The sequence below is a fragment of the Psittacula echo genome (genome assembly GCF_963264785.1).
Source record: "Psittacula echo genome assembly, chromosome: Z".
NCBI lineage: Eukaryota > Metazoa > Chordata > Aves > Psittaciformes > Psittacidae > Psittacula > Psittacula echo.
In genome coordinates, this window is record NC_137742.1 from 63,517,356 (window position 1) to 63,589,254 (window position 71,899).

Here is a 71,899-nt window from a genome sequence, read left to right on the forward strand (position 1 = left end):
AAGCTGTTTGGTTTGTTCTTTAATTCTACCTAGTAAGCAAAACCATGATGAATACGCTATATTTGAAGTTAGTTAAGTGAAATGGCTCATTTCCTGTGAGAAGGAGGAGGAGAGCAAGAGGTAGTGTGTGCAAGTTGAAATACAAGGCATTTTGTCTAAACATAAGGCTCTTTTTACTGTGAGGGTGGTCAAACACTGGTGCCCAGAGAGGCTGTCATGCCTTCACCCTTGGAGATACTCAAAACCAAACCTGACATAGTCCTGAGCTACCTGCTCTAGGTGACCTTGCCTGAGTGGGGTGGCTGGACTGCCAGCTTCCTTTCACCTCTGCTGCTGCAGCATTCCCACAACAGTTTGAGCCATGACAAATTAAGATGCTCCATCCCAGTCCTTGACAAGATTTTTCAGGCGCTGGTTCATAGTGAATGAGAAAGAAACATGCTAAACGCTGGTGTATTCTGTATCCCAGGGAAAGCACAGCAGATTATTTGTGCTTACAGTGCCATTGCTACTAATGCTTCTTCCAGTTTTGGTCTGCATGTTACCTTGACCTGTCTTTTGCACAGGCTCCAGGTCCATCTCATGCAGACAGTCCCCAGTTACTGCTGATGCTTATCCCTGTTCTTTTGCCTTTAGGCCCTCCTTCTCCTTCCACACTCCCTTTCTCCAACTTTCCCCTCTTGCCCCTGGCCTGCAAGGAGTTATCACAGCCCAAGAGCACAGGTTCATTTAAAAACTATGATACTGCTCAAACTTTTTATTTTATTTTTTTTTAATTTGACACAGCCTTCCTGGAAATATTTACTCACAAAGTAAATATTTTCCGTGCTTGTCAATATGGAGGGAAGTATGTGACATCTAAAAAGGATATTGTTAAACTGCTGCTGGAGTAACCTGCAGTTACCTATGCGATCATGAGACGTGCTCCATGTTCTCTACTTATGTTACTAGCTGCATGAAATATATATATATAGTGTATATATATAAATATCAATATATATTTTACATATATATATATAAATATAATATAGTATAATCCCCTGCAGGCAGCTTTGCTGATTTTGGTATGTTTAATTAGAGATGGTTCTTTCGTTATAACTAAAACTGGAGGATAAAACTAAGCATCAGTGAACTCAAAGGCAGAACTCCCACCACCTTAATTGGGATCAGGATTCTTTGCATGTTTGAAATATTTCCAACTTTCTAAAGCCTCTTCTAATAGTGTATTGCTTGGAAAGTACTTAGATGTTCATGAGGAGTGTGGATTTTCACAAAGTGTGATGAATATTTTAGTTACCAGGGGAAAAAAGCTGAAAACTTGAAATCTGTGAACAAATCCAGTTTTATTTCAGTTACCTTCTTCAGTAGCTATATGGAATATGCTGAAAACTGGACATTAGCTGAATTAAGTATGATTAGTTTATTAAAAACCCAAATCTCTGCCCAGTTTTGAAAATCATTGTGCATGAAGCATTTCACTGCTCCTATTTAGAGCAGGATCTGACAATTGAAATTTTAAAAAAACAAAAAGTAAAAAATGCACAAAACTATTAAAATGGCCTACAGCACTAAAACCTAAAAGGCTTAATTAAAAAAAAAAAAACAGGAAGCTGCTGTTAGTTGTATCTAGTGTAATCCCCATAGGCACAAGTGACTGGAAGCTTAGAAGTTTATATAGTTACTAATTACATTGAGAGCATATGTACTGATACGCCTATTAAGTAGTGTCAGATGATGTTTATAAACTCTATTTCTGATATTCTCAGTGTGGTATCAGAAGTGGAATTAAAAGGAGGCTAGAATCAGAAAACAAACTACTTAATTCTGACAAGAGCCTAAGAAAAGGCATCTAACCTCTCAAGTAGTTTATGGCACTAGTTATCTTAGTGTCCCATAATCAGTATTTGCTTGGGGGAACTGCGGATGGCTTGGAAGCTGCCCTAGTGTACTCCTATGTACAAGGTATAGAAATATAGCTGGCTGCTAGCCTTAGCCATGCAAGTCTTCTGTCCCCAGTTAAACATTCAGCAGGTCTCACACAAATGCATGCTGGTGCTTCTCAGTTGTTCTCCTGTGGCACTGCTGTCGCCTAAAAGGAAAGAGGAGAGGTAACTGTTTTAGGGAAAGAGACAGCCACCACCTACTTCATCTTCTCAGCAGTGGCCTTAATTCCCAGAGCAGCTCAGTACCTTAAAATACTTAATGCATTTATGTTCAGTACTACAGAGCTTGATAGAGGGCACCTGAGAAAGTCACTCTGTCCACTGACTCTATGTGACCACAGGTAAGCCCACGGCAGAAGGGACAGCGGAGGAGCACTTCCTCCTTCAGATTATCTTCTCCCCCCAGTACTTTGCCCTACTTCATTTTACAGAAACTGCTTGAAAATCCAGCTTGGAAGACAGGCTGCAAAAAGAGACCTCCTACCCCAGCAAAATTCCAGGCAGCAGGAAATGATGTGCTGTGACACCCAAGACAAAGTCAGTTTCCCATCAGTGAACTTTTGCATTGGTGTTCCCATGGTTTGTACCCAAACTGTGTGAACAGTTACTTCTGTGGGAAGTCCCTGGACATACTACATACCATAATAATTACTAGGCCTATATAATTTATTATGCATTTACTGGAGAGTTAGTTAACTAAGACTTCATTGTGGCCAGAAGCCACTAGGGATTTAGCTGTGTGTTTCACCTGAAAAAAAATTTATGACAAAGAGGAAGTACTGAATGTGCTTTAGCTAGGCAGAGATCTCACTCATAAAGTGTAATATACACCAGTGGATTTTACATTACTCTTTCTGTATTTTTAACTTAGAGGTCTCTGTTTTCCTACATCCTTTTGAGATCTGGTAAGCAGAAGAAAATTTGATTTTCCAGTCAGCTTTCCAGAAACCCTCACCAAGACCAGAAGGTTTTTGTAGTGTGAAGTCATTTCAGGCAGCGGCATGGCCCAGACTCAGTACCTCTTTCCCCCTTACTTTAATTCCATTTACAGGAATTCATGAAAGAGACACAATGATTAGGATTTACCTCCTTCCTGAAAGCCAGATCTGGTTTCACACAAAAGGTACAAGCACTGCTAGATAGTTACACATCAAGAGTAAGAAAATGGCCCAAGTCCAAACATCTAGTCTTGCTTGTTATTGGACATACCTCATATTTAATAAATACTTAAAACGAAAAGAAAGCAAGCAAACATTGAACTCTTGCATGAATTTTGTTCAGCATTTTTCCATGTTAATTTTCCTCTAAAATCTGAATTACAAATTTAGTTTCTCAAAGACCTTTCAAACTCAGGAAGGTCAAAGTTTCTGTTTCAGTTGTTTGGTAAATCATGTAAACTTCAAAGAAATAATTTACATGGTACTTGTCAATTATATAAAACTTCAGCTGTATCTTACTAAGGGCTCACTCTGGGAAACGCCTGAGCACTGAATTTCTGGCTTCAGTGAAAGGCGAAATTGCTCTGTATCTAACAAAACCAAACAGCCCTTCAACGTCTGTGGCTGAGCATCAAGAATCTGTCTTGTCTTCCCATGTAAGTAGTTACGTTTCTCAGTGCATGGAAGAGCGCTAAAAGGAACCTGATTAAACTCTCCCAGATGTCCTAGCTAGGTTCCCCAAAACCAATCTTAAGATTGCTTTTCTATCCAAATAAAATATCCCGCCACTGCTCAAGAATGCAGCCGACAGCCAAAAAGCCTACTCTTACTCTCAGAGAAAGTCTTTCTGTGTCAAAGTTTTTGTTCTAAAGAATTCAATTAAACCTATTAAAAATTCTTTGCAGTAAGTTACAAGGTTTTGAACTAATGACTTGAAATGTGCTGCTTTTTGGCAGAACAGTTTGGGCAGGAAATGTTACACATGACTTAAGCTGGCCAAAACAATGTAGCTGCTTCACAGTTTTCCACTGGCTGGCTTGTATTTACCCTCATTTTCTGCCTGAAGATACTTAGCTAGTGACAGAATTCTCAGTAATCCTCCTCTGTGCCTGGAACTGATTTCCTGCTGGTGAAGGGGAGGAAGCTACAGAGCAGGCAACTCCACATGGGGGAAGTGCAAACCCACAAATCAGGTAGTATTGGAAAAAAGTTTTATGCTGGTCCTAGGTGGGGATGCCCCAGGAAAGGCAGGGCTGCTGGACCTTCCTTCTGCCTGTCCTGGGGCACTGGTGCTCTGCCCTGTGTAGATAGGAGGACAGCCCCTCACCCTTGCTCCCGCAGGGACTGAAAGCACAGGGCCAGGTGGGCAGCATGTCAACTCATACTTACACAGTGAGTCCTTTCCCCAAACTGGCTGTAGAAGGTCATCTTGACTTTGTGCTTGTGTCCAGTCCTCTGATCAAAGGTGTTACAGCTGTCAAAGGGTGGGCTGTACAAATGCAGGCTAACGGCAGACTCTGTGTGGCTGATGTTCTCCACACGGTGCAAGCCAATGGAGTCTACACCAGCGAGGGCATGAAACAAGAGGTTGTGTTAGTGAGAACATGTAATGAGGTGTCAGACACCTGGAAAACTGCTTTCTGGACAGAAACTTATGAGCAAGCCGCTTAGGCATGCCTGCATTATTATGGGCAACAAGTAACTCAGTACAGTGAATTTGACTGCAGTTCTCCAGCACAAATTCCTAAATACACTGGTAATTCAAAATAAGTTATTGTTCTCCATAATTCGTGTAACTTCTGGATTATCTTCTACAGGATAAAGGCCAACAGAAACCCAGAGAAACTTAAGGAAGGGCATGCTGTCACTAGTTTTCTACCTATCATTCCCAAAAGGCTTCAAGTTTATTTGCTTTTCCAGGAGATGCTGCTGTTCCTAGGAGGAAGCTTCCTCCAAAAGCAGGAAGGTTTGTGTTTCTAAAAATTAGCAAGATGTTTTACAGGGAAGAAGTTTTCGTACTGCCAGCTCTTGGCTTGGAAACAAGGACATCAGTCAAATTAGAAGTCAGCTACGTGTATTTGGGGCATGCACTTCTGGACAGAGACGTAATTATCTTCTGTACAGGCATCTGTTTCCTAATTAATCCTTCCAGTTTATTAGTTTGGAGAACAGGCTTTTTATTTGTCTGCTCTTTTGACTAAGGTGACAAATTAGTAGTGACTGGCGTACTTCCAAGCTTAGCTGAATAGCAAGTATAACTGAACACGTTTGTTCACTGTCTGTTGTGTGGTTATTAACGAAGTAATGGCACATTCTGTGATGGTGGAGTAGAAATCGAGCTGTTACATAAAAATGTAAGGTATGAAGAATCACATCTATGAAACAAATAATTTCCATTCTATGCTGAAGTTGAGTTTTTGAGTTACTTAAAAGACCTGGAATTTAAACTTATGACCCTGCTGTAAAAACAACTAAGGCCTTTGTACTTGATGTACTTGATTAATATGCTATATAATACCTGGACCTGTATAGTGCAACACAGGCACGATACCCTGAGAATCTTGAGTACACTCTTAACTCTGACATATTTGAAGTGTAAGCCCTACGTGTCATTAACACAGTTTACCTAAATAGTGGACATAGGGGGAAAAAAGTCCTAAATCTGTGCTAATCTAATGGGAAACTCACATAAACACTGTGGGTTCTAACCTTAAATATAAAGTACAGAGCAACCAAGAAGCATGCAATAGAAGCATGAAGGTCACTAACTATTGAAGCAGTAAGGGCAATCAACACTCTGTCAGTGTTTTCCTTCTACTTGTTTTACCTGTTTCTTTTAAACCAAAACATCTGTTATAAAACATGGCAGAGACCCGAACCGCCTCAGAGAATTGGATACCAAATTTGTTTAAAACAACCAAGTAACTCTGGATCAGATGCACACAGGGTGCAATTGCTTGCCCTGGAAAGATCTGCTTGGGTAGGAAAACCCAACTGAGTCTGAGAACCCGTGTCCCAGGTAATTTCAGATAGACATTGGGGACACAGTGCTGAAAGCTGCTTGGTCTAGAGGAGATACCCAGCATATATAAGTATCAAGCAATTGCTGCAGTGTCTTAAGAGTGAGTTAAAAGAACATGGTTTTGTTTGGTTTACTGAACACGTTTGTGCAGAATCTAGATAGCCACAATCCTAAACTGTGCGTAAAGCCATTAGTATTACACTGTTTAAGGTAGGAGACTAGAGAGCAGATGAACTGTTCTGTTAGGAATAAGTCATGGATGGGCAGTTGTCAAAACAAGCTTAATAACTTACCATTAATGTAGGCACATTGATTTTCCCTCAAAACTCGTTCTGATTTCTTAATCATTTCACCATTCCCTTTTTTCTCAGGCCATTTGAACAGAGTCTCCTTCAGATTTCCCTGGAGGATCTTCATAAAGCAGTGTGAGTCGGTGTGATCATGGATGCTGCTATATATGTGAAAGGAATAACCAAACTCAGAGTGATGCACATAGTCAATTTTAGTACAGCAATTTCAGATCCATATTGCATCTGGACACAGCCATAGAATCAAGTGCTATTGCACACAGGTCATGCACAAAAGTCTTAGGAAAAAAACATTCACAGAGGCTAAGGTATGCCTACTTAACCTACTTAAAACTCCTATGATGGAAATGCATTGTGATAAGCTCACATAGAGCAGCACTTGGAGGAGAGTCAGATGTTGTTCAATCATGTATGGCTTTGCCACAGAGAAATACAAAGGAAGCCTGGAGGAGGGAGGAGGATAGCAAAAGTCTTCAGAACACAAAAACTCTCATTGGTCAAGAAACAAAACAACCTCAGGCAGAGGCTGGCATAAGCTTGCAAGTATACCTGATATTTGCAGATCCTAAAATGTGGGAGAAATGAGCTACTTCTTAATTCCTATGGTCTCTTTACTGCTGGAGTGCACAGATATTTGTTGAGTAAAAAAAAGTGCTGTACCTCTTGCTCTGGTAGTACTAAGTACAATCAGCTGCAGTAAGATGTTAATTTCTCTAGTCTGGCAAAACATGAACAAAACAGCAGGATCTGGTATGACTTGTCTGGTTGCTTGATCTGAAGTATGTTTTAAATGCTACATTTGGAGACATATGGGCTAGATAAGTAGTTTAGGTTTGTTTAGGCATTTTAAGTAGAGGACTGTTAGAGAAGTCAATGTGATTAGGAGAAAGAGAGAGCTCTCCACTCATCCAGGAGGACGGAAAAGGGAGAATTTGATCCTCCCAGAAATACAGTGCTAATGAGTTTCAGTCAAAAACTTGGTTCTTGTTCATTACTGTTTTCAGTAAACAAATGTCAGGGTTTCTTGCAAAATTGAGATGCCAAGAGAGCAGAGCTTGCTTCAGGCACAGAGCAATTCACAAATGCGACGTTGTCACGCTCCATCCACAAGCCATGAGAACAATCTGATCCTCCTCATGCAGGAAGCAAAAACAACTTGTGGTCTTAGGCATAGAATCATAGAATCACAGAATGGTTTGGGTTGAAAAGGACCTTAAGATCACCTGGCTCCAACCCTCCTGCCATGGGCAGGGACGCCTCACACCAGACGATATCGCCCTAGGGTCTGTCCAACCTGGCCTTGAGCACTGCCAGGGGTACCAGGGGTGGAACATTTACCACTTCCTTGGGCACCCTGTTCCAGTGCCTCATCACCCTCATAGTGAAGAAATTGTTCCTTACATCCTTATATTCTTCCTTATATCCTTCTGTCCAGTTTAGCTCTAGCAAATGCTCATTCAACCCAAACACAGTTTGACATAAATTACAGGCTTTGTGGGCATAACCTGGAAGGAGTAGAGGTGGTGGGGTCAATTCCTATATCCCTCTGAGTATGATGTCATGGCATCCCCTAGATAATACTGTAAATGCTCAATTGCATGCTCAATTAAAACAAACAAACAAATGGTCCAACATCTCCTTAGGTTTCCTATTTATATGTGAGAATAATCAGTCAAAAGCTGCAAGTTTTTTTATTCCATATTTTATTTTAGCCAAAATTTTGTGAAAGACCTCCAAGGGACAGATCCTGCCCTCACATTTGTAGGACTACACAACGTAGTGTACCATCTGTTTATGTAACTCAGGAGGCCACATCAGCAGTGTGGTCCATTTTGAGGGAGGAGGTGCGATGTGTGAACCTAAACAAAGCCATGGGCTCCCGGAAAGGTTTTCTCACCTCACAGCCTGCTGTCCTGACCCAAACCTACATTTCTGATCTTGTCATAGAGGTAGGATTTAAACACCCTTACAAACAAAGAACAAAGACCATGTAAATGCCACCAAGTCCTGCTTCTGCAGCCAATGTTGCATGGAACTGGTTGAACAGTTCCTGTTACCCACAGAATCCACTGTATTTCTAGGACTAAAAAATCCTTTTGACAGAAGAGAAGGTTAGATTCGGTAGAAAACCAAAAGAGTCCTCTAAAGATATCAATGAGATACAAACCTGCAAAAGATACAGCAAATATTCAGGACTGCTATACCAATACCTCTGCTTTGATTCCAGACACTTTCCAATAGCTCACATAGGGCTGGTTATTTTCCTCCTTTTTATGACCGTGAAAGATATGGTGGCTTTTTATCTGTTTGCTAAACCCATAGTCTTTGGATACAAACCTTCCATGCCCTTCACCCCAGCACAAGATCATCAAGTTGAACTTTCCGTTTCCACTGTCCACAAGATTTCTTGTATACCTGAAATACAGAGTGTTTGCTTTTTACCATACTGATACGCCTACAAAAGACAAAATCATACAAACATGTTTATGAAGGAAGATTGTGATGTATAAGAATCCTTTTTCTACCTTTTCTTCAAAGCAAAGTTATACTTGAAAAAAAAATACTCATATTTTTAACTTAATTTTTTGGTAAGAGTTCTTTTTTCTGGGAAAAAATAGTAATTTTGATATTTTATAATCATTGCTTTTGAATTACATAGACGATTGGAGTCTGGGAACTGTGAGTCTGAGACTAGGGTGGTAGACAGGATCAAATCAAAATAGTTGTTGAATGAAGTCACTTCAGCATCTGGCTTATAATTAGAAACAGAGGCCTGCAGTGGAACAAGAAAAATAAATGGTTACATTCTTCTGCATTTCCTTTTCAAATATTCTTGGCTTTCCTTCTGTTATGCAGCACTCATTTGTACAAAGCCAAAAAAGAAATAAGATGCTGGGCTTTTCGTCCGTGGTTCTCCTAGTCTGATTCTGAAAGTTCTATGTCTTGTACTGCGGCATTTATGTGTTGATAAAGCACCTATGGGATAAATTCTGCCAGCATCTACTTCTAAACAAAGTTTATCAGAGCAAGATTTCCTAAAAAGATTTTTTATGTGCTATCTTACAGGTGGCGTAAGCTTGATGCTGAATGCTTTTACCGATAGGCATATTCTAGACTGTGATTTGCTCTTAGGGCTTGAAAATATCTTTAATAGCAAGATCTTATGTTTGCCCCCTTGCATACACTCCTGCAAGCCTCTCTGAGTTGCTGCTTGTCTTGTTATACTGAAAAGTTCACTTGAGAAGCAACTGGGATTTTGCTCTACACATTACTTTCCATAGTGGGGCTCTTCTGATCTGGGGCTGGTGCTTCCAGCTGTTACAGTGCAAATAACCCAGTGGGACCTTTTGATTTCATTTCAGCTTTAGTTATGACTATTTTCACCTTACTTTGCCAAGTAAAGCAAATATTTACACTGATGACAGGATGCCTCAGTCTCAGCTAGGAGATGCAAGCAGGGCACGCAGAAAGGGCACTGATGTCAGTTTTTAATTAGTTTTCCCGTAAGACCACTCTATTTTACTCAAGATAGGAGGCTCATAACAAATTACTTTCAAAGCATAACATGTATGTCTATATGCTGCCTCTCACCTCACCCACAATTTGCTCATATTTTAGGTAGACGTATTTTCCTGTGATGCCAGAACATAAGCAATCAATTCTGGCATTTGACCAAACTTTTCAAGTGCTGTTATTTCTGTATGGGTCTGGCTGGGGAAAAAAAAATATGGCTGCCATGCATACTTCTAATGTTAGCATACTTTTTTTTCCTGATTCTTAGTTTCCTGTGTCCTGCTACAAATTCTGTGCTTTATTCTGAATGGAGGATAGTAAATACGAGGTGAAAGACGGCTAAAAATGTCAAGCCAGAGTGATGGTTTCATGAAAGTAAGGCTAAAAGAAAAAGTTTTGGAATATTTTGGTGGTGGTGGTGGTTAGTTTTTTCGTCCTCTTAACTAAGTGCTCAAATGAAATGTATTTATATTGAAATCTGAGACGGGGCAGCCACCAATGGCAGTGATAAATCAGTTGTTAGCAAGTAGGAGTGACTTCAAACCCCCACGGGTATTTGCCTCACTCCCGGCAAGCAGCAAAAAACCCTAGAGGAGGAAGGGGCTGCAGCGTGGGGCGCAGCCGGCTCCCGACCCACCGGTGCGGCAGGGCACGCACCTGCTCCTCTACGCACTCCGAACACGCACGTCGGTGCGGTCTGCCCCCCGCCCCGGGGCAGCGCGCAACCCCCTCGGCATCCCCGCCCGGCTGCAATGCCGCTGGGGGTGTACACGTGATACTGCCGGTAGCGGGTGCGGGGCAGCCGCCGCCCGTGCCCTCCGGTGCCGCCATTGGCCACTGCGGTCCCGCCCGCTCCCCGCCCCGACCCGGCCCCGCCGCGGGCCACCGCGGACCCCCCCGGGGGCCTTTGCCCTTTGCCCATGTTGGAGCGCTGCCGGAGGGGCCGTCGGCCGGGTCGGGATGGGGAAAAGGGTGGTAGTGGTGCGTCTGCTCTGCATCCCCGCTGGCCTCGCTCCCCGTTCGCGACTTTGCCCTTCCGCCGGCTCCGCTTGCAGGGTGAGCGGCGCGGCACCGGAGGCTTTCTGCTCCGGAGTGGTTTGTACCTGTACTGGTCGAATTGAGCGTACTGCAGCCACTCCTCGGGGTTGCTTTCGTATGACTCCATCAGCGCCTGAACTTCCTCCACACAGATTTTGTCCTCCGCGAATAGCCGGTGGAGGATGCGGATCAGCTCCTCCAGGCTCTGCGCCTTCCACATCTCCGTCTGCACCGGCTGCTCCATCATCACCGGCTGCTCCATCATCACCGGCTGCTCCATCATCACCGGCTGCTCCATCACCGCCGGCAGCTCCATTTGCACAGGCTGCTCCGTCGCCGCCAGCCGCTGCCCGCGGCCGGCCCCCGCCACCTCCCTTTATGTACTGAGAGGCACGGCGGGAGCCTGCCACCGCCCCGGCGGGCGGAGGGGCCAGGCGGCGGCGGGCGGGACCGCGGCCAGCCGTGCCCGTCCCCGGGAGCGGGGCCACCGACTCCGGCGGGCGGGGGCACCCGGAGCCGGCTGCAGGGGCGCGCCCCTCACCGCTTGCCTCTGCCCCTGTCTCTGCCTCTGCCCCTGCCTCTGCCTCTGCCCCTGCCTCTGCCCTTGCCCCTGCCTTTATCCCTGTTCCTGCTCCTGCCTCTTCCTCTGACCCTGCCCCTGTCCCTGTCCTTGTCCTTGTCCTTGTCCCTGCATCCCACTCTACCTCCTCCCCGGACCGCTGCCAGTCCCTCCAGCGACCCTGGCAAGGCTCGCTTTTAACATCCTGGGTGGACGAGGAAGCGTTTGGCTCTCTCGTATCCCCGGTGGAGGGAATATGAAGAGAAAAAGCGGCTGTCGCTGCCGGATGGAAAGCATCTCTCCTGGGAGATGTGTCCTCGCAGCTCTCCCTCTCCCTGCCAGGTCTCTTCGTGTGTGCATCTTCATCCCCTTCCAAAAACCTTTGAGGCTTATGAAGCGCGGCCCACTGCTGTGTCCGTTAACTTGTAACACAGAGGAAGGAGCTTCCAGGCAGATAAGCTGCAGCAGAGAAGTATTAATTTGAGTCCAGCCTTACAAAAATACACTTAGAAGCTTCTATTTAAAAGCAAAACAAACCACAATGGTATCAAAGTATCACAGAAAATTGCTGCTGGAGGTTACACAGCCTGCCTGTGGAAACTGCTGTTCCTTGAAAACTGCACACTCTGCAGACAAGCAACTGTGGCCTGTCATTACCTAGAAATGTAATGAATGAGACAAAAGGAGTCAGGGGGTTGGAACTAGATGATCTTTAAGGTCCCTCCTGACAATAACCATTCTTTGATTCTGTGATTTCTAGTCCAGCTGTTAATAGGATGTTTATTAGTCATGAATTCTGACAGTAGAATTCACCATACATCATAGAATTGTGCTTTAAAAATTCATCTTTTTTTTTTTTAAAAAAAAAAAAAAAAAAGAGTTCAGCTATTTAGGTCTGCTGATGATTGTGGGGCTGGAAGTAAGCAGATTGGTTGTATAGTCTGCTGTAGCTCTGAGGCTTAAAGGTGCTCACCATAGCGGCAGCTTGCAATTACCTTAAAGACAGTTATAGCGAGCGATTTCTAGTGTGGCTGCTTTCTCTTCTCTATTCCTGATCTGTGCATGAAGTAGATGTGAGAAAAAGAGGCGCCATGAATACAACAGCTGGATGAATTTCTGGCTCCACTGCAGTTGGGAATACTCTCCCATAGATCTAAATGGGGCTGGGGTCTAGTACGCTGAAGTGAATTATGAATAAATGTACTGAATAGGTACATTGTCAGGCATCGGTCCAGAACCCCTCCTGCAACACAGAAAGCAGAGCCAACATTATTGCCACTTTTTAAAGAAGTTGTGTTTGTGTGTGCATGTGTCTAACAGAGAACTGTGATGACTTCAAGCACTTTTTAAGGTCTGAAAGAATCTAAGACCATCCCAAGTCTCTGAAACACAACTAGGATACCCCAGCCCTGATAACAGCCATTGTGTGGCTAAAGGAGAAGATATCTCATTAAATAATTCTACAAGAGTTACACTTGCTAGTTCCTGTAATCAGGGTCTCGTTATCTTGTTTCTCTGATAAATAAGCTATTGAACTCTACTTAATGATGGCAGTCTTTGGTGTTTATTGGAGGTGATATGTAATCACATTCAGCACTCCTGAATCTGCAAGATGCTATGACATCTGCAGAATGGCACATAGGTACTACATACTCCTGTATAAAACACCACAGTCCCTAAAGTGTATATATATTTATCGTGCTGCAGAAAAAGAGCAAGCCTGTGGCTTCAGGGGAGAAGCATCTAAAGGTCTAAGGATTTTTCCTGTATTTGACATTACACAGCCCTTGTGGAAAGCACAGAACCTCAGAGGGTTCACTTAGAAAGTGAATCATTCCTGCATACTTCACGACTTAAATTTGAGAGGCAGAAAGGAAACCAATAAACCGTTCTTGTTGATACCCTAACAGTTAAAACCTTGCCTTGGAAAATGTGAGTTTGGGCTTTAACCACGGAAACTTTGTTTTACGAACAAATGCCAAGCCACCCAACTATTATCCGAAAGTCAGGTGTAAGCATTCCAAGCAATCATTGGACATGACATCTGACTCCAACAGAGACCAGCTGAAGTACCAGAGCATATATTGGCACCTCACCTCCTACTGGGATGCAGGTAACAAGGTTTTTCTCCTGACCTATTGAGGAAAATTTTCAGTTAAGATTGATAGAATTCATGATCTCCAGTGTTAGACATTTAGCACCACGTATTGGACCTGAATATGTAGCCTGAGTCTGAAGATTTCGTGATGCATCTTGTCATTCCAAATAGAAATTGTGGGCTAGTCATACGTGGGATCCAAGGTGTCTGAATCCTCAGTCTGTTGTGACACACATCTATACTGTGTCTCTTTGGTCTGTTAGCCTGGACAGATAATAGCACTTCGACCCATTAATGAGAATTTACCTGGACTTGTGCAAAGTGTTCGACACTGACCCACACGACATCCTTGTCCCTAAATTGGAGAGACATCAATTTGATGGGTGGACCACTCAGTGGATAAAGAACTGGCTGGATGGCCGCATGCAAAGAGTTGTGACCAACAGCTCAGAGTCCAGTTGGGGAACAGTAATGAATGCTGTTCCTCAGGGATTGGTGTTGGGACCGGTCTTGTTCAACATCTTTGTCAGTGACATGGACAGTGGGATTGAGTGCGCCCTCAGCAAGTTTGCCGATGACATCAAGCTGTGTGGTTCGGTTGATACGCTGGAGGGAAGGGATGGGATACAGAGGGACCTCGACACGCTTGTGAGGTGGGCTGATGCCAACCTGATGAAGTTTAACCATGCCAAGTGCAAGCTCCTACACCTGGGTGGGATCAATCCCAGGTACAGCTACAGGTTGGGCAGAGAAGAGATTCAGAGCAGCTCTGCAGAGAAGGTCTTGGAGGTGTTGTTCGATGAGAAACTTAACATGAGCTGGCTTCAGTGTGCACTCACAGCCCAGAAAGCCAACTGTATCCTGGGCTGCATCAAAAGGATGACAGCGCACAGACATCGCGATTCCCGACATCTCCCGATCCCCGAAGCCCCAGCAGCCCTTGCGAGAGAGCGGCTGACGTGGCAGGGGGCGTTCCCGCGGTAACGGCGACCGCACCCCTGCCCCTTGCCTTGAAAGAGCCTTTGGGAGGGCAGCGGTCACTGCCCACCAGGCGCAGGGAGGAACAAGCAGGTCGTGTTGTGGACACTGTTGCTGGTGTCCCACACTGCTGACCAATATGGTCGCCTCCAGAAGGAGAGCTTGCAGTAAGGAGACTGTAGCAACTCAGACAGAGACCCTGCCCCAAACCGTGGCTGTTCAGGTCTCTGGCTGCAGGGAGTGCCAGAGCCTGCTGCTGCCGAGGGAGGGAGGCCAGCATTCCACCTGTGTGAGGTGTGAGCAGGTAGAAGATCTGCTTAGATTGGTGGCAGAACTTAAGGAGGAGGTTGAGACGCTGAGGACCATCAGGGACTGTGAAAGGGAGATCGACTGGTGGAGTAACTCCCTAGCGTGCCAGCAGGAACGGTTCCAGGGAGATACCCCCCACAAGGGGATGGACCCCCTGCCCTCTCAGACAGAGGGGGATGACCCGAGACAGCCCCTGCCCTGTAGCTGTCGCGCAGAGGTAAGGGACCAAAAAGACGATGAGGGCTGGAAGCGAGTTCCAGTTCGGAACCGTGGGCAACCTTCCTCCCTTCCTGCCCTGCTTCCCCAGGTGCCCCTCAGTAATAGGTTTGAGGCCCTGGATCTTGATGGAGAGGTAAGTGAGGATGTGGCGCAAGGCCAGACTACAAGGTCACATAGGAAAAGGCGGTCGACTTCGCACCTCAAGACTGCCTCTGACAAGAAAGAAAGAAAGGTCATTGTCGTAGGCGATTCCCTTCTGAGAGGAACAGAGGGCCCGATATGCAGAGTTGACCCTCATCATAGGGAAGTGTGTAGTCTGCCTGGAGCCCAGATCAGGGATATCACCAGGGCGCTCCCCAGCCTGGTGCACCCGACAGACTACTACCCGCTGCTGGTCTTCCAGACAGGTGGGGGGGAAGCTGCTTCCCGCAGTCTGAGGGGGATGAAGAAAGACTACAGGGCCTTGGGGCGGATGGTGAAAGAGTCTGGGGCTCAAGTGATCTTCTCCTCACTTCCTCCATCTTCCGGTGATGATGTGGGACTGAATGGGAAAATTCAGTCCATAAACAATTGGCTACGAGACTGGTGCTTTAGGCAGGGCTTTGGGTTCTTTGATAACGGCTGGTTTTATAAGGCTCCAGTCCGGATGATGGCACGTGGGAAAGGTTTAACTCACAGAGGCAAAAGGATGCTGGGGCATGAATTAGCAGGGCTCATTTGTGGAGCTTTAAACTAGATTCGAAGGGGGATGGGATTGTAACTGGGCTTGCCCCAGTGGGGCAGCACTCTAAAATTGATGAAGACTGGGAGGCCTCCTATAATCCTAGGGTGAAATTGGTGAGCTCAGCTCCCTCCTTGAAATGCCTATACACCAATGCGTGCAGCATGGGAAATAAGCAGGAGGAGTTGGAGACCTGTGTTAAGTCAGGAGATTATGATCTGGTGGCAATTACAGAGACGTGGTGGGACAGCTCACATGACTGGAATATACTCATGGAGGGCTATGTCCTTTTCAGGAAAGACAGGCCAGCCAGGCGGGGTGGTGGGGTTGCTCTTTATGTGCGAGAGCAGCTGCAATGTACTGAGCTCTGTCCAGGGACAGAGGACGAGCGAGTTGAGAGTCTGTGGGTGAGAATTAAGGGGCAGGCTGGCAGGGGCGATACTGTTGTGGGTGTCTGTTACAGGCCACCAGATCAGGGTGAGGAAGTTGACGAGGCCTCCTACAGGCAGCTGAGAGCGGCCTCACAGTCACAGGCCGTGGTTGTCATGGGGGATTTTAACTTCCCTGATGTTTGCTGGAAGGACTACTCAGCAACCCAGCCACAGTCCAGGAGGTTCCTCCAGTGTATGGATGATAACTTCCTCATGCAAATGGTGGATCAGCCAACCAGGAGAGGAGCGCTGCTGGATCTCATCCTCACTAACAAGGAGGGTCTGGTCGAAGCAGTAAAGATTGAGGGCTGCCTTGGTTGCAGCGACCACGAGATGGTGGAATTCAGGATCTTGTGTGGTAGGACCAGTACAATAGCAAGTAGAATTGCAACCCTGGACTTCAGCAGGGCAAACTTTGGCCTTTTCAAGCAATTGCTAGGGGAAATCCCATGGGCAAGGCTGCTTGAAGGTAAAGGGGCCCAAGATAGTTGGTTGACATTCAAGAATTGCTTATTCCAAGCTCAAGAGCAGAGCATCCCGACACGTAGGAAGTCAAGGAAGAGGGCCAGGAGACCTGCGTGGCTAAATAAGGAACTGCTGGGTATGCTCAAGTGGAAGAGGAGAGTTTACAGGTCATGGAAGGAGGGGCTGGCCACTTGGGAGGAATATAAGGCTGCTGCTAGAGGATGTAGGAAGGCAGCTAGGATGGCTAAGGCCTCCTTAGAATTAAATCTGGCCAGAGGGGTCAAGAACAACAGAAAGAGCTTTTTCAAATACATAGCTGATAAAACTAACACCAGAGGCAAGGTTGGTCCACTGGTGAATGAGATGGGTGCCCTGGTGACAGAAGATACTGAGATGGCAGAGTTATTGAATGCCTTCTTTGTCTCAGTCTACTCTGCCGGTGGCAGTCCTGAAGAGCCCTGTACTCCTGAGACCTCAGATGAAGTCAGGTCACTGGAGCGGTTTGCCTTAGTCGATGAGGAATGGGTTAGGGACCAGTTGAGCAATCTGGACATCCATAAATCCATGGGTCCAGATGGGATGCACCCGCGGGTGCTGAGGGAACTGGCGGAAGTCATTGCTAGACCATTCTCCATCATCTTTACCAAGTCTTGGGAAACGGGAGAGGTGCCTGAGGACTGGAGGAAAGCAAATGTCACTCCAGTCTTCAAAAAGGGCAAGAAGGAGGACCCGGGTAACTATAGACCGGTCAGCCTCACCTCCATCCCTGGGAAAGTGATGGAACACCTTATCCTTGATGCCATCTTAAGGCATGTCAAGGATAAGAGGGTTATGAGGGGCAGTCAACATGGCTTTACCAAGGGGAAGTCGTGCTTGACCAACCTCATAGCCTTTTATGAGGAAATAACATTGTAGATGGATGATGGCAGAGCGGTGGATGTGGTCTACCTTGACTTCAGCAAAGCATTTGACACAGTCTCCCACAGCATCCTCATAGCTAAATTGAGGAAGTGTGGCCTGGATGATCAGGTAGTGAGGTGGACTGCGAACTGGCTGAAGGACAGAAGCCAGAGAGTTGTAGTCTATGGGGCAGAGTCCAGTTGGAGGCCTGTATCTAGTGGAGTGCCTCAAGGGTCAGTACTGGGACCAGTATTATTTAATATATTCATCAATGATTTAGATGAGGGAATTGAGTGTACTATCAGCAAGTTTGCTGATGACACTAAGCTGGGAGGAGTGGCTGACACGCCAGAAGGCTGTGCTGCCATCCAGCGAGACCTGGACAGGCTGGAGAGTTGGGCAGGGAGAAACTTGATGAAATATAACAAGGGAAAGTGTAGAGTCCTGCATCTGGGCAGGAACAACCCCAGGTTCCAATATAGGTTGGGGAACGACCTGTTAGAGAGTAGTGTAGGGGAGAGGGACCTGGGGGTCCTAGTGGACGGCAGGATGACCATGAGCCAACACTGTGCCCTTGTGGCCAAGAAGGCCAATGGCATCCTGGGGTGTATTAGAAGGGGGGTGGTCAGTAGGTCGAGAGAGGTCCTCCTTCCCCTCTACTCTGCCCTGGTGAGACCGCATCTGGAATATTGTGTCCAGTTCTGGGCCCCTCAGTTCAAGAAGGACAGGGACCTGCTGGAGAGAGTCCAGCGCAGGGCGACAAAGATGATTAAGGGAGTGGAGCATCTCCCTTATGAGGAAAGGCTGAGGGAGCTGGGTCTCTATAGTTTGGAGAAGAGGAGACTGCGGGGGGACCTTATTAGTGTCTATAAATATATAAAGGGGGAGTGTCATGAGGATGGAGCCAGGCTCTTCTCAATGGCAAACAATGATAAGACAAGGGGTAATGGGTATAAACTGGAACACAAGAGGTTCCACTTAAACTTGAGAAGAAACTTCTTCTCAGTGAGGGTGACGGAACACTGGAACAGGCTGCCCAGGGAGGTTGTGGAGTCTCCTTCTCTGGAGACATTCAAAACCCGCCTGGACACATTCCTGTGTAACCTTATCTAGGTGTTCCTGCTCTGGCAGGGGGATTGGACTAGATGATCTTTTGAGGTCCCTTCCAATCTCTAACATACTGTGATACTGTGATACTGTGAAAAGGAACGTGACCAGCAGGTCCAAGGAGGTGATCCTGCCCCTCTACTCTGCTCTCTTGAGACCTCACTTGGAGCATTGTGTGCAGTTCTGGTGTCCAGTTCTGGTGTCCTCAACATAAAAAGGACATGGAGCTGTTGGAACAAGTCCAGAGGAGGGCCACGAGGATGATCAGGGGACTGGAGCAGCTCCCGTATGAAGATAGGCTGAGAAAGTTGGGGCTGTTCAGCCTGGAGAAGAGAAGGCTGCGTGCAGACCTCATAGCAGCCTTCCAGTATCTGAAGGGGGCTTGTAAAGACGTGGGGAGTGACTCCTCATCAGGGACTGTAGTGATAGGACAAGGTGTAACGGGTCAAAACTTTAAACAGGGGAAGTTTAGATTGGATATAAGGAAGAAATTCTTTACTGAGAGGGTGGTGAGGCACTGGAATGGGTTGCCCAAGGAAGTTGTGAATGCTCCATCCCTGGCGGTGTTCAAGGCTGAGTTGGAGAGAGCCTTGGATGACATGGTTTAATGTGAGGTGTCCCTGCCCATGGTAGGGCGGCTGAAACTTGATTATCTTAAGATCCTTTCCAGCCCTAACTATTCTGTGATTCTATGAATTTACATCTCCTCCTCCAGATCCTATGACTTTTACCCTTTTACCAATGGTATTGTCTCTGTTCTCCAAAGTTTCCTTGCATCTATAAAGATCACTTTTTAAAGAGAAAATCTGGATCTCCAGCTGTCGTGCAAGTTTTGGGGCTACATGACTCTGAGGAAGCTTAAGAGAACATTTTGTCACATTGATCATAATACAGACAAAAGGTTAATAATCTGCGATAAGGAAACTCACCTTACTGAACAGAACATTGTGTTGTGTAGTTCCAAAGCATTACAGAAGGGTTACTGCCTTTTCCTTTAAGCTTTATATAAGATCTGCATCCTGCATCTGAAAACCCAAAGTGCTTCAGTCTATGATGCCTAGAGTTCTGTCCCTTTTATTTCACATGAAGGTCTTTGGACCCCTGGAAGGACACCAATTGCACAGATATCACATTTCAAGTTATAATCAGGAGGAAACGTAAGTAAATGTTTGTTGCGGATGTCATTCAGATTGCTGTTTGGGGGCAATACACTGCCTGAAGCAGCAGTTCCCAGACTCTGATTTGAAAGACCAAGTTAAATGATTAGGGAGTCCTACATCCAAGTGGGATGACTTCTCCTGGGGCTGTGGAACAGCACTGCAGCTGCTCCTCAGTGATATAACCAGGAAAGAAAGATTGATCCCATAGTGCACCACAGATTTTGCATGAGAACCTGCTGCTTGCACAGTGATTCACCAAAAAAGCCTGAGTACAGATCTTATCAAGCATAGATGATGAAGTGAAACATCATCAGACTACAAAATGCAGTATTCAGTGACTGAAACAAGGGCTCCACATACTAAGACATGCCTTATGCTGAAAACACTAACTACTGAACAGCACATGTACTGCTGAAGTTAAAAAATAAATCACACTGAAGAACTGTGAGGCATTAAACCACACAGCTCAGAACAGACTCTCGGAAGAAATCAGTTTGGTCCACTTCTGGTGGGAGGTTAGAACACTATGCATGTGTTATAAATAAAATATAGACATTTCTTTCTGTGAGAAAAAAAGCCTTTAAAATAAATTGGTTTCCTTCAATCTGTGGTATTTATATAAGAAAGCTTAAGTGCTGGGTAGCCTCCTCAGTAGTAGCACTATTTACAGTGTAGTTTTCTGTTTGGAGACCTTTTCTTCTTTGAGGTTTCCTCTTTCAGAGCTGATGAGCTCTTAGTGCATTTCAGTTCCCAAGAATTGCTAGATTTATTAAAGGAAAACACATTTTTGCCTGCGTCAATGTCACAGGCTGATTTTTAATATCGTATGCTGATTTTTTGCCATTAGAACATGTAACTCAAACATTTTTAATGCTCAAGCCCTCCACGTAATTATATTTTGACACTATATTCACTCAGTCCAATTGATACATATATATTTATATATATATAAATAATTTTCATGTGAAATTATTCCATGAGAAGGGAGAGAGCAAGGACACTGAGACTCCTTACTTTTCCCTAAATCTTACTAGTATTTGTCATCTACTTTTAATAAGCAAAAGTATGAGTGAATTGAGATATACAAGTAGTACTTCCTCACCATCTATAATCTTCTTCCTTAACAGAAAATATTGCAGGCATTTCTAGCAAGCATATATGTAATGATGCAAGGAAAGCTGGAGAAGCACTTAACGTTAAGCTTTTAACATACTTATTTTGGTCTCTAGTCTATGTGATTGCTTTAACCTTTCTTAACTACTCATTTTAGAAGCAAACAATCCCTAATGAGTTTTTGTTTCTCTAGATATTTTGGCATAAAGCCAAAAGTTTTGTGACTGAAATATAGTGACAGGCACTTCACACCTCACATCATTATGGCTACTGAAGCAAGTGCAAAGCAGACACAAGAAAGAAATAGTATAGAACTTTGTGATTTTTTAGCCTTGGCAGCATATTAATTATGATGCAAAGCTGAAGTGTGGTCTCTGCAAATGACAACAATCACATTTACCATATTTTGTCAGATTCTTCTCTTGTTGATCCAATACAAAACAATGCTGAAACACCTTTTTTTAATGCACATGGCATTTATATAAGCTTGTAATCATCATAATAACCATGAAAAACCCAGTGTTAAAGGTATTTTTCCCCCTTTATTGTCTCATCTGCAAGTATGACAATGTTGTAGTATGGTAATGCCTTGAGTAACCTTTGTACAACATCCCTGAAGAGCAATTAAAACTTCAGGATAGTCACAACTAGCATAAGCCAAAAGCTTGTGCAACTAAAAGCAGAATTTGATCTGCAAAATGAGCCCAAACAGCAGCAACAGATAAAAAAGAAGCTGCCTTAGAGTTCAGAAGGAGTTTGCAGAGTGGATTTGTGAATTTCCACCCTCACCTGGAATTTACTGTAGATCAGTACATCCAAGATTACGTTGTAGGGATATCTTCTGTTAATAACTTATTTCAGCAGTAATTCTTCAAAGCTTAAAAGTGAAGATGACATTTGCTCAATATGCACATAGATGACATTATTGTATTTTATAACTTCACTTTCAAGGTATCTTGAGTTTCACTTAGCTCCTTCATGTTTTTTTATGACTAGTTCAACCTACAAATTAGAAATTTATAATTATTGCTAGTCTTTAAACTATAATCTGAATAATTAATGTAAATAATGTCCCCCAGTTAAGGTTTGAAGCTGGTGATTGTTACCTTGGAAATAGGATAACTGAATTTTGCATAGCATTGTTCTTCAGTATTAAGAAGCTGTGAAGTACTAAAGTCTTTCATAAAAACAGTATAATAGTTTTCATTTCCAATACTTACCTTCATATATAAATCCTTAAAATTTACTTTATTTACTGATTTTATAATTTTGTCTGTTCTGTTAATTAATTACATAAAGTCAAGTGAATTAAATTACATCACAAATACTGATAGCTCAGTACTGTAGTATCTTTGGGTAGAACACAGCACTCTTAAGTAACTACACTATTTTTTAATTTTTTGTGCCTGTGCAACTCGCACAGATTTGCCCAAAAGGACAGCCCTTACTTTCATATTCTTCTTCCTCCCTCTGTAGCAATTGAAATCACTTAAACTATACAGTCAACACTTTTGCTTAAGGCATAGTGAATAGAGAACATGTTCTCTGTTTATGTTCTGTTTAAGTTTCTGATATTTCTGATTTACTGGAATTATTATTTTTAAAGAGGTAAGTACATACCTTTGAAAGCATTTAATTTAATCTATGATTTTAGATGCCACAACTGTCACTTTTAAATATGAAATTTAACATATCATTTGCAACATTTGTCTTTTGCAAATTCTACAAGCATTGTGCTGCTAATAATTTGTTTGTCCAATATATTATTTACTTGGCATGTTTGCAGCCAAATCTGTTATTTAAGAATATGCACAAAGAAAAGTTTCTGCCACTTAAAACAGTCGCACCTTGACTCCAGATGGAGAGAGCCCATGGTCCTTAAGGAGTTACCAGGGATAAGCAAGCACCAACTACCCCCCTGAGGTGAGAAGGTGGAAAACTACACGGAAAAGCAGCAAAAAGGAGGACTCTTTCCATAAAGAAGGTACTGAAGCTACATGAGGGAATGAGTAGAATCGGAACTGGCAGTCATTAAAAGGAAAGGAACAGAATAAAGACAGCCACTTAGAGCATTCAGGAACAGCAACAGCTCAATCAGGTGGGCAGTCACTGTATACCGGTAAACTAGGGGCCAAGAAATAATTAGTTGGGGTTGGAGGAAAGTTAAAAGCAGAAAAAAAAAATGCTGTAGCAAACAGTAATTAAGTACTGTTCAAGGAACAAGCTGAACCTTAAATAAATTAGTAATTCCCTGCTCATTGCAGGGGTTTGGACTAGATGACCTTTGAAGGTCCCTTCCAACCCAAACTGTTCTATAATTCAAACCTGCATAAGTTTTCAAAGTTCAAAAACTCTTCTGGTGAATAAAAGAAATCAAGACCATTACTGTGAGTGTTATGTTGGACTTTGAAGGGCTCAAGGCAAACCTTTTTTCCCCCTTCAACTTCAGAGGATAGAAATTATCTATAGATTCAACATGAAGGACAACCTTCTAACATTTGCTGGTAAGATACAGCGATCTATGTAACTCCTTCGCCTCTAAAACCTTGTGGGTTTTTATTTAAAAAAAAAGAAAAATAAAAAAAAAAATCCACAGAACCCCCCTCCCAAACACATACACCCCCTCCACAACAACTTTCTTGCATCATTTTTAAAGAGCACAGTTACAGAATATCAGTAGTCTCATTTGTTGAGATCAAATAAGGTGAAAGGCACCAACAGAACATTCTTTAAAGACAGATGGACTAGTAGCTTACCTTAGGTAAACATACTGCCACACAGGAGAACAAACTACTTATATTTGTAAGGCTGGTAAGTGGACGTATTACAAAAATGATTTGAAAAAATACACAAATACCTTTGTCCTTGTGTACCCTCTAGTGGCTGTGCAAGGTTACACTGGCCTCACTAGCTGAGAAAGGAATTTCCTGAAAAGGACAGAATCAGAGTGCTTACCTCTACAACAGTTCTCTTAAATAGACAAGTATTCTTAAGATCAGGGTTCTAAACAGGCAACAGTATGCATTATTTGAAGATTTAAGTTTACAACAAATTCTGCCTTGTTAGCTTAATCCAATGAATCTGGATTTTCCACTTAAGAAGTGGTAAAATATATCAAGCAAGCATTCAGGGCACGTGCCTGTGGTGCTGAGCCATGTATGCAGGATGCATGCAAACTGTAGCAACATCAGTAAGTTAAGCTGAGTATTAGTTCACCATTGTTTCCCTCCTTAGAGGACTAATCTGGTACACAGGCTGCAGTCATCACGAAAGAGCCGCTTACACATGAAACAGTAATGAACGGCTCAAAACTATTGTACAAGGCCACTTTAACCTAGAACAGGCTATTTTGCCTGTATGTGCTGAAGAAGTGTTTTGTGCCAGGGACCAAAACTGTCCTCCAGCATAAGGGCACTCTGCAAGCGAAGAGCTAACATTTAATTTAGTTCAGCTTAAACATAAAAGAATGTACAACATATACAAAATAAATCCACACACACAAAAAAATACATCCTGCACATCCAAACTCTCCAATAAATAAAGGATTTAGCGAATGTTGTAAAGTGCGTTCTATTTTGTTGAAGGAACATGCAGCTGATGAAACAGAAAAATAACAGCAGCTGAAAGGAGAACATATAGATAGTAAGTTTTTAGCAACTCATATCTATTTCTTCATTAACTGAAGCGACAGCTAGCTGCAGCATTCAGATAAAGATGCTAGCCATTAAACACTGCCAGAAGAAGTACCTTGGTAACTGCTGATATTTTCAGCTTTCAACAAATCACTACACATTTTGGGCAGGACAAAAAGTATTTCTGACGTCTATCATTATGTTGTGTCATATAAACAAGGTACTTTTAGTAATGACATGATGAAGGCACAGTGTGAGGTAATCAGATTATATACCAACACCTACATATTAACTATGAGAAAAAAAAAAAAAGAGATAATTCACATTCAAGATGAAGACTTCACAAAGAACAGAATTCACATAATGGATGTACAACATGTCAGAAGTGAACTGAATTCCACGCTACATATACAATAAACATCCCTTTTAATAAAAAGGAACTTTTATATTCAGTACAGCATATAGAGTGACAGTGCTGTCTAGTCAGCCCTGCAGACAACTATGAAATAGCTTCCCTTCAGATACAGCAACCAAGAGTTTGGCAGCAAGGAAGCTGGCTCCACCTTACAGATGGCAAATATAATTCTTTTCTGTACCTCAGATGTACATCAAAAAAAGTTCCATGATCAGATAAGCCTAGGTAAGTCTTCCTTTACACTACTCATCTAGATAATTTTTATACATTTAAGCAGAAATGAAAAAAAAAAATAAAAATCTTTCTTTCTGTGTATTTACACGCCAAATTTAAGAAAGTTTCTCCCTTTTCCATTTTCGAAGACAACATCTAAACAATTCTACTGCTTGTCATTCATCCCCATGCCTGAGTCTTGCAGTAATGCAGTACCAGCTTGCCATCACTTCCAAAACACTGCAAGAAAAAAAAGATATCAAGATAAGGGCTGTTAAGATTATTCATGGGCTAGCATATACATGAATCAAAACAAAAAAAAAAGCCCCCCCACCAGACAACTGTGTCATAGAATAGTTACTGGTAACTAAGCTCTCCATCATAATGGGAGGCATGACAACATCCTGTATGTGAATGAATACATTTCCAGGGATTGTATAAAGTCATGTCTCTCTAAATCATACTCAAATACATCTGTCATTATCAACTATATTACATTAAATGCACGAGACCACCAGCATAGTTAGGCGTAGTAACAATTTTCAAGTCCCAGAAGTATACCAGCAAATTCTGCTAAGCATAGTTGGAAAGGATGTTTAAGGAGAAAATCACCTCATAGAGCGTCCCAACTTCTTGGTCTGGAGATGGAGCAAAAGACTGGTTTACATATATGAACTGGAAGAAAAAGAAAACAGAAGATGGAGAGCTCCCATACATCTCACAGATTACTCAGAAAAAACATTCTGCTGCCAGAAGTGGGTAAATCTGTTCACTGTTTATTTTATAATCTTCAGAGTCCACACCAAAATACCACAAATTATTATTTCTGCTTCGGTGTGGAGGGGCAACATAACTTCCAGGAGCTACCTGTGACTGGCTGTCGCAAAGCAAGCGTGCTGTTTCCTTCTGCTGGAAACTGACCCATCAGCCTCCCACACAGCAGCACAAAACGAACCTACTGTTTTGGACTTTACTCTCATTTCAAGTATGCAAACCATTCCAAATTTGCTCAGTTAGAACAGCAGTCACAGAAATTACAAAACTTTTTGTTGCATACTAAAGTCATCCTTCTCAGTTCCTCTACCAAATGTATATAACATGCAGACAGCAGCTAGTCTCTAACGTCAAAGAGGGTCTTGGAATCTGCAGTGTGAGATAGTGATGTGTAGTACAGTAAACTCTGCTATTTCCAAAGAAAAGTTATTAAATTCCTAGGGCTTTGTTCCTGAAGTATAGCTGTAAGCTTAAATCACACTGGAAGACTCCATGCTTCTGTATTTTTTTCTCCTTGAGACAGTAAGATGGCAGTTAATGAATTAAACTGTTGATAATACCTAGGAACACTGTTGATAATATCTATGAACAAAAAATACCTGAACTATTAGTCTTCTTTGAGATACTAAGCCTTGGGGGAAAAAACCCCAAATCCTTCAGGATTTCTAGACAAGAGAGATGCATAGTGAAACTCTTTATGCCTCTGTGCATAAGTAAGAGCCTGCAGAACAAGAACAGGGTGATTTAATCTACACTTTGGCTACACATTTGACTGTTTTAATGAGTTCGGTTTTAACTTTACATCTTAAAGGAAAGCTTTGAAATGCATGTATCCCTGTTAAGCACAAAACTAGTACAATCATATTTCTGACTCTGTTCCAGCTCTTCCATTTTTATCAGAAGGCCACTTGGGCTGCACATGACGGAACACATAAGCAATATTGGTAATATGCTGCCAAACTGTGAATGTTTCTGAGGTACTCCATTTTAAAGAGAAATCAGGCCTACTAGTAAGTAAACTGAGAAGTTTTGAAGAAAACAGACATCAATATTCAGAACACCAACCCCAAACACTTTAGACTTTTTCCCTAATACTCCTTCTGTATACCTGACTTCTACAATTACACTGTACATATGAACCTTTCACTGAAATGCATCATTGCATAACACGCACACAGAGCTGTGTGGCAGCATCAGACAAGAAGAGACACTGCAAAAAGCCCAAAGGCTGCATGGAGGTGAGCACTTGAGCACATCCAAACTGCATCACGATGGCTCATGGCAATGTGCACAGCTGTGTGTACTTTGAATAGTTTTCCTGGTGTCCCTACACCAGTGGTCTACCAAAAGCCGTGGTCTACATTCATATAGCATCCCTACAAGGTGAAACAACCCAGCCTCGGGGTGTGCAGAGTTCCCTGCCAGGGCTGTTCCTGCCCTCCCCAGGGTGCGTAGGCCAAGCTATCAGCTGCGCCTACCAGCTGCTCGGAGGCCATCAGTTTGAGGAACTTCTTGATGAAGTCGACGAGGCTCTGGATGGTGCGGGTCCGTTCCACCGCCCACTTCTTGGTCTTCATGATAGGCGTGTCGCCCACCGCCTTAAGCAGGACGTCAACTGCGGGGATGACCAAGCGTCAACACTACGCCCCCATTGGCCGGAGCCACCCGCTCACCACCGCCGATTGGCCAGCGTACCTGCCCGTCACCCACAGGCCCGCCCACCTTCCCCGGTGGTGGCTTCTCGCCCCCTTACTTTTCTTTTTCATGTCGCCACTGGCCTCCTCGGTGCCCGGCGAGCCGGCCGGAGGGGGGACCGCGTCAGCACCCCCCGCCGCAGCCCCGCCGTCAGGGGCTTCTTCCCCGGCTTCGCTTCTTTCCTCGCTCTGAGGCGAGGCAGGCACCGGCTGCTCCTCCACTTCCGCCATGCTCCTCGAGAGAGGAGTAGTCGCACAGAAGCGGCGGAAGTGACGCCACGCGGCAGGGGGCTAGTGGCAGTGCAAGGCTTTTTGTCCCTTGCGGGCCGCTGCCTTCCGGTCAGGTGACGGGGTGGGGCTTTGCGCGACGTTGTGCTGCTTTGAGCCGTTCAGGTGCTAACGGACGCCGGCGACGTGTTGCAGTGCGAGCAGCTGCTGCCGCCCCGAGAGTGTGGCGTGAAGGGCGGGCAGGAGGAGGAGCAGGGGCAGCGAGCCCGGCGGCCGCCGCCCCACCATGATCAAAGCCATCCTTATCTTCAACAACCACGGCAAGCCGCGGCTGTCCAAGTTCTACCAGCGCTATGTACGGGCGAGCAGCTGCCGCGCGGGGCCTGTCACCAGGGCTGGGGGAGGGAGATGTGAGGGGCGTTTGTAACCGGGAACCCTCCCGGCCGTGCCCCGCTGCCTGCGGTGAATCGTGGTGACTGCTGCTCCGCGACTGAGGGCTCAGGGCGTGGGGAAATGGGGGTGCTGGGGCCTTGTGAGACCTATCGGTAAGGGAAATGGCATTCGGAAAGCTGGTTTTCCAGACACTGTTCTTTTCGCTGGAAATTGCCCTTTGGCACACTGAGGGTGGAGGAAGGAAGTCTCGCTCAGCGGCGGACTCGGTTCTCTTAAGTTTATCCGTGGAAGCGCCGCGCTGCCGTGATTTTTAGCCTAATCAGCGTCTCTGATGTAGTGCGGCGTGTATCAGTGCTGTGGCAGGGGTGTCAGAAATGGAAAGATGGGCTTTATGGGATTCACAGGTTAAATAAGCAGAGCCTCTCCCCTTGAAAACTTTCAGAATGCTGTGAAAATATAGTTGACATGAAAAAGAAATGTGATGGAATAGAAAAGTATATTCTGTTACTGAGGAGAAGGCAAGTGGCAAGGCAGGTCTGAAAATGCAGCACAAGGGCTTGATCTGAATGGAAGTGCAGCCACAGAGAATTGAGACATGGAAACAGCTGATGTCATTTAAGGATAAAAAAATTTAAGGCAGTGTTTTTATCATGTAGTGTATCTGCTAGCAAATAAACTAAGCTCTGGGCATTAAACCTTGGGCATTGAAACACAGAAAATGACTGATGCTTCCCAGAATTGTGTAAACAAAATATGCTTTTTCAGTAGTACTATTGCTGGCTTGGTTTTATGGCTACATACTTTCAGTTCTGGCTATTACAGAAGTCATATTTAACTTTATTGGAAGGGATGTATCTTACTTCTGCATATTGGAGCAGAAATGATAACTGCGACACTTCTGTTTGCACAGTCAGGCTTTTAATTGGAGGAGTGTAACTGACAGAGGTTGTTGCTATGGACGACTGAATTTGATCCCTTTTCTTTAGAAAGGCAGTACTGGGAAATACTAATACTTGTTTGTTAACCTGTTTTCTTCTTTGTCCCAGTTCTGGGTTACCAAGCAGATATCTTTCTGTATTTACTCTTTCTGATTTAAAAATGAAAATGGAATATAAGCATTGCCCTTTGTCATGGTTTAACTGAAAAGTCCTTGATCAGGGTCAGCATTACATAGCAGCAACTAAAAATTGGTGTGTTAGCAGCATTGTTCTCAGACTAAAGCCAAAACGCAGCCCTGCACCAGCTGCTAAGAAGAAAACCTAACTATCCCAACCAAAATCATGACACCTTTGTGTGCATTCCCACTCTATTCTTGATCACTTCCAAGGCAGAGCTACAGGAACTTACTAGACAAGTTGATTGGTTTTATTTTTTTTTTTTTTCCTCAGTGTGGAGGTAACCAATAAATGAAACACTTTGGAAAGGTATACAGAACGTGTAGCACTGTGAAACAATTACCTTCCATTGTCATTTTCCATTCAAATGTGTCTACTTTCGTGTCTTCAGAAAAATACAGCACATGAAACTAAGAAATTATGTGATCAGGTGGTTTCCCTAAAGCTTTGTGGTGCACAGAGACCAGTGCAGTTGTCCTGGTTATCTTTTTGTATGTGGCTTCAGTGAGACAGGTTTATTTATGGACATTTTGAAACTTACACATACTTTAATATCAATTGAACCAGTACTGGAGGCAAATCTCATGGTTTTTTTCGTGCAAGTGGAAGCATCCACTTTCTACAGTGGTTTCAAAGCATGTCTGAAGTTGCTCAGGCTATGGTGGAGATATGAAAATTTCATAGTATTGGAGAAGACTTCCTGTTCACTTGAAGAAACTGGTTTTAGAATTTATTTCTCTTTGGAAGTTTCTTAAAAACAGTAACTTTTTTTCTACAGTTGTTTCTCTGTAATGTATTCTTTTGTGACCTGCAAAAATATATCATTTTGTGCTGAAATGATAACAGTGATATGCAGCTTGTAAATTGGCAGATGTAAGACTTCAGAAATAGTTCGAGGGTGCTATATACTTTGTGTTGTATTTATTAGATATGCATGGTGTGTATTGTTAATGAATCCATTTTAGCTTGATAGCAAAATGTGTTTTCTTTCATAGAGTGAAGATACGCAGCAACAAGTTATCAGAGAAACTTTCCACTTAGTATCAAAACGTGATGAAAATGTCTGTAACTTCCTAGAAGGAGGACTGTAAGTATAAATACTGGCTAGCAAATATTACTACTGCTGATTGTAATATACTTGTTTGTACAGTTCTAATGTAAATGCCATGTCACTTGAGATATTTTAATACAGAAAGACTAATATGTTGCACATACATATTCTTTACTAACTGAAGCATATATATAAATGTATATATATAAATGTATCAATATGAGTTAGGCAATAAAACTGTTTTTTCTAGAGCAGTAACTGACACAGTGCCATATCTAGTGCTATAATTGTTTCAGACACAAGATGGCAAAGAAACAGGCAGATGATACCTAACCATTTTCCCTAAATCAAGCTAGGAATTTCTGGTCTCCATTCAGAAACCAAGAGTCTTTCATTAGGTAGAGTAAGGTAGGAGGAAAACGACACATCTTCTGTCTCTGGAAGACACACACAAAATATTCTTTCTTGAATCATCATGTTGGTTTTTCTAATGTGGTTTTGCTTTAGTTGAAGAGAAGAAATTTTGAAATGGAAGTGTTTTATTTTGAGATATTTGTCATCAAGGTTAAATAGTTACAAAACCACCTTCTAGGAAAAGTGGTCGCAATTCATAGAGTACACTCATGGTATCCAGTCTAAACAGAGATTGTCATAGCCTGTTAAGTACTGTAATTGTGGAAATTTCTGATAACTGAAAGTTAGTATGCTAATGCCTAAATTTAGTGCAGAGTCAGGTAATGCTTACCTGTACCATGTCAGATCAAGATGATTCCTGATTTTTTTTTATTTATTATTTTTTTAAACTAAAATAGTTCTCTTCAACTGCACAAATGTTGATGCTGTCTTTAGGTTTTTGGAGGTGATTTCAGGCTGGAACATGCTGGCCTGAGTTGTGTAAGTGAAAGACAAGCCATTTGGAGCCTTTTTAAAAAAATCACAGCTGTGCAACAGAAAGAAACTAAGACAGAGGACACAATGCTGGCTTTACTCCTATTGCTCAATTCCAGAGTTATCGTATCAATGTATTTTTTCAGTACTTTTTGTCTTTTCAGGACAGGGATCTCTTTGTAGTTTGCACTTTACCCAAAGGCCTCAGCAGTTTATGTATACACTAACTCTGTGAACTGAAGACCTTATTAGTGTCTATAAATATATAAAGGGGGAGTGTCACGAGGATGGAGCCAGGCTCTTCTCAGTGGCAAACAATGATAGGACAAGGGGTAATGGGTACAAACTGGAACACAAGAGGTTCCACTTAAACTTGAGAAGGAACTTCTTCTCAGTGAGGGTGACGGAACACTGGAACAGGCTGCCCAGGGAGGTTGTGGAGTCTCCTTCTCTGGAGACATTCAAAACCCGCCTGGACACATTCCTGTGTAACCTTATCTAGGTGTTCCTGCTCCAGCAGGGGGATTGGAGTAGATGATCTTCTGAGGTCCCTTCCAATCTCTAACATACTGTGATACTGTGATATTGTGAAGTATTTGGAAGAATTGGCTAAATAAAGCACAGATATGTGCCATTTCTTTCCACTGCCACATTTTTTTGTAATATTTTTGTCTGATAGTTTTTAAACATAGATGTTGCTCTTCAGGTTCTCCCTGGCCTCACTCAAGCATTAATGCAAAACAATGGGCTGAAGCAAAAGTGAACTAAAAGACTTCTTGTTCTTTTTATTTATTTAATAAATCCCTGTGATAAAGGGATGAGACATGATACACCAGACGGGTGATTCAGTTCTGGTACAGAATTAAGGGAGAATTACTATATACGTAGCCACAAGCCTCAAGCTACAAAATATTTTCATTTCTATTTTGCTCAAAGCAAATGTCAGTGATCTGAAGAACACATCTTACGATTTATGTACCTTCTTTGGAAAGGCTATAGCAGAAGAGTGGAAGGAAACACCTGTTCAGACCTCTTATCTTCTTGTTTAGTAACTTGATGATTAGTGAGTCCATAAAAATGTAATTGCTTCTGTGACTTTAACATTGCATCACAAACTATTGGTTGTAGTACAGTGTTATTTCTCAAGATACCAGGCATTTTGTAGCATGCGAGAGTTATGTGTTCTTTGTTATTAAGTGGATCATAAACCTGGCTTAAGGCTATTTCTGTAATCCAAATGCCACTCTACGTTATGTTTCCCATTGATGCTCCTCGGAGAAGGGCAGGGAAGAATTCATAGACATGTGCTCTGTTAATCTGTAAAGCAGATTAACCCTTATACGATGCCTGTTAGTGTGTAATAGAAGTACGTTCAATACTTTTTTTTTTTTTAATCAAACTGCATTATCTGTTTGAATTGATTTTAATAAAATGGTGCATATGTTGATATAATTAATATCCATGTGGCTAACAATAACTGTGCTTGTGTGATACATGTAATTTGGGCTGTTTGGTACCTAGTATTCTTCCAATGTAATTATATCACAAAATAAAAGTTGTGGTACGGTTGGATTTGGGAAAGGTCCGGCCAACCATTAATAGGCCTCCTGTTAACTGGAATAACTGTGAGGATTTGCACAGCTTATCCTGAAAGCCTAACTAAGCTTTCCTGATTTTTTTTCCTGTTTAGATTAATAGGTGGATCTGACAACAAACTGATTTACCGACACTATGCCACCTTGTATTTTGTCTTCTGTGTGGATTCTTCAGAAAGTGAGCTTGGCATTTTAGACCTCATACAAGTAAGATTTTTTTTCTGCTTTGTTTTTTTTAGTAAGTGAACTTCTAAGTACTTTAGAGCTTCAGTATTTAGCTGTGTTTTTTTCTGTCATACTTGGAGGTGGAGGTGGCTTTCATACTGTGAACACACATGAAATTGCAATCAGAAGCTATTTTTTGATAGTATGTTTATTTCTGTTTTCTGGACTGTCTTTGAAAAAGTTGTTTCCCAGGTTGATGAAAAAGGAAGGAAACAGACTGTTTGGAACTGACTGAAAAATCAGCAACTGTTTTTTGCTGCAGCTTTTCAAGGCCTTGGTCTGCAGGCAAAAAATGGTGCAGTTCAAACATTTACTAGAGAAATTTGGATTATGAGAACCTTTATAGATAAGGTTCTCTCTGTGCCTATATGTGCACACACAGACACATAGACACACAGACATACACATATATATGTATTCACTACAAATATATAATGGATTAACACATCCAGAACTTCTTTGGATGAAACTTTCCTTGTGACTTATGAGCTTTGGGTCAGATATACCTTAGAAAACAAGAGGAGATGCTGCCCAGTCATATGTTCTGCACTGAGAGGTGGGCGGGGAGAAGTTAGGAAAAAGAAGTAGAGGTTCTTTCTGAGTCTCAATAAGAATTAAAATGACTTAGTAAGTTAAATGTCTAGTAAAACAGAATTAAGAATAGGAATGTAGATAGTAAATCTTACATCCCTTGCTGTATCCCATATTCATGCTGCATCGATGAAAACCCAGGTGGACTTTCTCACAGTGTGCTGTGCAGAGTGTATCCTGCCTGTGGAGAGAAGCTCTCCCTTTATTGGACCTTTGAGCTGTTACATAACTTCCTCACAAGAAAACAATTCTTTACCTAAAGGGAGTTCTCATGACAACTTCCTGCTGCAGTTTGAGGTACAGACGAGGTCATACAAGTGGTGCAGTCACTGGTACCAAGCAGGAGCTTCCTGCAGGGTCCTCTGTTACAGTGAGCTGGCTGAGTTTATCATACAGCCAAGGAGTTTGTGCAGCACAGCACAGGCCTGTGCCTACTCAGTTTAAGTGTTAACGTGGATCACAAACTCCTAACCATACAACAGTCGCTTGGTCAGGATCAGTGCATTCCACTCTTTGACGCAACTGTAGTTCACCTTTCCCAAAGACATGGTAAGTTAAAGATCACGTTAATAAGATACAGGCTTCTCGAGCCTATTAGAGCAAATGTGTCCTGTTTAAGGTCACAGACTCCTTCAATACAATGTCTTCTGCAAGGCTCCTAGTACAGCAAGTGTGATTTAAACTGTTAAGTGTGTCTGTATCAACTCAGCAACAGAATTAGGCCTGGTAATATGAACACTTATGTCAAGAGAACTCTGACTATACCAGTGAATTTTCCAAGTTCAAATTTGCACATAAACAATTTCACTGATGATTTTTGGTGTAGTCAGATGTGGCAAAAAATAATTTCACAGCATGATGTGATGTATGTCATTACATAAAATGGGTCTTGGGTGTATATGTATGGTTCACTTACTAGTAAGCCTTTCAGAACCTTGCACATCAAGGCTATTAGTTTATTACATAAGTAAAATCTGTGGTATCCTGAGAAATGGGCCTGTATCTATTGATTATTTCACTGAAGAAAGCACTGTGAGTCTTAAAGTTCCTGCAGTTCCCTGCAGACCTTTCTTGGATCTGTATAGCTTCTCATGGTCACCTATTAGTGTTGAAAGCTGCTCTTCAGTATTTAGTGCACTTCTGGACAGTAAATCCAGACTGTCTTTCTGACTGGCTGATGGGTAGCAGGGAAGGAAGTTCTTTTTTTACATCCTTGTATCACCTTTGGTAATAGAAGCATTCTGCAGTATCTGAGCAATTCAAGTTACTGGGTTGGTATACAATTAAGTATACCATGGCCTTAACTGTTCTTAGTATTCTTATACAGAGTTCCTTAGTTGCTTTTTGCATAATGTGTCTTCTTGCTTGGAAGTGCTAAAATATTTATGAAATGAGAAAAGAAGCATGTCAATATTTCATGTAATTTAGGGATGTTTTTCAGATAAAATGGATATTATAGCTATATTTAATCAGATAATAAGGATAGGAAAGATTATCTATGCCAATCAATCTGAGCTGTGTTGTATTTTGCAGGGCCTCTATGCAAGTTCAATTAAGATTTTATTCCTTATGGTATATTAAAAATGTCACATAAGTAGCTTTCAGTTATTTCCAGTTACGTAGTGTAACCTAAACTTTAAGGTGTTGAAGCAAATTGCTTGAGCTTACTACTAGCTATATTTTTATAGCCCTCAAATTCTCTGAATTAGGGAGATGTTAAACTTTTCTTTAAATTGTGTTGCTTCTTGTACCACAAATAACTTTGATGGATTATAATCTCTCAGTCTTTACATTTATCATCTTTTTCATTATGCCCCAATGTTTAATTACTTGTCAGTATAATTACCTGAAGGAATCAGAAATAATAAGAATGCTATTTCTATTTATAGAAATACTTTACTTTTTTCTCACCCATATGATTTTGTTTATGAATAGTCTCATAGAATCATAGAATAGTTAGGGTTGGAAAGGACCTTAAGATCATCTAGTTCCAACCACCCTGCCATGGGCAGGGACACCCCACACTAAACCATGCCACCCAAGGCCTCATCCAACCTGGCCTTAAACACCGCCAAGGATGGAGCATTCACAACCTCCCTGGGCAACCCATTCCAGTGCCTCACCACCCTCACAATAAAGAATTTCTTCCTTATATCCAATCTAAACCTCCCCTGTTTAAGTTTGAACCCATTACCCCTTGTCCTATCACTACAGTCCCTGATGAATAGTCCCTCCCCAGCATCCTTGTAGGCCCCCTTCAGATACTGGAAAGCTGCTATGAGGTCTCCAAGCAGCCTTCTCTTCTCCAGGCTGAATAGACCCAACTTTCTCACCTTCTCTTCATACGGGAGGTGCTCCAGCCCCATGATCATCCTCGTGGCCCTCCTCTGGACTTGTTCCAACAGCTCCATGTCCTTTTTATGTTGAGGACACCAGAACTGCACACAATGCTCCAAGTGAGGTCTCACGAGAGCAGAGTAGAGGGGCAGGATCACCTCCTTCGACCTGCTGGTCACGCTTCTTTTGATGCAGCCCAGGATACGGTTGGCTTTCTGGGCTGCGAGTGCACATTGCCGGCTCATGTTCATTTTCTCATCGACCAACACCCCCAAGTCCTTCTCCGCAGGGCTGCTCTGAATCTCTTCTCTGCCTAACCTGTAGCTGTAACCCTTCCCTCCGGCGTGTCAACTGAACCACATAGCTTGGTGTCATCGGCAAACTTGCTGAGGGCGCACTCAATCCCACTGTCCATGTCACCGACAAAGATGTTGAACAAGACCGGTCCCAACACCGATCCCTGAGGGACACCACTCGTTACCAGTCTCCAGCTGGACATCAAGCCATTGACCACAACCCTTTGCGTGCGGCCATGCAGCCAGTTCTTTATCCACTGAGTGGTCCACCTATCAAATTGATGTCTCTCCAATTTAGAGACAAGGATGTCATGTGGGACAGTGTCGAACGCTTTGCACAAGTCCAGGTAGATGACATCAACTGCTCTGCCCCTGTCCATCAGTTTTGTAGCCCCATCACAGAAGGCCACCAAATTGCTCAGGCAGGATTTCCCCTTAGTGAAGCCATGCTGGCTGTCACCAACCACCCTGTTGTTTTTCATGTGCCTTGGCATGCCTTCCAGGAGAATCTGCTCCAAGATTTTGCCAGGCACAGAGGTGAGACTGACTGGTCTGTAATTCCCCGGGTCATCCATTTTTCCCTTCTTGAAAATGGGGGTTATATTTCCCTTTTTCCAGTCGTCAGGAACTTCACCTGACTGCCATGATTTTTCAGATATGATGGACAGTGGCTTAGGAACTTCATTCGCCAGCTCCTTCAGGACCCACGGATGGATTTCATCATTCATGGACTTGTGCACGTTTAGGTTTTGAAGATGATCTCAAACCAGATCCTCTCCTACAGTGGGCCTAGGGTGTTCATTCTCACAGTCCCTGCATTCGCCTTCCAAGACTTGGGTGGTGCGGTCAGAGACTTTGCCATTGAAGACTGAGGCAAAGAAGTCATTAAGAGCCTCAGCCTTCTCCAAATCCAGGGTAGCCAGTTCTCCTGATATCTTCCAAAGGGGGCCTACATTGTCACTATGGATCAGCAGCTGTTCATTATTCCCATTTTTCTAAGTCACTGTAATTCAACCATATGATCATAGTAGAAAGTATACAGAGATCAATTAAATATTTTTACTTTCCAGTCTCGCTCTCAAGAAGGATCTGTTTAATTTCTTAGCAATAGCAATCAAATTTAAATGTATCTTGCACTGGAAAAGTGCCCTCAAAGTTTATTAGTACATTTCAACCTCAGTTGCAATGTAGATTGGCAGTATATACACATATACATCTACTCAAGCAAATATGTTTTTTCTGTTAATTTTTTTTTGTTGAAAAGTGTTGAATCATTTTCATACATCTTTGTTTACTATAGTTCAGAGACAACACAGGTAAGAGTAAGGCATTTGAAATTTGTTATAGATTATACATACACTGAATTGTTTAAGTAGTTATGTGAAGGACCAGATTATGATCTCATGAAAATAAACTGGTGAAATAAACCCAGAACTTAAGGGTTTTCTCTCTTGTAAACTGAGTAAGTCTATGGTAGCTTAGATTACATTTTCAGTCTGCAGTTATTTTCAGCATAAAGATTTTGTTGTAATACTTAAGATACTTACGTGAAGGCCTGTTACATCACCATTAGGTCAGAACTGTTTCACAAGTCATCTTGGTTCAGGCTTAATGAATACACTGTATGTGCTGAAAATCATACACTCTGCCTCAGATTTTATGCTGTCTTCAAACTAAATGTGTTTGAACAGTTCAGGCAAATTCATACTGTTAATATTTGTCCATTTTCTTTCTTTTTTTCAATAAGCACAAGATTCTGTTTATTTTTTGTTAATTCGATGGGAGATGCAACAGCATTTGTGCTATGCTTTTGATAGGTTTTTGCGGTCTTTTGGATTCAGTGTGAATTAATTCATGAGTTCTGGTTATTTCAGACTGTTCTCATTAGCCTCTGAAGTGTAAGGTTATAATGCATGGAAATTAAATACATAAGAAGATATAACTAGGTGTAGGCTGCCATGTGGAAAAATTGAGTGACATTTAAATGGTTCCTAACTAGCCTAGGGACCTAAAAACTTATAACAACTGCTCATTTTTTAGGAGTTTAGCACATTGATGTACTTCCAAGACTTGTTGACTCAATAAGCAGCTAAATATGAGATCAGTCTTCCATGAGAAGTTGTATATAGCCTATCAAGGTAAGGATGTTCAGTAAGAAACACGGAGAGGCATATGACTGGGATACCTATTTTGACAGCAGAAAAATCACTAAATAGTTCTCAGGTAATACTACTAATTTATTTTAGAGTTCAGTGAAAAGCGAAGGGCAGGAATTAAGAACAAAAAGCCATACTGACCTAAAAAGCCCTTCATGGTAAAGATGGTGTTCTATGTTTTGACATACTGCTCTCTATGGGGAGCTTGTATATATCCAATAACAATTTGGTGTTTTGCTTCATATACTTTACTCTCCAGGTGTGTATCTGGCTTTATTAAAGCATAGTTACTACAAAAGTGTGGGGGTTTTCATACTTTTTTTCCCTACTTGTTAATTTTTCTTTTTATTTTCTTATGTTCCCCTCACCCCCCACTCCACCCCTTTTTACTTCCATGGGGATATGCTTGGGTATTTCTTTGAAAGATTATGATTTAAAAAAATAAGCACAATTATTCCCAGGCCGAAACCACAGCACTGCACCAGCTACTAAGAAGGAGAAAAACTGCTGCTGCTGAACCCAGGACAGGGAGCTAGTAGTACATTGTGCATATATGCCATGTATCCTTATTTTCCTGCTATTTGACTCATTTATTTATGGTTCTTTTCCAAGAACATCACAAGGCTCATTTGAACTGGTGTGTGGAGGGTGTGTGTGTGTCCCAAAACAATTGGTGTGTTTTTTCTTCTGGATATTGTGACTACAGCATCTGGAGCAATTACTGAAGTACTTAAATTCTATCACTGCTTGCCACAGTGTGCAATTCACGTGACTCTCAGCTAAAATTATGATGAAGGCTTTAATTTTATTTACCATATTGGTTATTTGAGGACATGTTAAATTAGGTAGGTTAAGGAATGTTAGTGTGAAAAATCCAGTTCACCTTGCAGATTAATGCTTTTAAAGACTAGTTACTTATAATGGATGTATACCTTGTCAGTGCTGACATTACTCTGTGAACTCTTCTCTGTCAATGGAAGATTGAGGAAGTTTCTGAAATTTCCATGAGAAATCCTTAGCAAGTGAGAAATCTCTTTGAAGAATACTCAGTGCCTGCTGATTTCCCTTAGAATAAAAAATGTTTGATGGGTATTACTGGTTCATCAAGCAGAGATCTGTGGCTTGATTCAGTGGGTTGTGTTGTCACTATGTAATGGGCAGAGGTTTAAAAGTAACCATTTTAACTGTGATTCAAGTGTTCTTATAGGAGAAGACCTAGTTACTGGAAGAAGGTCAGAAGAATAAAACATGTCTTGTTGATGTGTGGACATATAAGCTGCTACTAAATACAGATCAGCAAGGGCTTTTTTTGAGAATTTTTTGAGTTGTTTTTGTTTTTAACATGTTCATTTATTGTCTAAGGAACTAGATGGATGTCAATGAGTATGTAAATTCATGTGCAGACTTGGTGACGTATATGAGGAATATATATATATCTTTTTAATGGCATGAAACTATTAGCTTTTGTAACTAAAACCTTTGGATAAAGGTAATGTTTACAATCTATTTCCAGTCTTCTTCCTGCAGTTGATATCAAACAGCATTGTCCTTGTAACCACATTCTCCTAAGGTACAAGTAAAGTAAGAGAACATCTCTGGTCATCTGTCTTGCTGCACATAGTTGTGAACTGTATAGTTTGTTCTGCTTAACTTGTAAGTTTTTCACTTTGCTCACATTCTTTCTTTATACAACTCTGGTTTTATCACAACAGATTAACAACTAATTGAAGAAGAAAAATCTGCTTTGCTTTTTGCTTCTGTTAAATTATACTGAAGCTTTCATTTACTTAGTTAACTGTTGTCAATGAACCTTACTGTCTTGAGTCTGCCTGTGAAAATGCTGTATGTTCCTAGTTTGTTATGAATTGGTATTTTGATATTAAAGAATAATCTTTGTTCTGAATGCATGGAACATCAGTTAGACGTAGTTTGATAATAATAGTTATAAAAACAACAGATGGTGATCCTCCTCTCTGTTACAAGAGAATAAATGTAAGCGGGATCTGAGATCAGGGATTCAGATGTGAAAATTATCTTTCTTCATGGATATCCAAAGTAGACAACTGGAAATGGCTAATATTGTGTAGACCTGTTTCACTGGGTCTGCAGACATAAATCTGTGCCTACAGAAGCAATCCTTTTATCCACCAAGAGTGGTGATAAACGCAGTTAAATCCAGTTGGTGACTGGTCACAAGCGGTGTTCCGCAGGGCTCAGTACTGGGGCCAGATCTGTTTAATATCTTTATCAGTGACCTGGATGAGGGGATAGAGTGCACCCTCAGTAGATAAGGTCGAGTGCACCTCCCAGGTTGGGTGGAAGTGTTGATCTGCCGGAGGGTAGAAAGGCTCTGCAGAGGGATCTGGACAGGCTGAATCGTTGGGCTGTGGGCAGGGGTATGAGGTTTAATGAAGCAAAGTGCTGGGTTCTGCCCTTGGGCCACGACAACCTCGTGCAATGCTACAGGCTGGAGGAAGAGTGGCTGGAAAGCTGCCCATAGAAAAGGACCTGGAGGTGCTGATTGATGCCTCTGAACATGAGCCAGCTTGTTCCCAGGCAGCTAAGAAGGCCAGTGGCTTCCTTTCTGATGAAATAGCGTGGTGCGCAGGGCCAAGGCAGTGGTCATCCCCCTGTACTCGGCACTGGTGAAGCTGCACCTCAAATCCTGTGTTCAGTTCTGGGCCCCTCACTACAAGAGAGACATTTAGGTGCTGGAGTGGGTCCACAGAAGAGCAGTGAAACTAGTGAAGGGCCTGGAGCACAGGTCTAATGAGGAATGGCTGAGAGAACTCAGGGTGTCTAGTCTGGAGAAGAGAAGGGTTAGGAGAGATCTTATCACTCATTACAGCTACCTAGAAGGAGGTTGTAGTGAGGTGTGGGGATCAGTCTCTTCTCCCAAGTAACAAGTGGTAGGATGAGAGGAAATGGCCTCAAGATGCATTGGGGAGGCTTAGATTGGATATTAGAAAAAATTTCTTCACCTAAAAGGTTGTCAAGTACTGGAACAAGCTGCCCAGGAAAGTGCTTAAGTCACCATTCCTGGTGACTCAAAAGATGTATCGATGTGCTGCTCTGTGACATCATTTAGTTATGGACTTGGCAGTGTTAGATTAACAGTTGGACTTGATGATCTTAAAGTCTTTTCCAACCTAGACTATTTTATAATTTTTGTCAGCAAAACATGGCTTCTTATTCTTATTTCTCTGAGCCTAGGCAGTTTGAAATCTGTTCCTCTCGAAGACTCAGATGGGATTAATAAACCATGTTGAAACGAAAGAGAATTGGAACCAAGTGTTTAACTTCTTCCATATTTATGCTTTAGGGTTTGAGGTTAGTATTGGAAAAAAAAAAAAAAGAAGAGAGTGACAACTAAATAAAAAATACTAAATACGTATCGTGACAAAACAGTCTTGAAACAAAACAGAATTTCCCACGAGTTGCATCTTACTTATCTGTCGTTAATAAAGCATATGTTTAACTTAGAGGTCTTGACATCTCATCTGAATAGGGGTTATCGCTTGCGTAAAGGGAACCTCTCTAGGAGTGAAGTCTTCTCAGTACTTGCCTCAAGGACATTGTGTTGAGTGAAGCATTCAGGAGCTTCACAAGTGCAAGTACAATCATCTTTTCATTATCAGGCCTAATTGAAGTCTGGGATGCAATTAGTATACCCATACTGGCTGAGTGCCAGGAAATCTGTCACAGAAGTACCTGGAGCAGGGTGATGCGCAGTTCATATCTGGCAAAAATCATCAGTGGCCAGGCTTCAGCAGTTGCTTTGATTTTTCTGTTTTGCGTGCTTATGTTCTAGATTCAGGGAGGGGTTATTTGCCTGGGTACAAACTGCTGGACTTTTCTAAATTTATTTGGTGGTATGCCTGACAGGATCAGCAGGTGTGACATTAAGACAGTTAGGACAGCTACCCTTGGTTCATCCTGAATTCAGCAGGTCTATAAACCAGGCAAAAGCTGCTGTACTGTTACCGGGAGCCATAATGCTGACAAACTTGCATGGTGCTGACAGTTTTTATTGCTCATGTGTCTCTGTATGGCGAAGTATTTAACATTAGTCTGGGTAACCAGGAGATGCCTACAACATAGTAATTGTTAATAATAATGGAAAATTAGGTGATTTTTGTTTAATAATTGGGTTGGATTGGGAAGGAACACTTTGAGTCACAGCTGAGAAAATTGTAGCATAGATGATGTTGCTATTTTTCAAGATGCACCTATTTTAAACAATAAACAACTCTGATTTTTAGCGGTATTGTAACATAAACTGACTTGTGCATACAGTTTTGCCCTCTGCAGAGAACATACTGTTGGCATAATAATGTTAACCACAGAATTCCTATAGATGCTTTTAATGCCTTAAATCTGCCCTGATGAAACTATTGAGTTTCTGTTAAAGTTTGTCCTCTGGCTTTTTTTCCTTTTTGCAGGTATTTGTGGAGACACTAGACAAATGTTTTGAAAATGTCTGTGAACTGGATTTAATTTTCCATGTAGACAAGGTACTGTGGTGAACGCCTGTAATACTTCTTGTCAAGTAAAACGTTTCGTTCAACTGATACTTGGTATTAAACTCTGCAATGATCTAATTTTATTGTCAGATCTAGACAGTTGCGACATACTATTTTTAAGACTTGAAAGCTATGCTTTTTTGAGGAAAAATAGTAATATGGGAGATTTGCATGGTGTCACTGCACATATAATTGTAAAATTGGAGACATCGAATATTCTCAGAGTAGGACTTAGTTTCAAGAAATAATTTGTTCTGTTTTGTTTATGGTTAAGTATTATATTCCTCACAACTGAAACTGTTACAGGGTTTCCCAGGTAAGGCTGGCAGTTGCTTTTTAGATGCTATGATTATGTAATTTAAATGCTGTGTGAATCTTTCTCTTCTAAATCTCAAACAGGCATTGTGTCTTTTTCAGCCATTCAGAACCAATCTTATTTGAATATTCCCAGTTATCAGAAGCAAGTGGTTTATTTATTGAGCTGGTTTTGAGAAATGCTAATACTAAAGGAATTACTAAAGTAGTCTTTTATTTAAAAGGTTGTTGGCACCTCTTGGGGTATTAACTTAAAAGGCTGAGAAGTGAATATACAGAATTTATTCCTTTGGTTGCATTTTGTGCCTCCTGTTCCTTTCTGTGCGGTCACCTTTCCCTATCTGTGAAAATTTTATTGCATCAACAGCAAAAGATGCAAAGGGAAAGTAAGACAAGAATCAGTAAAAGTGAACTGAAAACAGTAACAAGTTGGGTATCTGAAACAACCATTTAGAGCTGACTCAATTTGTTTAAAAATCAGGAAGATCTTTTGGAAGAAGCATTTGGAACTTAACCAGACAGTGAAATGCAAATGTCCATGAATAGGTGTTTAAACTGATATCATGCTCATGACAAGTCATTAGGATTTCCAGTCTGGCTGGAACATGTTAGTTGTTTCCAAAATGACATATTAGAGTACAGAAGAATTTCAGTGGCTCATATGTTGGCTTCTGAGCGTAAAAACCCAAAATACTGCAATCATTTTGTGGCAAAGAGTTTGATCTTTAGCTGCAGAACACTTTAGCTTCTGTGCTGTCCAAGCTGTTACTCTGTATCATATTTCCTTCAGTAGCATTCCTTCACATAAGTATTATTTTACACCTTATGAGAAACATCTTTCTAATAAAATACAGAGAACTGAGGTGCTTCAACATGTTAAATTTCTTGGAGAATATTTTACTTTGTATCAGATATGAGATGGTATTTTCTTTTTGAAAACTATTTGTCAAAGGGAAGCTAAAATTTGATTGGATGTTTAGTCTAGAATTTTCAAGCTCTGAAAAAAATGTGAATCCTAAATACTAATTATATACTTTAGCAGAAGCAGCCCATTTCCAAAATAAAAGATGAATGAAACCTTGAGTCAAGTATTTAAGTAAGGATTGTTATTCTTTCTCCTAAGTATTTATTTGATTCTTAAAGCTATACTCAGCAGCAATAGGCAGAAAGGAAAAGGTGTTTTCAGCCTCTCTAAACACAATAATTGTATATTTATACTGAAATACACTAATGATTTGTCAGGGGAACAACTCTTCAATTTTGTTTTTAGGTATGGCACAAAAATGGGAAGTGTCGTGGTTTTTGGTATACTGCTTGCATCTCATCTTCAGAATTGTTTGATTTGGAGATTTACTTCTATCCTTGATCCACAAGGAAATTGCAAGACTATCCAAAATAATAGCAGAATTCTGCTTTGAAGTATCAGATTGTACAGTGTGTTTGTTTCAGAAAAGTAATAAAGTAATAAACTGTTCCTTGTCCTTAGAATTATAATGGAATTAAAATATTACACATTACATATTCTCTCTCGATTTTCACTAGAAACTATATGAAAGCATGCCTTAAAAAATAAATAAATAAGAAGTCTTAGATAAAGTGCACATGCGGACTCTTGAAGCAGAGATTCATGAAGCAGGGCTTACATCCCCATGTCAGGGTTGCAGGGAAGAGGGCTATGTAGACATACCGTTTTCATTAATGTCTCCAGATGGCTTATGTAGTCCTACAGTTTGAGACCTAGTTGTTAGTCTTAGTCCTAAAAGCTGAAACTCCCTGTTTGTGGTGTAGCTCAGGTATGTCAGTTCTTATAAGCCTAGTCTTCATACCTGAGGTGAGTGAGCATCACTGCGTCTCTTCCTGCATAGATGTAGCCCAAAGTAGTTTTTACACATCCATTTGTGAGCAATTTGTTTAATCTTGTAGAGCCTGCTCCTTAAAGGTATTGCTGCTATGGATATTAATTGGAACTCTTGTCCATAGTTCTTGGATAGAAACCAAGTCCTGAAAGGAAGATGAAGGTGAAAGTTTCTTCTAGTATTAGTAAGTGAAGTGGTATAGCTGCTGAGTTTGTAGCAGAACTATGAACAAGAAGATATTAAGAGAAATGAACATCAAGTTTTTCACAAATGGTTTTAAATAAATCGGTAACATTAAGTGACTTACAGAATGTATGTTTCTGTATTGAGGAATCTGGGTATGATCTGTCCAGATGCATTTGGAACATACTGCATTTTTAAATGTTCTTTTGATATTTTTCAGGTCCATAATATATTGGCTGAAATGGTCATGGGTGGAATGGTTTTGGAGACCAACATGAATGAAATTGTCACTCAGATTGATGCCCAAAATAAACTGGAGAAATCTGAGGTAAGAGTGATGCCCTGTGTGGTTTCTAAACTTAAAAACATGTTTGCAGTAAATGCGTGCTATCTAATGCTGTTTGTCCTTCAGTAGTAAACTATATACAGCTGCTTGCTTCTAATGCTAAAAATTAACAATGTATCTTTAGGTTAGGATGTTGTATCTTTCATCATAAGTAATAATTGCTTAGAGTTGCTGCTGCTTAGTTCTTGCTATTTGTGTATAATAGCATTGTGAGCCATTGTTATTGGCATACTTCTAACTTTTTCTTGAAGAAAACATTTTATTTCCAGTGTATTTATTACTCTGGACTAGTGACTCTAACACTTAAATGAAAATAGATAAAGAACTGAAGTGTATATACAAAGACTACATATTCCTGTCTGCTGGAACGTTTCTAGCACCTGAAATTAATTGCAGCATATTTAGCTTCACAATAATAATATTGCAATGAAAAAGAAGAAATTGGACTGAAATGGACTAGATAGAATTTAAAGCCCAGTTTTAGATCTTCAAAGTAAATACGAATTATTCCATTTGGTAATCTGAACATTTGGTCTTCAGCTGAGTAGATTCGAGTAAGAAAGTGATACTCTGTGTATGCCCATAGCAGTCTGAGTGGGGGTTACTCACATAAGTTGTGGGAATCCCTTTTCAATTCAACAGTTGTTGAATTTGTGTATAGGAAAAACTTAGACTGAAAAAGGGTTCTGGAATTACCTTAGCTATGACAGAATATTACTGTTCCTTTAACATCACTAGGCACATCTTGTAAGCCAAAATATTACTAGTACATTTTAGCTTAGTTTGTGATTAATTCTTATTGCTAAGAGTAATTCCACAGAAGAGCACATCATCTGATTTTTGAAGTGTAATGCTCAGATTTCTGAACAAACCTTTGCTTGAATTGGAAACTGTTTCTAAAATTGAAGTCAGCTGAGTAGATTGAAATATTGCAGGTCACATAATTATGAACTAAATGACATTTTAGGACAAGACACAGAGAACTTCCTGATTTTAACTTCAGTGCAACAAAGAAATGAATTCTTCAGCTTTTTTGTGGTACAATGTATGCTGTTCTCCTAATTTTGCAATTTTTTTCCTCCTAATTCTTGTAATTTTTTGCTATATTTTAATAACTTCTGTATACATATATTTTTCTTTATTGGATGGAAAAGTAACATAGGGTCCGAGAAGCTGAACTTACTGGGCAACTGTATTCTACCATGTATTATGTGCATATTGGTTTTACCTGAAAGCACTTAATTAAGGTATTTATTCTTAATTATGTGAATTCTGTTACTAAATCAACTGTAGACCAGTCTCTAACTACTCATCTGAAACACATCAATTCAGTGCAGCCAGCTGCAATGCTTGCTGTTTTCCATTATTCATCAGTAAGTCATTCTTCTTTAAGATGCTTTTAGTATAAAAATAGGTGGTAGAAGATATAAAAAACCCCATGTAGAGTTCAGAGCATATGCAGAGCAAGTAGCAATCTGTTCCTTTCCATTCAGCAATTAGTTATAAAAGGTAAAGAAGTAGCAGTGATAAATTAAATCACTTGGTGACTGGGATCGAGTGGAGCATTTCACAGTCTGCTCACCACAAATTTCTTTTTCTTAGTTCAGTGACTCTTTCTTTTCAAGTTTAACAGTTGAGATACTGTTATGCTGAGATACTTCACAATACCTGGTAACTATTTCCTCAGATCATTAATCATTTGTTTCATGTATATTCACAGAAATTTCCTGATTGCTATTTCTTTTGCTTTTGTCTTTCTGATCAAGGTTGTAAGTCTTTGAACATGTCTTTCCTAAATACATATTTTCGAGATACAAGCAAATCCATTTTGTGTAAATCAAAATCAGTAATAACATAATAATATTTTTGAATGCTGGTCAGTGAGAAATCAAAACTAGTGGATCTTCTTAGTTTTCTTTAATTTAGAAGATTATTTTAAAAAATGTAATAATTATTATTGATCCAGTCTGTAGTTCATAGGGCTGCCACCTAAGCCATAGCACTCTGACTTTTGTCTGTTTGGCTTGTTAGACTTTTGTCTTGCATCTATAAAATAGCTGCTTTAAGGTTTAATTATCTTTTATAGTTGAAATGGTGAAGCTAATCAAGTTGTAACTGAACTATGTTTTCAGAAATGAATTTTTTATTGTGCTCACCGGGCTTCCCATAATACACAGAATTTAGCCATTTGATATCAGGTATTTGTTTAGTTACGTTATCAAGTTTCTAAACAGGCTTTCAGTTAGAATTCAGTGAAGAAATTTGAATGTATTTATAAATTCACAAATAGTTGAGCAAAATTACTAACTCAAAAAATTTGTTAATGCTTTCAGCAGAGATTAATTATATAAACCATGATGAGGGAGTCCCTAGCTTTGATTTCTGATCCAGCTTTTACATTGCTTGGGTGGGCTACGACGTAAATTCTATTTCTACCCAGACAAATGTCTTAAATGCATTTCCCTACCTTTCAGTATAGTGTGTATCTGTGAATGGATTTTTGGTCAATCCTCCTAAAGCTGAAGGATCACTGTGATTAAGGGAGGGAATTTTTGGGAGAGGGGTCATTGGGAATTTATCCAGAGCCTCTGGAAGTATTATAGGTAAACCTGGGCTACCTCTTCTCTATTTGGAGTGTTCAACTGCGTGTGATTTAGACTTTTAAGTTGGACCTCATTTTTTCCGAACCTCTTGATCTTTTCTAGCTCTTTCCATTCTTCTCTCTTGCAGACCTTTATCTTTCAGTCTCCCAGACAGGACAGGTAGACAAAGGTATTGCTGACTTTTAGAAAAAATGTACTTTTAACAAAAAGGGAAAGCAAAATGATGTCAAAGGCAATAAATTATGTAGGCCAGACTCAAAAATTATGTGTAAAAATACCCATACTAGTCCTTGTAGCCTACTTTTTGTGCTAGTTTCTTCTTGTAGTTCCCTCATCTTTTTATTGGCTATAGTGTATTTTACTAGCTTTCCATTGACATCATATTTTTTATTTTATTTCTCTTCCTGCATTTTAGAATTTAACTTTTCTTTTTATCATTGTTTAAGAAACAAAAGGATATAAACTTCCATGAATATTTACAAAAAAAAGGCAAAACTAGTCTAAATAAAAATTGAACACACAGATAACAAAATATGGTGTGATAATAGAAATAGCTTCCTTATTGGGAGAATTGTGTACCTGATAACTTAAAATAGGTAATATGAACCTTTTTGCTTCACCATTTAGTGTTTCCAAATGAAAACCAAGAACTTTTGCCAGTTTGCAAGGAGAAGTGTCAGAATAAGTTTCAGGGAAAAAAGACGTTAAAAAAAATGAAACAAAATCAAAACAAACAGAAAACCAAAACCCCAACCAGACATCAAACCTAACAAACTCAAATAGTTTTATGCATACAGAATAAAATTATCAGTGCAATTTGTAAGGATCTTCTAACCTTAAGTCACCATCATCATGGCTTGACTTCGTGAACGAAGATTTGGGAAGGGCTTTACCCACACTTACTACAAGCGCGCTGAGGACTAGAAAGGCCAATGTGGGATAGGTATATCAAACATAAAATGAGAAGGGCTGTCAGCATGTACTCAACTTCAGATGTATATTTGCTGCCCTTGCAATCTGAATTGCTGGATTTTGCTTTAAGATACCTTGGTAACTGCAGTCATTGAACATGAATATTAACAAGGAAATGAAAAAGGAGAAGGGAAATGTATTTTTGAAGTTCAGTTTATGGTCATTGTCGCCCATCATTTGCTATTTGTAACATTTAGTTCAGCTCAACAGTTCGAATGTCAGTCAATGTTAATTGCAGTACTTAAAAAATCATTTCCACTCATTTTAAGTATCTGTGTATTCAAACTACAGGTATCTTAAATAGCTGGAATCTTAAGCAGATGAAGTTTATTTGATTTATGAATAGCTTTGCTCTTTACTTTGTACATGATCTAAGATAAAGTAATGTAATACCTTGAAGATTTAATAACTATAATTCTGTAATTGGATTTAGTAGCACCAAGTTGTAAAGTGTTAGCTAAGAACAGCTTTGGGAAGTATGAAATGTTTTACCTAAATTTGAAGTATGCTATAGCACGTGAAGAAGATCAAGCAAATGACCTTCCTCTGCCTAATATGTCAAGACTTGTAACATACAATCTGTATTTCATTGTAGCAGTAGGGAGCTTGATTTCTGTTTTCTTTCTATTATTTGTGCAAAGCTGATTTTCTTTTTTTTCTGTTCTGCTCACACATACTCTTATTTTTGGGTCTGGCAATGAAAAACAAACAAACAATTAATCATTCCCATCCATTACTCTCTTTGTGATTCAAGTGCTTAAAATTTCTAAGAGTATGTCTTAAGTCTTCTTATCTGTTTGGCCTCATTTTGATATACTTGCAGACTTCATTTTGTTTTTTCTCTAATTATGTTCATTTATTTAACTTCATAAGCAGGGGACATGATCATTCCTTTATATTATGTATTGCATCCTTTCATGGTTTCATAACCCTGCTGCTTTGAAGTCATACTTGTTCTGGAAAGAAGCATTGGTATGAAACACCAGCAGCAGAAGGTCCTAGTACCTCCAAAATACCTGGGAAAGGGTGGCTTATTTTGCAAAGCGTTAGCCTTCATTACTTTGTTTTCCAGTAGGCTGTGTATTTTTATATGTTTATTTTAGAGATAGCTAGCTCTGTGTAGAGTTGTTTGGGATGGAGGTTTAAATATTATTTTTTTAATATGTATATGCATATTAACTACATTTGTGATGTGCAATACTTTTTTGAAATGATCTGCATTTCTTTTTAAAGAGTAAAACAGTGTGTCTGAGATCACTTTCATATAAAGTTATTAGTGGGGCATTATGAGAAAGGGTGATGATAAGAATTAAGAAAATGGATTCCTGTAGTGATAAATAATGACGTAAGTAAACTAACAACAGATAATGGTGGCACTTGGTAGACTAGGACCAGAAGAATGAAAGTTCTGTTATTAAAAGTATCTATTTCAACCTTTAAAATATTTTTTTTAATGTAAATGCCATTGCTTTTTCACTCTGAAAGTATATAAGCATGTTTACATGCATTTTTTATAGTAACTGAATCTAAAATTTTAATACACAGCATTTTAACATGAAAGTGCAACCTCCAATAACAAATTACATTCAGAATACAAAACAGCTGTGGCAAAAATGTGATGTTCTGTAATACCAGCTGTATGCAATTTGTACTGTATTTCTGAAATTTTATTAATATGTCTTGTCTTAAGTTTCAGTTTCACTTGCTTTAGTCATCCGCTTACTGTGACAGACAACCATCATTCACTGCATGTTTAAAGCTTGCTACGTATTTTGGTTTTTTTTTTTGTTGTTGTTTTTTCAAGTGAAGCAGTTTTTTCTTTGCATGTCACCAACTTACCCTCTGAGTTGTTTTACAAAAAAGGCAGTTGAAACTCATCCAGCTCAGTGTTACTCTGTAATCAGGTACCTCTATAAAACTCATTAAAGGCACACTGGGCTGGAAGTACTTCTTGTAGTAACCTTGTGTTTGTAAGCACAGTTCACTTTCTGTAAAAGAAATTACAAATAAATGGAAGACTGCATACTAGTTCACTGTTGACATGCTAAAAAGGAATGCTAAGGTATATTTATAATTATATTTTGTTTGAAATAATGTATTAGTTATCCAGTTTGGAAGTTTAAGTACTTTACAGTCATTTTATCCATTAGACATTTTTATGAACTGTTTGTTCTCTGTTAGAAATACCATATGTGACTATTGTGCTTGATAGGGTTGATGTTAATTGTGATAAATCACATTCTGCTATGCATATTGACTTACAAATCCACTTAATATAGAGAATTACAGGAGAAGAGAATGTAGTAGTTTGAAAATCTCTACTCCAGCATATGATAGTGAAAAACTATGGCAAAACCGATGGCAAAAAAAAAGAGGTAATCTGAAATTCTTCGTGCTTTTGTCAGGGATCTTTGCTGATCCTGATCCAGAATTGTCCTTGTGAAACGTGACTGATGGAAGTTGTGACTGTATAGGGGGTGGAAGGGTCATGTCAATTGTGGTATTTTAAATAATTCTCAGTTGTGTCTCCATTGTATCCTATGCCATTGGGGCGGGAGGCAGGGGCTAAGTCTGTGTAAAGAGGATAGCTGCAGGTAGGTAAAACTAATGACCAGTTATACTAAAGCTTTTATTTGTCCATTAAGAATAACAAACTTCCATTAAATTAGGGTAAGGAATCTCCATACTAGTCACCTACAAGGCATCCCTGTCTTGAATTGCCAGCCATGCCTGTTTGTGTGGACCATGTCCGTCACTTAAGATACTTTTCTGGTTTCCCACTGTTTCAGTTACAAATTCATTGCTTTTGTTAATACTTTATTAGTATTCTCATCTTCTCTGTGGAAGACAGTTTACATTGCCCCACCTTTGGTTTTGCTTACAGATCTTTTCAGAAAGTTGCTGAATACAGAATTTAAAGGATAGGACCAAATAAAAAGGCAATGCTTTTTTTTTTTTTTTTTTTTTTTAATCTGGGAATTCTTCACTGATAGTTACCTCTTGGTTTCAAATTAGTATTTCCAAGTTCTCAAATATAGAAGAACAGTGCTGAGCAGCTTGATATCTTCTGCACTCTTTTTGAAGAGATAGAAATAAATTGCAGTGTCTCATGCTGCTCCTCTAAGATATTGCAAATTCAGGGATGAAGATTTTGGATACCTGGATTTTTTAAAACTTCTAGTGTTATGTCCAGGTTTTCCCCTTCATGAAGGTACTGCAAATGAAACAGCAAATGCAAAAGTGAATGATGATAGACTTGGTGATGTTAAGGGAAACCAAGGAAAAAGAGTCTTTGAAAATACCTTTTCATACCTTTTTAGTTTTACTTAGTATGTACTTCTGAGAGCCTATAATTTGGATTATGTTAGGGCCAAAGTGAGAGCAAATTATTTGGTTGCATTTGAGATTTAAGATTTCCTGAGCTTTCTCCTCTACCCCTATATGCCTTACCCAACTCTGGCATTTCTCATATATGAGGATTTGGCAGGGGGAAGTAACAGATGTTTCATGGCTTTCTGGTCTCAGCTCCTGGAACTGGGAATCCTCCTGTGACTAAAATCTAGGGATTTATGATGCTTTAGCCTTTCCACATGATATAAAAGGGTTAGTTCAAAACTGGAAACTTTAATTGGTTTTACTTTGACTATGGGTTATATTTTTGAAGGGAGAAGAGAAATGGAAGGTATGATTTTAAGTGGAATTCTTATGTTAATTTGACCTTACATTTATTTCTTGTAAAGAGTAGTAAAAGGGAGAAAATATTATTTTTGGACAGCCTTTGAAAAGTAGAGCTGTTATCTGAGGAGAATATGGAGCATCTGTCTCCTTTTATGCAGTAGTGCACGTGGGCACCACCGCAGAAGTCAGATGTACTTCTCAGTAATTATGGCCTGTAATTGCAATGAATTTCAGTGGAAATAAAGACTCTGGAAAGGTTATACTTTAAGCAGTAGTCACATACCAACACTATTTAACAATCAAATATGACTCAGACTTCTCCGGATTTTTTTTTCTTTTGCTGTATTCCTTGTTCAGAATTATTTTATCTGCAAATGCTCTCAGTCTTTGACACTCTTACTATAAAACCGTTTCTACAGATTTAGTCTTATGTTTAACCAGTTCTTAGCATGTTCCTGTTTGTTGTGAATTCTTCCTTTTTACTGGGCCTGCAAGGTGCCACACTCTAGAACCATAGCAGTTCTGAAAATAATTTTTTGGGTTTTAATCTTTCTGAATAGTTTAATCCTACTTTTAAAACATAAAAATAAAAGTTATTTTTTTACGTATTCAAGTATGTTAGAATCTGATGTTGTTTTTTGCAAATAAGAGCACTGTTTTTAAAATCTTCCAGGATTTTTTTTTTTTCCTTTTTCTTTTTTTTTTTTCTTTTTCACCCTCAAGAGCAAAAATTATGTTTACTGTTTTGTGGAAAGCCTGAAGTAAAACCACACAGCTAATTCTAAATACACACAGAGAAGCTGAACTTTTAGGAGAAACATTTCCATACTTACTAGTACTTTTTATAGACAGCATCAAATACAATACTCAGTCATAGGCCTTTTTTTAATAGTCCTTGAAATAACAAGGTTTTGAAGAGGTTACCTTCAGCAGCAGCAGGGAAGGATCCTGTTCTGTATGTCTTCAGACCTGTGAGCTGTAAATCATTACAGCTGAATGCTGTTTGTTAGCATTTCAGTAATATACCTTAGTGTGTAAACTTAGCAGTCTTATTATCTAAAAGGTAGAACTAAATGGGAGTCAGTAGTAGATTCCTTCTGTATTGCAAAACTTGCATGTTCATGCAGGAAGGCTCTGGTTTTAAGTAGAGACTATGCACAGTAGAGGACTTTAATACAGAATAGTTACTTCAACGTTTAATTTGGCATAACCAAGTTATTTTGTCATGTTCCAGTGTGCCTGGGGGCTGCAGGTATGTTAGTATTTAATTTGATACTGTGGGATAATCGATTGCTCCAGTTGGTCTGTAGAAATGATCTCTCTGCATGCTTTTTATTAGCCACAAAAGCAAAGTATTTATCCTTTTCATTTTAACAACCATGAAATACCATATATGTATACACACATATATATAGTCATTTAGATAAGTAACATGGTTCAACTGACATTCAGTAGCTCGTTACTTTGAGGTTATATATTCTGAACCTATAACCAACATTAATCAACTGTCAGTCATGTAAACTCTTAGAATAGGCAAGAGAAAAGGCAGCTTATGGGATATACTTCAAGATTGTCTGTTCTGTAATGTACATGTTACACACGCTTGGATAAGCCTCCTGTTCCTCCCCACATACTTTTCCATCAAGTTGACATTACATGTTTTACCATATAAAAAGGAATGTGTGACCTGTTTTCTCCTTCTGGTTTAATATTTCCAAATAACCCATTTCATTCCAAACACAATTACCATCTGGTCTTTATAATTGTGTAACCATGGAAATACTTGAAAAATTAGTTGTCTGTGTGTATTGCTGGTGAATTTTCTTGTGACCAACTTCGCCTGACTTGCGTTTTTCCTCACTTTATACACAGGCTGGTTTAGCAGGAGCTCCAGCCCGGGCTGTTTCAGCTGTGAAGAATATGAATCTGCCAGAGATCCCAAGAAATATTAATATTGGTGACATCAGTATAAAAGTGCCAAACCTGCCCTCTTTTAGATAACATGGCTACTCCAGGTAAAACCAGGGAAGAAATGTAACAGAGATTTACCACGTAATTGTTTACTTAATAAACAACATGTCTAACTTTTACTATTTGGATAAAATTCAAGGTACTGTATAGACATAATTTGAAAATCTGTGTGGAGTTGAATGTTGCTTTTGTCTTGTTTGTGAAATTAAAGGAAATGGGTAGTTCCCATGTGATTTCCAAATTACATTCCTATGCCCTTGTAAGGCATATCACTGTGTCTCGGCTGCTGCAGTATTTTGGGAAAGTATTTAAGATGTTCTTTACTTTGTACAACCTATAATGCTGAGGTTTTTTGTATGTTCACTGAAGTCTATAATTAGCGCATTCCTTAACAATTTCTGCTGTTTGTCATGATTATCGAAGACTTCAGTGCAAATGTTGCATGAAAACGTCAAACTCTTGTCCAAGTAAAATAATAAACTAGACTTCTAAATACCTGTTTGTCCGAAATCTACTCTTTGCAATAAGTCATGTTATTTCCTATTCATGGAGCCAGTTGAGTATATATAAATGCTGTTGTAGCAGGCATTAATGTTGTAGCTTAATCTCTGAAAGAATTACATGGGGATATTGTGTTGAACATATTGCCTCTTTACATTTCTTACAAAAGCTGTTCATTATTATTCTGAAGGAAAAATTGCCTTTACTGAAGATCTGATGACTTCTGTTTACATATAGATGTTGAGAAGATACTTACACAATCTGTTAGACTTTCTGATGGTCTGATTTGTTTTGAGAAGAAGATTTCTGTGTTATGTGAAAAGTACAGAATGGGGTGAGAAAACTGGGCAGCTCAGAACTGTAAACATGAGTGTTTCAAGTAAGGTGATAAAGGCACTCTGGAAAGATAAATGAGGATACTTTAATAGTGCCTCTGTGACTGGTGGTATTTGTGATTCTGTACTTTGAGAACTAGATTTATAAGATGCTTAGTATTGTCAAGACCTCAGAAAATCTAAATGCAATCACCTCTGTGTAAGTTGCTCAGCTCTTCTACTCTTCTGTGATCTAAGAAAAAGTAAAGCAGGTAGTGCTTGTTTTTTATAATCATGCTTTTAAGCTCTGTGTGATGTACAAGTCTGTTTAAATAAACAATAAAAATATCATTGGCATACCTAAGGATTCCTGTAAAGTTTTCTTCTCCAAAAAATTATGCACCTAATACTGTGTATGAAAATACAATAATAATTGTATCAAGGGCAACACATTTCAGAACTAGTTTGACAGGCCCTGTATTACTTCAGAAATTTGGATTTTGTGTAAATCAAGCATTCTTTGAGCTGAATGTTAAGACATACCCCATAGGATAAAATTGGAATCACATCACATTTTCTGTTTGATGCATAATAACTATTGCTGGTCCCTTTTGAGAGATAGAAAGAGAAATTACTTATGAAGTAGAATATCTGGTACAATCCAAAGATTTTTAATCTATTTCTTAAGGAGGAGAAAAAGAAGCTTCATATATATTGTTAATACTACATTTAAGAAGCATCAAGTAACACTATTTTATAAATGTTTTTAAATTAACTTTCTTAGTTTGAGGCTTCAGGAAATTTTGGGTGGGGTTTAAGTAGAAAACTGTCTTATTTCCACTGAAGAAATGGGGAGAACGAAACGTGGCATTTTTTTTTCCCGTATGAAGTATTTTTTAATATGCCCAAGTTAGTTTAGCTAGTACTAATCTGGAACTGTTGTAATATAACTGCTTTTGTGACTTTCATTTTTCTGCTTAATGCATAGACCATGTGACATTCAAAGATGCTGAAAATTTTCTGCCTTGTTCCCCCTTTGAGGCTTTAGTTAGTGCTGCTGCCAAAATGGTACTCTGACCTACAGAGAGTAGAGCGTTCCGGCTATTTGTGAGAGGAGCTCACAATTTCAGAAATTCTTCCAAGTCCTCTATTTTTTGTCTCACTTTTTTCCCCTCTCTTCATTTTCAGATTTGTAAGCTTATGTAGCTAAAACTTTGTTCCTTGCAGAGAAATCTTGTCTGAATTTACTTGAATCAAATATTTTTCCAAATCCTTAGAGAAAATGTTTGAGATGCATCTTGACATGAAGCATATTTCAGATTCATTTGTCACCTCTTATCTATCAGTAGGTAAGCTTTCATTTATTTTTGTGAACTAGATCTTAGCAATTATGACTTTGTTTTAAGCTGTGTGTTTTGCATTACTGTTGTTTATATTACCTTTCTCCTACCTGACAACATGGCTTCTGACAGAACATGGCTTCTGACAGATTCTTCTCTGGACAGCTCATAGAAACCAGACTTTTCAAGAAGCTTCTCTGTTTCTGATTGTTTAATGTAGGGCTGTGGCCAACAACTGGAGCTTCCTTATTCAGAAAATTCTTGGATGGGCAGAAATTCTTTGCAAGATTTTCACAGTAAAGCCACACTGCTTTCAAAGAGAAATCTCTTGCGTGCAGAAGTGGTACCATACAGAAAGCCTGAATGGTGGTTTTCTTTTTTTTTTTTTTTCTTAAATAAAAAGAGGTGGTATGAGAATGTGGGCTTCCTCAGGGTAGCTGAACCTATTGGCCACCCCTCTGCCAGGGGACTGTTTTCAGATTGCCATATGATCTTCAGATCGTATCTTTTTACCATGTCATTTGGCACTGGCAGGTCTTAAACCAGCCAGAGGAAGATGGGATTCTTGATTGATAGAAGTTGCGGAAGTGGTATTCTAGCTGTGCCTTCTAGGGCTTGCTTTGTATTGCAAATGTTCAGAGGTTTTCCACAATGCTGATTTGCTTCTATTCATCACTTTCGTGAAAACGATACACCTTTTGAATTCCTTCTATTTCTTCAGTGTCCTCTTAACTAGTGCTTGGGATTTAAAATGGAAATTAGCTATGTGCTGCAAATGATTAAGCTCCTGATTATAAATTTAAATGTTTTAATGCTTTTATAATCGTACCCCCCCCAACCCTTAATATACATTTATGTGTGTGTGTGTGTATGTATATATAAAATATCAACCTTTTGCACTAACAGCTGTTAAAAAGGAGAAGAGGTCATCTTGACTCGTCCTTCAGCTGCAGAACCCAGGCAACTAATTTGCAATATGCCATCTCCATAGGGCTTGCCTTTAACTGACATTCATGAGGGTGCCAGCATGTGTAAATGAATCATTGACAGCCATTTTTCCTAACTGGGCATTTCTTAGAACTGCAAAAGGAACATTATTAAACAGTAGCTGAGACTATTTGGTATGTATGGTACCTGAGATAACATCTCATTTATTGGTTTCCCATATTATGTTTTCTTTCCTGTTCAATTCAGTTTCCTGCGAGTGAAATTCTCTGAGGTAGAGAATTTCATGTGATCATGGCATGTGATCACATGTGATCATGGCAACTTAACCGAAGTAAGTATTATCTGTACTACTTTTTGATAGTCCTTGATAAATCATGCACAGAGATAATTTTAAGGAGACTTTGTAAAATTAACACAAATTAGCAATTAAGCCTTCAGGATGTCATAATCTATTTTTCCTGCATTTCTTCACACTTCTCGTTTCCGTATTGTCAGAAGGTTCCTGTATCGCGTGTCTCATTATTCCACAAGATAAGGATTTTACAAATATGTTTGTATTGTGGGGATGCAGGGTGAAGTACCCTCTGGAAGCAAGCTTGAGGTTTGAGTGTTGTGGCTGTTTGGATTGTTTGTCTCCAAACTGTGACAGTCTCATTATGAATTATGCCTTTCAAATTCAGAGATATTTATTGTGAAACTTAGTAATGGGGAGAAGAGTAAGTCTGCTTAGCCTGCAAGAGCACCTGCCAGTTCTGGCAACTAATTTTAGTGCGTTGGGAAGAATTCTTTTTGGGGTACAGACTCCAGTATTGAGGGGAAGGGTGTTGGAAGCATTTTTCCTTCAGAATCTAAAGACCTTCTCTGAAAGCCCAGGTGGAACAGACAGATGATTTTCTTCCTTCTTGCAAGATGGATTCTTGTAAACAAATGGAGAAAGGGCAGAAGGCATAGAAGTTCCAAAGAGTGAGTGCCCAGCTGCCTCCATAGACTTGAAACAGAGCAGCTAGTTCTCCCACAGGGGCAGGGGCAGTGAGTACTGCTGAAAAAATCTTCTGACTCTTCTTCGCTAAAGGGGCAGTATCTTGTGTTAGAATCAGCTGAGGATGCTGTCTGCAGTATTGACAGCACTGACAATACATACACTGTGTCAGTGTGCTCCCCTCTCCTCCCTGGCTAGCGAAGCACTGTTTTGAATATATTTTGGGAAGAGGGAGTACTTTACACACTACAAGTGTATACAGAATTCCTCCTCTTAAACAGATGTTGCTGCTACGATTTATTCTGCTTGCCAGGAGCGGGTGGAGGAAGCGTCACTTGTTGCGAAAGAGAAACAGGTTCAAGCCAGAAACCCAGGTTGGCACCGTCTTCCTGTGAGCACATGACCTTTCCTTTCTAGTAGCACATTCCAATAAATGCTAGAATTAGTCCTGAATTTTACTTAGGCCTATGCTGACAGCCAAATGGGAACTTGCTAATGTTCTAAGGGTTACCTCATAAAGCCCCTTGATTACAGAATCATAGTGTATGTGGGGCATAAAATAATGAAGGAACTGGAGATTAAGATGTCACGAATCAAATAATTTCCTGTTCAGAACGAAGAAAAACAAAGCCTAAGTCTCACACAAGATAGATTTCTCAAATTCTGCACAGAGTATTCATAATTTTACTAGGAGCAAGGAAAGCAAAACTGACTAAAGGTGAACAGCTCATTTCACACAAAAATAATATTTTGTTATTTACTTTTATGATTATTGTTACAAATTCTAAATCTCTCTTCCTCTTTTCAAATAAGGAAATTATCTGTCCTTGCAATTTTTGTTGCTCAGTGTTTACCGCAAAACACTGAAGGAGCTCAGGTAATGTTATTATTTCCATTCCATGCTTGGAATCACAAAGGTAGTCACATTGCAATGCCAGCTTAGCAGCCATATTTCTTCTCTGCAGAAGTTTTGGCCTTGTGATGTATTAGGTATGCTGTGACAGTGTAGTCTGAATGGATCAAGACATCTCATCTTTGCGAAGTCAGTGTGTCTCTGGCTGGAGTGCTGGATGCATTTGGGTTGTTCTGTCATCCATCCCACAAAGCACAGTGAGAGGCACTTGTGCCATATTCCACTGCTTTCCTGCCCAGGTTAACTCTTCTGATGCTCCGCAGCACACGCACACTCCAGGTGTTCTTTTCTGGGCTGGCTCTGCTGTCCGGGCAGCCAACAGGACTGCACCAGGAGTGAAGCAAATGCAATTCCAAATTCTCTCTACAAACAGGTCATCAGAGCTGGAGCTAAAAGCAGGCCTGTAACCATGACTCTGAGCTGCTTGGATGGATGTGTGTATGGCATCCCTGCTGTATTTTGGCTTTCACATCCTGATCCATGGACCTTCTTCTGCTGTAATTTTCAGCACTTGTCAGAATGGATGTGGAACACAAGTTGAATTTCGCAGGTTCAGATGTTTCCAGGGCACCTGCAGGACTCGTGTATGGCAGGATGCCTACATGATCAATGCTCTGTGTGTGCATCTAAGAAACTTCTGCCTTTGGTGTGGCCATGGTAAGTGACTCACATCTCCTCCTCCAAAGGCACATCCCAACAAATCTTACCAACCTGTCCACAGAAGTGCATGGAGAAAAGCAAAACCAGAATGGACTCTGCATTAAAAATGGTCTTTATTGTGCAGATGTGTTTCAGGACAGCAAAGATCTTGCGTGATTCAAGTAGCCATCCCATTCCCATGTGAGGTGCTGTTCTACTTAATGTCAGAAATTGTTTTGGTCAGCCCAGGATGGAACTTGTGGTTCTGTTACTTCCTGAGACACCCTGATGTCTTGTGTGTTATAGACTAGCTTGCCTGCATCTTTGTACAAAGTCTGCTTCACCAGGGAGGGCTGTCTGTCATTCTTTTATGTCTTCTCAGGACAGGTATCATCACGGATCCCTCCAGCAAAGTCCAGCAGGGCACGTCCTAGCTGCTGGCCCTCTGCAAGATGGTGTGCACTCATTCAAGATATGATTGCCCTGGCAGTTCCCAGAATATATTCCTGCATAAAAATATATGAATACAAGCATCTGCACCCTGGCTCAGGTTAGCTTAAAAACAAGGGCATACAAACGTTGGTTAGGGACAAGCCCTTACACAGACCTGCATGCTGGAGCCATGGTGCAGGCAAAGGAGGGATAAAGTTAACGTGAGAGGTTGTTAACAAATAGGACTGCTTGTGTGAGGAAGCCTTGTGAGATGTTAACGGTTGTCCTGCGTGGTATGAGGCTACACAAAAGGCCTAAACTGCAACTCTCCAGCAAGAGGTGCTATTGCTGAGAGGATCTTCAGGAAAAAAAAACAGGAGCAAGAAGAAACAGCGAAAGCATTTCACAATTTAGAGTCACCCAGGAGATCTGTAGCCAGGTGAGAAATAGGGCTCATCCTTTTCCTCCTGGCATCAGTGCGACAGATTCCAAAAGCTTAAAAGTATCATCCCATTAAATAAACTCCCTTGGCCCTGAAAGTTTCAATTCTTAGGAGCCTGTTATAGCCCATTTAAGCAGTTTAATGCCTCTATAGTATCTTTTTAGTTTAAGTTAGGTTGCAGTTTGCTAAAATATTCCTATCCAAGCACTGTGGCTTAGCACAACAGAAATTGCAGCTGTCCTGGCTGTGCCCCCTCTCAGTTTCTTGTGCACCCCCAGCCTGCTCACTGACAGGGCAGCTTGAGAAAAGACCTTGGGGTTGCATAAGCACTGCTTAGCCACAGCTGGAACATGGGTGTGCTGTCTAGCTGGTTTGGTCACAAATCCAAAACACAGCACCAAATGACCTACTGTGAAGAAAATTAACTCTATCTCAACCAGACCCAAGAAAATAGGTAGGAAAATAGGTACGAAAATGCACAAGCTCATTATTTTAAATTCATTCTTTTATAAGTATGTATGAAGAAGGGCTTCCTGCTAAATCTCACTTAGATTTCTCAGGAGGGAAATGTTCAGAAAAGACTTGGTAGTTTGCAGAGCAGCTTAAAAAAAATGCTGCCCAAAAGAAAAGCCAGAATGAAAACAAAGGATAAGGAAAGTTATAAGAGAAGATGGAGCTGAACAGGTTATTTTATAATCTAAAGATAAAAATGTGACAAAGATGTAAAATAATTTATTAGGTTAACTATGGGAAAATGGACAAGCCTTTGCAAAACCAGGTATTTTTTCAGGTAAAGACAAAGGTAGCAAGTTTTAAACTGCTTCTAATATATGTGTTTTTTCTGACAGTTGCTGATTGGTCTAATTCTACTTTTCTGACAAATTTCTATCTAAAGTTGATGTAAGTGATGCAGAAGCAGTAACAGAAAGATACAAGAAGGAAGCAATTGGATCTGAATATGAGAAAAGAGAAAACTTGCTGTGTCTTAGTAAGTGCTATATAGTATTAAAAGTGTTTGCAAATGCAAGAAATTGCTTACACCGTGTTTGTGTGATTTCTGACACAGAACAGGTAATAGGGCTGCTGGGGGGGTGCATATTCAAGGTGTGTAGATGAGTTCCCTCGCATCCCCTTTCCCCTAGTCCCCTCACAGCAGTACTACTTATGGAGTAAATGACAAGCTAAGAGTAGATAGTTGGATTCCATCAGTATGTATGTTAATTTCAGTGCCAAAAGATTCCCAGAGATATTTTCTTCTAAGAAAGTTTCTCTCCTGCCAACCAGAAGGATGAATAATATTCCTAAGTCAGTGAGTTTTCTTAGTGTAAAGTTTTTAAAGTTTTCAGATATTATTTGATTTCTAAGAACTGAAATATAAATGCATATAAGCAACACAAAGTCTCTTGATCAGAACCAAGAGTGACAATAACAGCTTCTTTCATGCTTTAGAGATGTATTTAGTAACTCAGCAGTTAGGTGTTCTTCTCTGAGTTTCACTGTAATGGTGAATAATGTCTTTGCACTGTTTGATGTGCACTATAGCAGTAAAACTGCTCTTAAGAGGACATGCCTGTGGAATTTCAAATGTCTCTCCCCGTTGTTCCCACTGGCCTTTGTCATAAATTTTTAGGAATGAAATTCCAGACAGCAGTTCAAGTTTGTTGGGAGGGTCACACGATTTGGGAAGGCTGGAATCACTAGTGGAGATAAGAAAGGTTGTAAGCAAGTTTCAAAGTGCAGACACACACTTCCTCCCAGGCTGCTCCTGCAGATTTGTATCTCTGTTAGCTGGAGATGGCACCATTACCACCATTCAATCATTAGAAGAGCTGAGGAAATGAGCCCTGCAATGTGTGTGTCTGCTTCTTGTGGTTCAGTCATGCGACTGCACTGCCTTCCCCTTTCCAGTCAGGATGGGGACTTTTTGCAGCCCCATGATGCTGGGAGCCCTACAAGGACTGAGGATGTGTTGCTGTGGCTTCAGGCTGCAGACCCTCCTCACAGCGCATGGCAAAAGCAGAGCTGTGTCTGTACTGCAGAGGGAAGGCTGAATGTGGGAGGTTTCAGGTTAAGGAAAACAATAAAGGAAAGAGAGACAGTGCATCGCCAGAAGACATGTTGCAAGTGGCTGTTCATTTATTTAGTCTTTTTATTATGTTTGAATGTCGTGCCAAAGAATTGGGAGTTTTCAGTGACTGATGACCAAAGACAGACCTGTTTAGCACACAGAGTTTCAGCACAGGGCCAGTGAAAGTGTATTATAATATGATTTTATTTTGTCCCCAAGTTAATTATTACCCCATATATTTCATTTGCCTTAACAAAATTTTCTCTTTTGCTTCCCCTAGAGTTTCTGGGTTTCCATACATATAAAAAGATCTATTCCCTCCTTCAGAGTTTTTGCAGTGAGAGTTTTGGGGAGGCAGTTCAAGTGGAGCAGTGGCTTATGGGTGGTGTGATAGAAGTTAGGGTTCGCAGCTTTATGTTTAGGCAGATCCACTAATCCATTGGCTCACAGCACACATGAGGAGCAGCAGACCTCCTGTTTAGCTGGAGAAGCAACTGTAACTCCCATTTTTCTGCATGAGAAACCATTTAGCTTCCTTGCTTGGAATCAATCTGGTTTTGATGACATCCATTAATTTAATGGATTCAAAGAAAATAAATGGAAAAAATTGGTATTGGAGTAGAAACAACAAAAAGGAGTTTCTTGGGAAGGAGAGAATGAGTTGAGGACCGTTTGGGAATAGCAGTTTGAGAGAGATGTGGTGGAGAAAGCCATGGGAAGGAGAATAGGCACGCAGAGGGCATATGAGGAAATTGCTGAAGAAAAACCAAAGAGATGACTCACAAATGCAGGATTGGGAGAGTGGGAATAAAGATGCTACTGGGAGACTCTGCTGCACAGGGTAAAGTTTGCTGGAGGACCACCAGGTGGGAAGGGCTGTGACTTTGCTTCAGAGCCATTTGACTGGATAAACAGTATGGATACTATCAAGCCACTGGGGAAGACTATGGGGGAAATTTTCATTTCAAACTGCTCTGGAATGTCTTCTCCAGGTGGACAGACTTTTCCACCATAAATGAAATCTCAATTACCAAACCCACGTTTATTCTGAGAACACAAATTGTTCCAGAATAAAATCAATTTTATTCATGCTAGAGAACTTTCATGACTTACTCTAGCATATTTGCCAAAGTATACAGGTCCAAAGAGAGCTATAAAACTTCTTGGTCTTGGAATGAATACGTAGCAGTTGTGTTGGTTTTATTAGTGTATTGGTTTAGTACTAACTTACAATTAAATGGTACTGCATGTGCCTTTCTGGTTGTGGAACCGTTTGGGTGGAGGGACTAGCAGAGAGAAGAATGTAAATCAAGGAGGGGATCTAGGAGTTACTGCTGATGCTTACAGAGGAAAATGGGATCACAGATCTACTAGAAATGTGTTAACGTGTGAAATTTTAAGCTAATGTGCAGGAATCAGTGCAGGAGGGAGGATAGAACAGACAGATAGATAGACAGACAGACAGAGTACAATGCTTTTTTTCTACTACTTCTCTAACCACTTGTTTTAAACTTGAAAAGGTGTTTTGTCCAAGCTGAATAAACCATAGCCATACTTACATGGCAGTTTTGCCAAGATGACTGTGCAGTGAACACATGATCTACAATTTTGTGGTGATTGAGGTATAATCACAACTGTCATAATTAAACTTAATTTATCATGGCGTTTCTGGATTTTAAAGCAATGCCCCACCCACAACACATTCCCACACAAAACTTCCAATTTAGGTAAAGTCTGTTCTCTTTCCTGTGTTTTCTTAATGAACAGAATTTTAGAAAAGTTAGGCAATCAGGAAGTTAGAGTTGTAGCTGCCTAAAGTGCACTTCTAATCTGAAAAATCATCTCTCCATAATGAAGAAGTAATAGCCTGTAAAGTGTTGATCCATAAGAGGTTGTGAAGACATCGCAATTGAATCCCTGATTTAAAATTTGGGTTTTACTTAAATAGGTTCACTTTTCTGTCCCAGTTATTATGATGATAGCCTTGAGATTTTTAAATATTCTTAGCCTGAGTAGGTGTGACTGAGATGTTTTCAGATCTGCTTATGTAGTAGTACACTTCCTAAGCTCCACCAGCACACAGTGTTTAAGCTAATTAACACAACCAGCGAAGAGGAATGTGTTACTTCTTTGTGTAGCACTTGTGTAGTGACAGTATGAATGACCCCATATAAAAAAGATTAAGGATTGTGACCTAAACTGTCTTGGCTGTGATGGTGGACTAATGCTGCTTAGTGATTGGCTGTGCTTGGGAAAGCGAAAAGTGACAAGAACATTGTTCTTTGAAGAGGTTGACAGACTTCAGGCGTACAAAAGCATCCTATTAAATCTGCACTCTACTGTGCAATTATATTAGTCAGTGTGACTCACTGACATAATTAGAAACACACTGTTTATTTGTTTCCCTAAAACTAATGAGCTTAACTTACTCCTCCTTTAAGAATATTAGATCCATCTTGTGTTTCAGTGGATCACAAATGGAGGCTTATCATTTTAATGGTCAATATCATTGTTTATTTAGAAATGTCATAATTTCCTACCACATAGTAATTCCCAAATGCAACCACTCATAATACAGAGCAGCTTGTTTACCTTGGGAGAGAGGCATCAATTCAGCAGGTTAGGAATTTTGCAAAATCAGGGGTTTACAAGATGTTGATTAGTTTCAACCACAGCTGTTAATGAGTGAGTCAGAGCTGACAAGAATTTTTGCTGAGGGTGTTTGCTGCATACAATTTTTGCTTATATCCAAAGGAGCTCCCAAAGGAACACCTGTGCGTGAATTGCCAATGCCCTGCAGTTAAATAGTAGTTCCAGTAAGAGAATGTTATTCTCTACTCTGAGCTCCTCATTCTCTAATTCTTTGCAGTAAACCTCAAAGGACCTTGTTTTTTCCCCTGGACAGAACAGGAACTGTTTTCCAAGTCTGACAGGTTTCCAGACACTCCTAACCGTTTCTCAATTGTTATTGTCTTAAGGTACCATCTTCTTAAATTTTATTAGTAAAACTTGCAAAATACCTGCCAGGTCACGTTCAATAAAGATGCTGTACAATGTTTATTTTTATCATACATTTTCCTTGTGAAACACAAGTATGGGAATTAAGGTAAAATACTGCATCATGGAGACCTGGATCATGAAAAGGTTAGTGGGGTTTAGCAAGACAGGATGTTTCCACTGTAGCCATCTTGAATGACCAGTCTGAATTAGACTCACGTAAGAAAGTCATGTATGATAAACAGGTTTTCACTATTAGAGCCTAGTGATATGAAGGTTTACACCAGCATTCAGTGCAGTTTTTCTTCCTCCTTTGTATACCATTGTTTAGAAAACAAAGGTGAGTTTTTTTAAGTTTTCGGTTTTCAGAATTGTTTCCAGTTTTTGTGATTGCAACTGATGATGTTGGATGTCAGTACGTTCCCTATTTCACGAATATGTGATTTTGAAATGCAATACCTTAACATTGTTTGCTTTAGAGTAATACAACTACTCCACCATAAAAACAGTTTGTTCCCTCAAGATACAAACAAAATATGTTCTGTATTTACTTCATGGGTTCAACCACAAGAAATTTGACCTTCACTTAATTTGCATGTTTTTTTTCTCATTTTGAAAACATACAACATCCAACACATTCATCTATCTTCTGTTGAAACCATTATAAAAGATTATTGTTTCAGTATGTAACATCTCAAACTAATAGAAGTAAAACATATTTATTTTCTGTGTAATGCAATAGCAAAAATCTAATATTTCCAAAAGATAGAGAAGCGTCTTAATGTCAGGTTGCAGTTAACATTACACAGGGAGAAAGGTGCCTGTGTTGATGGTAACCATTATTTCTTTATATAAAACATTATCTCTTCGTATCATTCATCCTATCCTTCCAACTTAATTGAAGTTATGAAGGTTGTATGGAGATGTCACAAGCCAGACTCTTTACTCATTTTGCCGGTTAATACCATGAGCAAATTTTTCTTTTTAGTCTTTGGTAGCAGGAAATGGAAATCCAGAGCAGTGACCATAGAGAATGTGGGTTTTAAAACAATCATGCTAGTTTTACCAAAATACAGAGCTGAACTTTTCAGCCGTGCCAACCGTTCAGGACTTCAGACAGAATCAGTGGGAGCCATCAATCTGTACAGATGCACACTGGGAAGGAAACAAATAAAGTTGTCATCTATGTTCTGAGGCAGAGCAGCTTCCTTCCAATCCTTGCACCTTAGCGCGTAGCACTGACAGGAACAATGGAAACTGAAAGGTAGATCTTGCTGTGAAGTTACAGTAGCTTTATTTAACAAAGTATTTATTTAACTACGCTAAGGCATTATGCAAGTTTCATAAAGGGTCTTGAAAGTAGGATGGGGGGATGAAGCCCATGATCAAATTTGCCAGTGTTGCTCGATGCATTTTTGTACTCTCCTGTATTCTTTGGAGACCTCTAATACTGGAAGCCTCTCAGATGCTACAGTGTGCACAAACTCCTCTAAAGAGCGCAAAGACTAGCAAAGACTGACAAAGACTGGTCTAAACAAATCTGTTTGTCTCTCCAGGGTAACCTCAATGACAAGCTCAGCATCATTTTGAAACCACAGGCCATATCAAAGCACAAATCATAACATTCCCAAGTGGTTCAAAATATGGCTGTGTGTGCAAAGACAAGAAGATCCATAAGGCCATGTTTAAAGGTCATTTGCACGCCTAAGTACTTTTGCCTGTAAGCCTAGGTTCATAAAGTAGCTTTGAGCCTCTGCTTTTGGTGTTCTTTTTTTCTAGGTAGCAGTTTGTGTTTCCAAACAGTAAAAAACTCCCAGGAGCAGTCTAAATTAAAGTTCTCTTTTCACACAGAAAAAAAATCCCTGCCTGTAATCTGTCTAGCTTTAGATAAATGCATTAATAAGAGGCTCTGCCTTAATACAGGAATTGCAGGTCTCCATCTACCCACTTACGCAAATTAGCTTCCAAAGTTCAGAAAAACAGAATGTCAAACAAGATTTAAAAGGAAAAAAAAGGATTGGAGTGCCTTCCTGCTGCCTGGGTTTCACAGATGATCTTCTCCAATGGAGAGCCAGGCTTCTGAGATTCTAGCCACCAAAGCAGGGTAATGTGTATGAAAATAACCAGTAGAGGTGCTGAGGAAGGAAATGAGACTTAAGTGTTAAGTAAAGCCCAGCAGCCAATGTCTGGGTGAATGTGTCTTCCTGAGATACTGTGTGGTCAAGTATACCCTTGTTAACCACGCAATGACAAGACGCCAACATCCACAGCACCAAGCAGGTGATTCTGGAAGGTACTGCGCACCCTGAAGTTCCCAGTGACCTGGGACCTTTTCAGGTTCACTGAGGACTGAAGCATCTTGTCTTGGGATTTGGATCATTGCCAAGCTGATTAGCTTGGATTTTGAGACAGGTAAAGGTGTACTGATGTTTCTAGTCCTATATTAATCTGAATAAATGTACACTAATTTATTCCAGCTACAACGGGAATGCAGACAGCTGCGTGATAGTCTTAGATTTCCTGTTAAATAAAAGTAAAAAAGGAGAAACTATCTGTCTGGGGTTTTTTTAAGTGTGGAGAGGCAGTTACATGTTGCAACAGAGACATTTTTCCAGCTGAAACCTTCCTTATCTGGAATTTGTAAATGAAATTTGTCTCCTCGTTTCCTTCCTGCTGGGCACATGTGTTGTGTCCTGTAACTTGGAATGATTACCCATTCTTATCTGGACATTTTTAGCCAAGCATTACTTTTGAGCAGCAGTATCCCATAACACTTTCATCTAATGCATAACAACTAGAAAAACAGAACCTATATTAGATTGTAGCCCTTAAGTATTTGCCCAGTTCAGAAGATGCTATTAGAATAGTTATGCTCCATATGCTTGCTGAAACACGATAAGGGAGGACAAGTTATTTCATGAGCAACAGAACTAATGAAGCCTGATTTCCTCCAGATCTGCAGATCTGTACACTCTGTCACCCACCACCTCTCCCTGCAATAAGCTAGTTTCCCTTCCAGCATCCCATGAGATCTGCATCTCAGTAACTCGAGATCTTCCTGTGCTGGCAGTGTTTCCAGTTCAGCATTTGCCTCTGTGTTCTTGGGTTTTTTTTCTTTTTCTCCTCCTTGTGTTTCTAAGGTGAGGGTAGGAACACTCTGGAGTTGAGAATGACCTAATGAGCTAGGCAGTGCAACGTGCCGAGGGGTCAGCCAATGCCAATGGGATGAACGGCCCACCACCCAATGCCGAAGTGAATGGGGAATAGCTGTTTCCCCAGCTTTGCCTTCAGTGCAAATGCCAGGTTTTATTTTCTCTCTCTGTACATATGTAAAATCTGGGTAATTAAATATCTTTTGAGGTGCCTAGTTCTGCCACACAGGCTGAAATGGATCAACAGGTTCAAAAGTGTGAAGAAGAGACTGAAAAAGCTTTCTTCCTGGGACAGGTATACTGGAATGCTAGTAACAATATATGCCATTTACCATTGATAGGCATAGCATAAGCTATTTGAGACATTTGGGTGGCATGATTGTAGTACAGATAAATTTAAAAAACTAGCAATCTATCAGAGCCGGGTAATGAAGTTTAGGTTAAAAGCCATCAGAATGCCATTGAGATGGAGAATTCTTTTGTAAATTAGTAAATGGACTCAGAGTCAGCCAAGTCTTAAATAAGACTCTTTCTCAGTCTTAATTACATGATATATAAAGAAAAAAATTCAGGCTCTACAGATCTTTTTCTTGAAATTTTTGCCCTCTTTAGTAGAGTAACCAAAACCATCTCTCACTTCCCAGATGAGTTATTATTTAGGATTGGATAGATTTATTTAGGGTTTGGAAAGTTTTATGTGTTTTCCATCAGCTATCCATGCCAACTGTATTCAAATAAATCAACACTGGTATATGCAGTCATTCAAATAACAATCCTAAGAGACTATGTTTATGGGAGTAGTGATGTCACAGCTACATGGCATACGTAATTATCATGGGATCTCCATCCACAGGGGTAAAAAAAAGAGTGCTTTGGCCTTTACATGAATGCTAATCCTGATTCTTCTTTTATGCATTTATTTCCCCCCTTTATCTGTGTTTTTTGCTGCCACTATGGATATGTTTTGAAGAAAATGGTTTATTTGAAATTGTTTCTACTCTTTCTTGCTAGAACTTAAAATTTAACTCCTATGTTTTATATAATCCACATTACTGTAAGCGATGTAACTTAACTACTCTCAAGAGGTCTTTTCATCTCAGGAGAGCTTTCTTCATGTGGCTAGGGCAATTATATTCAAGTCTCAAGAAACAAGATTGTTTAAAAAAGTGGCTATTTTAACTGGATCCAAAAATATAAGCTATTCAGTACAAGTAAATACCATGTAATGGAAACATAAAAATAGCTAACTTGAAATATTAAAAATGATAGATGTGTATCTTACAGCTCAGAAAACAACTTTTAATAATTGCTGTTACAACAGTTACATATAAAATGTCTTTCTGATTCAGCCATTTGTTTACTACAAAGGTACTTAACAGACAGCCCTTCACCATCACAGGAGTTCAAAATTATGGAGAATTAAATATCTATTTATCTATTGATTGTGAAGAGAACTAAGTATCTATCTACTTCAAGTAAGATACTCAATTCGTTCTCTGAATAAAACTACAGCAAAATTGACTACTCCATGCAGGTGAAAAATTATGTTTTTTTCTTATGCTCAACACCCCTATTTTCTGTACTTCTCTTTCTTTTTGTACCAAATATTTTGTGTCTGGCAAATGGATGGATCATCCATGCCCATTGAGCCATTTTAGTAGGCTTCTGTAATTGTTGCCGTTACTCATTATTACCTTGACTTACCTTCCTGGAGTGGGGCAGCTGCTTGCTCTGTCTGCATCATAAGATGCTTTTTAGAACCAGATAGATTTTACCATAACACATGACATTAATCCTTTGTAAAGGCTCCTCCATGTCATATGTGCATGATGGATTGCCAGGTTGCTCATCAGTCTCAGGATCTCTGCTGCCTGGTTGTGCAGGAGTGTATCCTGCCTCTCTTCTCCAGTCTTGAGAGGATTCAGCGTTAGAAGTCCATTAAAAAGTGCAAGGGTAAGGCAGATAAACCTCAAGAAGTGGAAAGGAAAACAGGCTTCTGATGGGAGATACAGAGACATGTGCAGTATAAAAAGTGTGAAAGGGTAATTCAATACAACAACCTCGTGCTGCTCCTCAGTTTTTTGTAGGACTTGGAACATGCTGATATGCCCTTAAAGAGTATCTCGGCTTTACCATGATCCTGCAGCAGAGAAAAGAATTGCTGGCCTGTGAAACACAGTGTGCCCTATAACTGCATAGTTTAGCTATGTTTTGAGGGGTTAGGCTTCATTGGTTATTGAATAACAATAACAGAACATAAATCTTGGGCTAAGCTTTCTCCCCAAGACTTTCTATTCCTTTC

The 71,899-nt window shown here is 40.3% G+C and overlaps 3 protein-coding genes across 4 annotated transcripts; 1 reads left to right on the forward strand and 2 right to left on the reverse strand.

Moving 5' to 3' along the window:
* Positions 1 to 2,059: 2,059 nt before the first annotated feature.
* Positions 2,060 to 11,027, reverse strand: CDO1 (cysteine dioxygenase type 1; the record flags this gene model as incomplete). Its single annotated transcript, XM_080638188.1, has 5 exons — positions 2,060 to 2,089; positions 4,271 to 4,440; positions 6,197 to 6,354; positions 8,549 to 8,626; positions 10,828 to 11,027. 5 exons carry the CDS (start codon positions 11,025 to 11,027, stop codon positions 2,060 to 2,062), a joined length of 636 nt encoding a protein of 211 aa, XP_080494314.1.
* A 13,212-nt stretch (positions 11,028 to 24,239) lies between these two features.
* Positions 24,240 to 27,874, reverse strand: ATG12 (autophagy related 12). Its single transcript, XM_080638802.1, has 4 exons — positions 27,610 to 27,874; positions 27,335 to 27,471; positions 25,695 to 25,757; positions 24,240 to 25,322 (listed from the first exon to the last, which is right to left on the reverse strand). The coding sequence occupies exons 1-4, from the start codon at positions 27,779 to 27,781 to the stop codon at positions 25,263 to 25,265; spliced, it is 432 nt and encodes a 143-aa protein (XP_080494928.1). The 5' UTR covers positions 27,782 to 27,874; the 3' UTR covers positions 24,240 to 25,262.
* A 22-nt stretch (positions 27,875 to 27,896) lies between these two features.
* Positions 27,897 to 56,038, forward strand: AP3S1 (adaptor related protein complex 3 subunit sigma 1). 2 transcript variants are annotated; one of them, XM_080638800.1, is made up of 6 exons: positions 27,900 to 28,133; positions 30,282 to 30,373; positions 32,916 to 33,027; positions 42,868 to 42,939; positions 45,523 to 45,630; positions 54,774 to 56,038. In XM_080638800.1, the coding sequence occupies exons 1-6, from the start codon at positions 28,065 to 28,067 to the stop codon at positions 54,900 to 54,902; spliced, it is 582 nt and encodes a 193-aa protein (XP_080494926.1). In that variant the 5' UTR covers positions 27,900 to 28,064; the 3' UTR covers positions 54,903 to 56,038. The 2 variants fall into 2 exon arrangements, with proteins under 2 accessions (XP_080494927.1, XP_080494926.1); XM_080638801.1 differs by lacking the exon at positions 42,868 to 42,939 and having other exon boundaries at positions 27,897 to 28,133.
* The last annotated feature ends 15,861 nt before the right edge of the window (positions 56,039 to 71,899 follow it).

Bases quoted from the DNA above. Each gene is read 5' to 3' on its own strand.
- ATG12 (XM_080638802.1), bottom strand. From the start codon at position 27,781: ATGGCGGAAGTGGAGGAGCAGCCGGTGCCTGCCTCGCCTCAGAGCGAG. The intron at 27,472-27,609 runs GTAAGGGGGCGA...TCATCCCCGCAG, and splicing joins TGGCGACATGAAAAAGAAAA to TTGACGTCCTGCTTAAGGCG. The intron at 25,758-27,334 runs GTAGGCGCAGCT...TTTTTCTTCCAG, and splicing joins TGATGGCCTCCGAGCAGCTG to TTCATATATGTAAACCAGTC.
- AP3S1 (XM_080638800.1), top strand. From the start codon at position 28,065: ATGATCAAAGCCATCCTTATCTTCAACAACCACGGCAAGCCGCGGCTG. The intron at 28,134-30,281 runs GTACGGGCGAGC...TTTCTTTCATAG, and splicing joins CCAAGTTCTACCAGCGCTAT to AGTGAAGATACGCAGCAACA. The intron at 30,374-32,915 runs GTAAGTATAAAT...TTTCCTGTTTAG, and splicing joins AACTTCCTAGAAGGAGGACT to ATTAATAGGTGGATCTGACA.